Source organism: Ictidomys tridecemlineatus, chromosome 3, assembly GCF_052094955.1.
Source record: "Ictidomys tridecemlineatus isolate mIctTri1 chromosome 3, mIctTri1.hap1, whole genome shotgun sequence".
In the NCBI taxonomy this organism is placed as follows: domain Eukaryota; kingdom Metazoa; phylum Chordata; class Mammalia; order Rodentia; family Sciuridae; genus Ictidomys; species Ictidomys tridecemlineatus.
This window is the reverse complement of record NC_135479.1, coordinates 187,592,013-187,664,101: the sequence shown is the minus strand read 5'-3', so window position 1 is coordinate 187,664,101 and position 72,089 is coordinate 187,592,013. Positions and strand designations below refer to the sequence as shown.

Below are 72,089 nucleotides of genomic sequence, written 5' to 3'. Positions count from 1 at the left end.
CACTTTTCCATTCTTCTCCCCTCTAAATAAAACTAAATGCTACAGAAGCAGATAAGAGATTCTGAAAAGTTGAAGGAAAAATATCCAATTGCCTTGAGGATAGACACACTGTTGGAGCCACTGGGTTTTCTTTTCATTTCTCAATAATCTTCTTTTAATCTTTCATACAAATCTTCTTTCTTTGATTAGAAAGGGAAAGGTGAACAGGAACTTAGCAGGAAGACCCACTGTCCTGTGGCAGCAGGAACCCAATCTGTCTGAAGTGGCATCATCCGTGTATCTCAACCTGCCAACCCATCCCACACCCATTACTAGCAGGCAGTATGCAAGTCCTTCCACCCACATTGGTGGTACAAGCAGGCCCATTATCTCCCAGGCCTCTACCCCAAAACAGAAGATAAATTAGCCCTGGGGTCTCCCAAAACTGCTTTTATTGGTAGTATACCAGTTGTACTGTACTACTTCTCTCTCTTCCCTATGACAGAAGATGTCTTGCAACCCTGAAAGAAACCATCAGAGATAAATTAGAAAAATCAGTAGCACTGAGTGCTGAGAGAACAGACCAGGGAATATACTTTCCATCTTCCATGTCTGGATACCCTGTGTCCTAACATGTCAGGAGTAGCGAATGAATTATGGGTCTTTGAACTGCCCAGACACAGAGGCAATACCTCCCTTGGGAATTTCTTGGTGCAAAGACACTGATCAAAGGTTGCCCAATTGATATCGTGACACCTTGTTCAAAGGGAGATTCTGTACATGCCACAGAATTTATAAGTTCATAACCTTGGGTTCAAACACTTGCTGCCTGGAGGAAGACAATTATAAGCACAAGCTGATAAGCCCTAATTGGGCTGCTTTTACCCCCAACATCAGCTTTGATTATCTTGAAGACACTTTCTCTCAATAAATCTTTCTATCTTCCACCAGAGGCAGGCTGAACCACCATGCCCATCTTTTTCTCCACTTTTGTGTCTGTTTGTTTTTTTTATAATCTCATCATTGATTAGTTTGTGCAGCCCTGAATAAACTGTTACGTAGGACCTGACGCTATTCAACACTGGAAAGCCTAGAGAAGCATATTCTGCCCTCAAAGGCAGAACAAGCTGTGATTCAGCAAGAATTCAAGTGAACCAGAAGAATGAAGCAGACCAGAAAAGCACTGCAAGAGCTCACCAATCTACATTTTCTTTGGAACACAGCCAACAAAATTAGGCTAAATGCTACCTATTAAATCTAGACAGGATAACTCTCAGCTAACATACAAGACTTAAATAGGATATATAGTCTCCCAATTTAAGGTATAAAATGTCTAAGATACAATTGGAAATCTCCAGCCATACCAAGAATGAGTACAATTGCATCATGAGTGATAACAGAAAATCAACTGACACCAATATTGAGACGGAGCAAATGTTGGGACTGTATGATAAATATATTCAATCAGATCAATGAGGAATTTTGAATTCCTGTGCAACAAATCGAAAAGTAGAAAATGCTGCAAAAAGGTATATAAAATTGAGCAAAATGGAAAATATATAAATGAAAAATTGGATATAGGCTTAAAAGTAGAATGCAGAATATAGGAGAGAGATATAGTGAACTTGAGAAAGGATCAATAGACTTTAGTCAATCTGAACATCAAAAGGAATATAGCCTATAAAGAACATGGACAGAGCATCAGGACTTTTGGGACAAAAAACAATAACAAATAAATCAAATATTTATATCATTAGAGCTTCAGAAATAGAGGAGAAAGATGTGAAACTAACAGACTACTCAAAAAATAGCTGAAAACTTTCTGAATTTGGTAAAATTGTTGAATTCTATGGATTCAGGAAGCTGAGTGAAACCTATTTAGGATAAATCTAAAGAAATTGTTGCCTCATCATTATACCAAAACATATAATTAAACTTTTAAAAACTAAAGAAAAAGGAAAATTCTTTAAAGCAATAAGAGAAAACAATGCATATTACACAGAAGAGAACGAATTCCATTGGCAGGGCATTCTTCATCTGAATCTGCACAGGCCAGGAGGAACTGAAGCAGTGCTTTCTAAGAGATGAAAAAACTTCATCAACCAAAAATTCTATGTCTGGAAAGCTATATCTTGGCCTAGTGGGGAAAGAAAAATATTATACTACCCAGGAAAACTAAGAAAATTTGTTACCAGCAGGAATAAATGTACAAAATGGCTGGAGGAAGCTCTCCTAACAGAAAAAAAAAAAATGATAATAAAAGAATGTACTTGAAACTCGAGAATACAAAGAATGAAAACAGAATAAGTAAAACAGAGGTAAATTATATTAAATTACTTTTATCTTATGAGTTTTAAAAATTATATTTGATGTATGAAGCAAAAATTAAAATACTATCTGTTGTGGTGCTAATACATGTAGCAGAAATAATCTAAATATTTTAATAATGGAAGAGTGTAATGGGACCAAAATGTAAAGTAAATATAATATTTTCATCATAGTGATAAAGCATTGATACAAATAGACTGTGATGTTACATATATGTTTTATTATAGAGAGCAATCACTAGAAAAATGGAACAAATTATATACCAAAAAACAACATTCATAAGACAAAAGATATCCTAAAAATTATTCATAGGAGACTGAGAAAAGAGTAAAAAACAAAGAAAGAGACAACAAATAGAATGGCAGATATATCTACAATTACTTTTAAGATCAATGCCTAGGGGGCTGGGATTGTGGCTCAGCAGTAGAACGCTCCTCTAGCAGGGGTGGGACCATCCACAGCACCACATAAAAACGAAGGCATTGTGTTGTGTTCATCAATAAATATTTTAGGTAAAAAAAAAGATCAATGCCTAGAACACAGATGCTCTTGGACATATGATGAGTTTATGTTCAGACAAACTCATTGTTAACTGAAAACCTCATAATCTACTCTCCCATGTTTACTGCAAAAATATTCATAATAACCAATAAGTGGAAATAACCTAAGACTTTATCAGCTGATGAAAGGATAAAGAAAATGTTGGACATACACACAATGGAATACTATTTAGCCATTTAAATGGATAGAATTCTGTAATTTACAACAATATGAATGGAACCAGAGATTGTTAAATGAATTAATCCAGACCCAGAAAGACATGTACTGCATGATCTCTCTCATATGTAAAATCTTAAAAAATAATAATAATAAGTTAATCTCAGAGCAGTTGACAGTAGAATGCTGGTTATTTGAAGCTAGGGAGAATAAGTGAGAAGGGAAGGATGGAGAAAGGATGATTAATGTTTACTAAATAATATTGTTTAGGAGGTAAGTATAGATGACAATAATGTGCCACTTATTTCAAAAAGACAAAAGAATTTGAATGTTTTTACCAAAATAAATTGTAAATATTTAAAGATATATTAATTCTGATTTAAATATTGCAAATATGTAGCATGCATCAAAATATCATATAGTATCCCATAAATATGTACAAATTTTGCACTTATGACTAAATAATAAAATAACCTTAAAATTTTTATTTAAATGCATTTAATACACTAATTTCCCAAACATCACACATGAGGAACATAACACACTGTAGATCATCAGTTGTTTACTCTCATGAGAGTTGTTCACTGCTCAACATCATGAGAGTATTCTTAGCTCATAAAAGATTCACATGCATAGTTCAAAGGAAAGTTTCTACTGAAGATGTATCACTTTGATGTTGTTATAAAATTCAAAAAAAAAATTAAGTCAAACAAATCATCTTGAATTGGAGAACATTCATATACCAATCAAAAAGATTTGCACAGGTGATTTTTAAGAGCATGACCTAACTTTATTCCAAAAGAAACTGATTTAGAACACAAACATTAGTAGTAAAAATGAGGTAGATGGAAAATGTTATATTGTGCTAGTAATCATAAACAAGCAGATGTGGCTATAAAAATGTCAATGAAACCAAAAGCTACTTTTTTCAAATATCAGTAAAACTGATAAACTCCTATCAGAACAGACAATAAAAAGAGAAAAGAAATAAATCCTAAGTACTAAGTTTGATTCAGGGAATATCCCTACAGATCTTGTCCCTGTGATAAGAAAAATAGTAGAAACAGCAATGAGCACTGAGAAGTTCCTCTCAGAAGAAATGAACCAAGTGGTAGAAGACCATGGATTAATACTTGAATTAAGACCACTGATAAATACTTTATCAGGATAAAACTGATCACCTGAATAATCTCATAATCACAAAAGGAACTTCCTTTTCAGTTTAAAAGTCCCTTCTGCAAATAAATCCCCAAGACTAGATAGCTTCACAAAAAATTTACAAATACTTTAGGAGGAATTAAAACTAATTTTATATAATATAGCACTGATAGTAGAAGATTGAACATTTCCCAAATCACTTTATGAAGCTAGAATTACCCTGGAACTAAAGTAGAAGATAAGACATTAAAAAAAAAAAAAGTTATAGGTAAATAGCTCATTAAATTAGAGGCAATTTAAAAAAAATTCTAGAAAACACATTTTTTTGTGGTATGTAAAAAAGTTATACTCAATGATCAAATGGGAATTATATCAGGAATAAAAGGTATGTTTACTGGACAATTTTAATTTAAAAGCCAACTAATACAACACATGGCATAAATAGAATAAAAGACAAAATGACATGATCATCTCATAGATGCAGAAAAAGCATTTGAAAAATTTGACACCACTTTTTTTTTTGTTTTACACATGACAGTACAATGATCTTGACATATCATAAATTTGAATCAGATGGGATATAATTTTTCATTTTTCTGAGTGTGCAGGTTGCAGAATTACATTGTTGATACCACTTTTTGATAAAATTACTCCAAAAAAACTAGTAATAGAATAGAAAGAAATTTGCTAAACCTGATTAAAAAAAACCTCACAATTAACATCATACCTAATGGTAAATATGATGATTAATTTTGTGTCAATTTGATTGTGACATGGGATATTTGAACATAATTTCTAGGTATGTTTATGAGGATGATTCCAGAAGAGACTAACATTTGAATTGGTAAACTAAGTAAAGTTGGCGGAACTCCCTGATGTGGGTCTACATCTGCATTATGTTGAGAGCCTCACTAGAACAGAAATTGTGGAGAAAGGTTGGGTTCACCCTCCTCTGCCTAACAGTTGGAGCAGAAACATGGACCCTCTCTTGTCCTTGTCACTTCTGGTTCTCAGACCTTCCAACTCTCCATGAGAACTGTATCAGCAGTTCTCCCACCCTCAGGCCTTTGATCTGTGGCACTAGATTTCCTGGGTCTCCAGGCTGCAGAGATTGTGGGATTTCACAGCCTCCACAATCATGTGTGAATCAATTTCTTATTATAAATTTTGTGATGAATATATATTGTATTCTTTTGTTGTTATTGTTGTTGTTTGTTTCTCTGATGAGCCCTGACCAAAACAGTAAAAGATTAAGTGTTTTCCTCCTAAAACAAAGCACAAAGCAAGAATGTGAATTTTCACAACTCTAAATTGAATGCAGTATTCGTTCCAGCCAGTGAAATAAGGGCAGTTAAAGAAATAAGACGCCCAAAGGAAGAAGTAAAAACATTCTTACTTGTAAATAACATAACTGTCCACACAGAAAATCCTAAGGGCTGCCCAGATTTATAAGTTTGTAGGACTTATAAATAAGCTCATCAAAGGTATAAGATACAAGGTCAAATTATGAAATTCTTTATACAGTCTAACAATTAACTGTGGAAACCAAAATTTTAAAAAATATATATACTATTTATGATCACTGTCATCCAGCTACTAAAGAGACAAGAAGATCATAAGTTTGAGACCAGCCTCAGAAATTTGTTAAAACCCTGTCTCAAAATAAAACAATAAAAAGGAATGGGGTCTATCTCAATGGTTGAGCACCCCAGGTTTAATCCCCAGCTTCAGAAGGAAGAAAGGAAGGAGGGAAAGAAGCAGGTAGGGAAAGGAAAAAAATCAAGTAAAGTCAGCCAGCTAATATCCCAAGTTTACATACTGTATGATATCGTAGTTTTGAAATGACAAATTCACAGGAATAGAAAATAGATTAATGGGTGCAAAGGAATACGTATGGACCAAGTAGGTGAGGAAAGGATATGTGATTTTAAGGGTTTCAGGAGGAAATCTTGTGGTGATGAAACCATTCTGGATCTTGATTGTGGTGGTGGCTACACGAACCCAGACATATAATCAAATTACATAGAACCAGACAAACACCCATGGATACAAATGAATATAAGTAAAATTGTAAAAATAAATAAATAAATAAATAAATAAATAAATAAATAAAGACCGATGAATGTAGATATTCTGGCTATGATTTTGTACTATAATTTTGCAAGATGCTATTACTGAGAGAAATTAAAGTTATAGATAATCTTCCTATATAATTTCTTAAAACTGCATGTGCATTTGCATGGTCTCCAAAAAAGTTTTTTTAAGAAACAGCTCTTGCTGTATCATTTTTTTTTTCATTACCCCAAATTTCCACCACCGGGAACACAGTATCATAATGATCTAAGATATTTTTAACACTCCCTTTTATCATTCATATCTATGAGGTCAAGTATAACTTTTAAATCACTGTGGATACACTTAATGAAAGAAAGCCAGAATGACTGTGTCAATGTGTTTGAAATACACTTGAAGAAACATAGTACAGTTCTTTAAAGAAAATGACTAATGCAAATATATGCAGCAATGTGCTCAAAGTTAGGTGTGCTACCAGCAAATGTTTTAAAAAATATATTATTTTAGTTGTAGTTGGACACAATACTTCTATTTTATTTATTTCTTTTTTAAAAAAATATTTATTTTTTAGTTGTAGTTGGACACAAAACCTTTATTTCACTTGTTTATTTTTGTATGTGCTGCTGAGGATCGAACCCAGAGCCTCGCACATGCTAGGCAAGCCATCTACCACCGAGCCACTACCTCAGCCCCAGCTACCAGCAAATTTTGATAGTAAAATTGATAAATGAGAAATTTGAATTGACAAAAGTTTCAAAAAACTATTTTTTAGTTATGAACAAGCCACTGGGACCTCATCTTCCCTACCTCCAGTTCCCAAAGGAACTGAAGCAGCTTCAAAGCCAGGGTCATACTTTTAATTACAAATAATCATTCCTAAGTTACTGATCATTCTTCTTCTCAATTAATAGACATTTTCCAGAGGAAGTAAAAAATTGCATAGTTATAGACTGCAAACAACTTTCATATAAAAGAATCTATAGACCATTGCTCAAATACAGAGTCACACAAACTCTGAGATTCACTGGGATGCTGAATTTTGTTTCAGCATCCAGTGGTGGCTTTCCAGGTACTCCAAGGATTTGTCCACTAATTTCATGTGCAGTCATAGACGGGTCAAAACGCCAGCTGCATAGTGACTTCAATTAAGTCAACAAAGAGAATTCACCTGAAATTATTTATGTGACCTCATGTTCATATCTTTAGATTGTATACTGGATGATCATTTGCATTTATAGTTTACTTATTCTTGTAACTATTTCATGAAAAAAAAAGCTGAGCCCATTTGCAATTGTTTCCTTCATTTTAAAATAGTATTCTTTGTTCTGACTTCAAATTATTTACATATGAAATGTTTTACAGATTATCATAGACAAAGAAAATGTCAATACGTTTTTATTTTCTTACAGGATTCTTAAGTAATTTCTCATTCAGCAGGTCAGTAGAAAAATCATTAGAAAAATGATTTTCACATTTAGCACACACATTTTCAAATACTCAATTTCTATTTTATTTAACTGAATGAGAACTAAGTGTATGGGTCCTTTATTTTAAAATGTTTGTTAGGCATTGGGAATATCACATGAGCTACTTTTTCTTGAAATCTGAAATCATGCAAATGCCTCTCTTTAAAATACCAGAGATTTTACTCTCCTGAAAATTTGCATTGTTAGAAATATATAGCATAAAATGAACCAAAGGCTATTAAGGTTTTTAAGCTGTCAACTGAATTCTACACACTACATTTATTCTGTTCCCATTTACTACCAAGGAAAAGTGCAAAGTCAAACATGTTCTTACAAAAAGCACTATAAGCTGCATGTAAATGAGACCACTTTTCCTGAGGGTTTATCTTCAATTTGATAGTGCATTTAAGTGCTTGCTTTCACTCAGAATAGGTTGAAACATACAAATAGAAATTGAGAGCAGTGGTGAAAATGTCATTTATCCAAGATTTTCCCCAGGAATAAAAGAATCAAAACATATTATACTGTCTCTTAAAAGCAATATTTGATTAACCAAACAATTATTTTGTATCAGGAAATACAAATATTAAATGTATAAACAAATGCTGCAGGTGATTGATGACCAGAAGGATATACAAATCTGGCCATTTTATTGAATACTATTGCTTTTTAGTGCATCAATATCCTATCCTCTTCTGTTCTCTTCTCTCTCTTCATTTCTCGGTCCAAATGCCATACTGATAGCTGCAGGGTTCGGACTTACAGCTATGGCTACTTAACATAAACTCACCATATTCTATATTCTATATGGTAGGGTATAGAAAAATTCCACCCATTTTTTTCTTCTGCAACTCATGACTTTTGAATATATCCTAAAGTTAGTAGCAGGCCAAGGTGAACAGCAGGAGTCCAATATCCATATGAATGTAAATCTTAACATAATCATATCATCTCAATGGCTAGCTGGTGTCACTTTACAACCAAAAGTGCCATGCATCGTATTACTTGGCTGTGGCTCCTAGCAGTATATTTTTCCCCTTCTTCTCCTTTTCCTTTGTATTTAAACTCCCTCGATCTTGCTTCAGAAACAAAACTGGCATGTCCTTTATAGAAGGTATCTGCAGCCTGGGTTCTAGAGCAGAGCTCAGCAGAAACAAAGAGCCAAAGTACAATAGATAACATGTAATTATGTGAGTGAAAGAAAAATCTAGAAACATAAGCATTTAAGTTTGGGGTTGTTATCTCAGGAAAATCGACAAATACAAAGACGCATAGGTGAAATTAAGGCACTGCCATAACAAAACTCGAAATTATGGCTTTGCTTTAAAGACTAGTGTCTATATTAAGAAAACTACATTTGTAGCCTAGAAAAATGATAACTCATAGGACTTGATGACAAAACAACCTGGAGGGAAAATGACACATGTAATAAACACGTCATATTACACAAACAGGGTTGCAAAAGTAAATATTACATAGGTACCTTGGTTGCCATTTGTTGCATCAGACAAAACAGAACAAGAAAGAGGCATTTTTTAAAAAGAAGCTATCATTTTTTAAAATATTTTTAGTTGTATTTGGACACAATACACTTATTTTATTTGTTTATTTTTATGTGGTGCTAAGGATCGAGCCCAGGGCCTTAACATGTACTAAGCGAGCACTCTATCGCTGAGCCATAACCCTAGCCCGAAGCTATCATTTTTTAAAAATATATATTTATTTTTAGGTGTAGATGGACACAACACAATGCCTTTATTTTTATGTGGTTCTGAGGATCGAACCTGGGTCCCGCCCCTGCTAGGCGGGCGCTCTACCGCTGAGCCACAATCCCAGCCTGAAGCTATCATTTTTGATGAAGGAATAAGTTTCAGAAAAGAGAACCTTGGTATTTCAGGACTTCGAAGTGTTAAAAGATAAAAATATTTATCTTCCAAGTGGCTAGGGCCAGCATCTTGTTCTTGGATTTCCCAGAACTGTGAGAAATGACTATCAGTTTATGATAGTTCATTGTTACAGCTTGAATGAACTAAAATATTCATTTGGACCTTCTTAAACCAAATGGCCTTAACTTCTTTCTACATGAGTCACCTATTCCTCAGTCTACCTTCATCTAGGGTCAAATATTAACTCAAAATATGGAACTCCAGTCGCTACCCCCTAACCCTGTTCATTTGTCCTGCTTCATCTCCCAAACTCCATCTGCACTGAGCTTTGATTTCATGGTCTTCATCAGAACAAAGAGCTCTGACCTCTATTTTATCCTCTTCTGTGAGCCCTATGTGAGTTCATTATTCCTCTATTTTATTTCAGTCTCTGTTCTATCTCTATTCAGTCTGGGTCGCAAAGTTGATTTCAAGCTTCAAGCTTACAAGTGTGGCTCGAATTTCTGTTTTGCTTACTTTGTTTTTATGCTCTCCTCCTTCTCCTCGTCCTTATTTTCCTTATCCTTCTTTTCCTTTCCTTATACTCCTTCTTCTGTCTATTCTTCTCCTCCTCCTCCTCCTCATTTTCCTCCCCCGCTCCTTCTTTGTTTCTACTCCCACTAAAATGCCAACAAAGCTGGCTAAGAGTTGCAGGAGAAATAACACAATTCTGGAGATAAGAAACCTCTAGTCATATTTGAACTACTCTCAGTGGAGTGCTAACAGAATTTTCCAATTGCTAGTCCTACAACCCTTATACCAATCCTACCTTATTTTCTCTCCCTGGTTCTACTATTTACCCTTGCTCTCTTCAAATAGTCTTTGCTCTAGTTTTGTTTTATTATTACATTCTTTATATTTTATTTGTAACCACCAATTCTTCTTTCTTTCTGTCCTTGCTAGACTTCAATTATATTATCCATATCATTACTTCTTCAGTTCACTGTTCTACTCATTAGTTTTTCTCTGAATAATCTCATTCATTTTGACATATTAATAATCATAGCTCTCTATTTCCAACACAGATTTTTTTCCTTGAGTTTCAGATTCATATATATTCAAGAGGATGATGAATATCAATTTCTACCTAGAAAATCTGCAATGTATCAAATTCAGCACTCTGTCTGGGTCTTCCTTCAATGTTCACTCACAATTAGACCTGGGAACCTGAGAGAAATTTTTTGATTCTTTCTTATCTCTCACCTTCAACATTCATTGCCCCTTTCTTTGTCTTCTCCATTTTTGCAGGCTGAGTACCAACACAGGCCTTCTCCTCTGGCTTGCAAACTGTAATTGCTACCAAACTATTATTTCTTCTGTCTTCTCTCTGGTCAAAATTGTCAAAATGAACCAGACAAGGTGGTGGAGGCCTGCAATCCTAGTGGCTCAGGAAGCTAAAGCAGGAGGATCGAGAATTCAAAGCCAGCCTCAGCAACTTAGTAAGGCCCTAAGCAACTCAGTGAAACCCTGTCTCAAAATATATATAAAAACAGGTTGGGGATGTGGCTTATTAGTTAAGCACCCCTCGGATCAATCTCCAATACCAAAAAAAAAAAAAAAATGACCCATGTAAAAGAAAGTCTGGCCCAATTATTTCTCCTCCTAAAACATTCCCTATGGGCTAAGACTAACACCATAAGTTACCCCCCAGTTAAGTCCCCAGATTCTCCTGTCTTGCTTTTGTTCTGTGTACTAAACTGACCTATACTACTGCCAAATTATGTGCAAGCATACACTCTCTCCTATATCCAGTTTTTCTAATAAATTTTAATTTCAGCCTAACTCACCTCAGAAATCACCTTGTCCAAGAAGTCTGACCTTGAATGTGGGAAGATGGTAGAGTAGAGTAGACTGTTTTCCAAGCTGTTCCATGGCATGACACCAAAGTAGCAGACATACAACTTCTTGGGGATGTGGGTGAAAGAAGGATTCCACTGGAATTGAATACTGGACACTCAGAGCAGCCAGGGGACTCAGAACGTTGGATACAAGAAAATAAAAAAAAGAAAGCCCACCGTAGGCTGCAGCTGCCAGAGACAACCCTCCACCAACAAAGGGAAGAGGACTTGGGGCAGCCGCCTTTCAGGTGGTGCTGTGGCACCTATGGGTGCGGAGAAATCTGAAATGGAAAACGCTGCTTGAATTTATCTGAACTAAGAGGCAGGGCAGCCACCGGTGTGCTTGACAAGCACACTAGGTGCTGGGTAAGCTCACTGAATCCAGACTGGCTGTGGATTGCTGAGGTGGGAGCCATCTTGGGGCAAGCGAGCCTGTGCTGACGGACTCCAGGGAATCAGGAAAACACACACAGACACACCTACACACACAGACACAATATTCCAGTTTTCCTGTAGATGCCTAGCAAGGGACCTAGGTGGTGTCTGGCATAACATGAGAGAAACAGGCATGGGGTGGACTGTACCTAGGAGGACTGGAGCTGGAATGGCAAAGGGGAGCCTTGTTCTGGTGGCTCACAAGACCAGCTGAAGCAGCCCAGGAGTGGATTCAGAGCTGGCAGGGGTGAGTACGCTCAGTAACGACACCTGGGAAAGCAAAACTCCTAAGCAAAAGCGAGTGCAGGCTCAGCTGTCCTGACACACAATTAGATTTATTGGGAGGCACCTGAGAACCAAACCCACAGAAGCAGTCAGCCAAAGACTAGTCCTAGGGGCAATTCAACCTGGTCTCTCCAAAGAAGGCACCTTTCACTCTCACCTGACAAAACCTGAGGCCCAAATATATCTCAGTGCCACCTTCCTGCCTGCCTGATGGCCCCCTCAGAGAATAGGCTGCAGAAACAATACCCTAAGAGTGCACAGATCTGGTAGGAAGGGTCAAAACACAAACTGTTATGGTTCACATGTGGTGTCCACCAAAAGCTCACATGCGAGACAATGCAGGAAGGTTTGGAGGAGAAATGGTTGGGTTATAGCCCTGACCTAATCAGGGAATTAATCCCTGGTGGGATTAACTGGGTGGTAACTGGAGGCACGTGGAGTGTGGTTGGAGGAAGCGGTTCATTGTGGGCTATCAGGTATATATCTTGTATCTGGAGAGTAGAATCTCTCTCTTTGCTTTCTGATCATCATGTGAGCTGCTGCCCTCTGCCACATTCTTCCCCATGATGTCCCTGCTTCACCTGGAGCCATGAGGAATGGAGCCTGCTCTCTATGGATTGAAACCTCTGAAACCACAGCCCTTAAATAAAGTTTTCCCATACAATTGTTCTAGTCAGGTCTTTCAATCAAAGCAAAAAGAAAAAAAAATGACTAAAATACTGACTATGTCTTAACCCACTAACCCTCATACTGGGGAGAAGGAAAACTGAGTCTCATATCAAATAGCTTATATCTTGGGCCACTCCAAATAGTAACTCAGAAATCAACATTATAACAGGAAGGGATTAAAGTCCCCCACTTCTCTATCAGTAATTTAGTCAGAATAATTGTTAAGAGAGACAGTTGGGCACAGACATTGACCACCCATTTCAGTCAAATATTTTGACCACATCAGTGGAGAAGATCCCTTCAGTCTACACAAAGATATTGGATTTTTCTTTTCTGATAATACTTTAAAATAATTTTTTTCTCTTATTCCTTCAGTGTGTGTGCCTGCATATGCTTATGTGCAAATTCTGGCTATCCTGATGCTCTCAGGGACATATATACACAGGCTTATTTGTCTTATTTTCTCTTTGATTCAGCCTTTTTAATATAATTATCTGTTTCTAGCATTGTCTTGTGAGGATCCGGGTTCATTGGATTGTATATCTTAGTTTGATTTTGTATTATGATGGCCTATTGATTTCTCTTGTTTCTCTTTCAATCTTATCTTCTACTATTAGACTAATTCTATTGTTCTTTCTTTTCCCAATTCTGTGCTTCTTCTGTTTTTCTCCTCATCTATATAAATGTTGCCTGCTACTGCTCTTCTGCATTCTCTGTTCACTTTCTGAAATTGTATTTTATAACTTCCTAATTAATTTCCTTTTCCACAATTAACTGTATTTTTATTATCATTCAGAGCTAAATGGTTTATATAACTCCTGCCCCCACCATTAATGATGATACAATTATTACCACTGTAGATGATATAGACATATGCTATTTGTTTTAAAGCCAGAGATATTTCATGGTCATCACTTTCACTGCTGACACTTGGTGAACCCACCATTTCTGTTCGTTGGTAGCAATTAATGTTGAAGACATCCTAGTAGGGCCAGGGTATTTACTTTAACACTGTTTACTATTTGTTTTTTGTAACAAATAGTGTTTTTCTGTGAGGAACTAGTATTCTATAGGAACACTAAAAGTTCATAGTTTAGAAATTCTCCTGCAGAACTAAACATTCTCTCACATTACTCCAACTCAACGAAGGTAGGAGATAGAAATCCCCAAACCATCAACAAGGACCTAAAAGGAAATAACAAGAAAGGAAACTTAAGTCCCACCCTTTGACATCTACTCATACATCAAAAACAGGGAGAAGTCCCAGAACAAATAAGGTAACTACACACAGAAGGACATGCACCAAAAAATAAATAAAATAAAATAAAATTACTTCAATAATTCAATTGATGTGCAAGACCAAGACTTTTAGAAAAAAAAATATGAGAAAGCAGAGAAAAAACTCACCCCAAAATTAACAATCCCCCAACAAAGGAAACCACTGATAGTGAAGTAGAAGAAAACCCAGAGAGATATTATAAAGCCTGATCATCAAAATGTTCAGTGAACTAGAAGAAGATCTAAGGAAGGAATTAAGTGAGCAATTACAGAAGATAAAAGGCCATTTTAATAAAGAAATAGTAATAGTGAAAAGAAACCAAACAAAAATCCTAGAAATGAAATACAAATCAATCAAATTTCATGCTCACTTAAAGGCATCAATAACAGACTAGATGGTATAGAAAATAGAACCTCAACCCTTGAAGACAAAACTTCAGGCAGTGAAGACAGAGTAAATGATCTTAAATACACAGAAGGCAGTAAAGGGAAAAAAAATATAGAGCATTACCAGAATATACAGTAACTTTGGGACATTAACAGACCAAATTAGGATAGAAGAGAACATGGAGATACAAACTAAGGACACAAAGAACATCTTCAATGAAGTAGGTACAGAAAACTTCTCCCATATCAGAAACGAGATTAGGCATCCCCATACAGGAGGCTTACAGGACTCCAAATACTCAGCCAGATGAGAATCTTATTGTGACATGTCATCATCAAAATGCCTAACATAGAAAAACAAGCAAAGAATATTAAAAGCTGCTAGAAAGAAACATCAGCTTGGCATGATGTTGCACACCTGTAATCCCAGCAGCTTGGGAGGCTGAGGCAGGAGAGATCGTGAGTTCAAAGCCAGTCTCAGTAAAAGCAAGGTAATAAGCAACTTAGTGAGACCATGTCTCTAAATAAAATACAAAATAGGGATGGGGATGTGGCTCAGTGGGTGAGTGCCCCTAAGTGAGAAAGAAAGGTCAGGTCACAGTTAGAGGCAAATCAATATACCTCACTTCTAACTTCTCTACTCAAGACTCTAAAATCAAAGAGGGCTTAGAATGAACTCTCTAAAGCACTAAAAGAAAACAACTTCCAGCCAAGGTTACTATACTCATTTTCAAATTTGAGGGGGAAATAAAAACATTACACAACAAGAATAAACTAAAAGTATTTATGAGCAACAAACCAGCACTATAAGAATACTCAAAGGTAAACTTTACACAGAGGAACAGAAAACAATTTACAAAGCCCACAGAGTTCAATAGAAGACTAATCCACTAAATAAAAAGATAGGAAAAAATACAGAAAAAAAACAAAATGGCAGGAAACCACAAACATATATCCATACTCATGCTGAATGTTAATCTCAACTCCCCAATTAAAAGACACAGACTAGCAGAATGGTTCAAAAAACAAAACCCCAATATATACTGTTTATAAGAGACCATCATATAGGAAGAGACACCTACAAGCTGAAGGTAAAAGGATGGCAAAATATAGTCCAGATATATGGTTCAAGAAAACAAAATGAGTGGCTATCCTCATATCTGACAAAGTATATTTCAAGCAAAACTTAGAAGAGAAAATGAAGCCATTACATCCTAGTAAAGGGAAAAATTGAACAAGAAGATTCAACCACACTAAACATTTATGCCCCAAATATAAACACACCAAATTACATGAAAAAAATACTTCATGACATTAAATTCCCCATAGAATTTACATTAAATTCTATGAGGATTTACATTTGACATTAAATTCCAACACAATAATACTGAGTGTTTTCAACACACTCTTATCACAAATCGTTCATCAAAACAAAAAATCAACAAAGGTATCTCCAACCTAAACAGCACTAAAATCAAACGGACCTAAATGACAACTACAGAATATTCAACCCCAAAGCAGCTGAATTTACCCTCTTCTCAACTATGTATGGAACTTTTTCCATAATATATTATATTCTTGGCCACAAAGCATATCGTAGCAAATATTAAATAAAATATATAATCCCATATATCCTATCAGATACTAATGGAATAAATTAAGAAATCAATAGCAAGAAAAAAAATAGAAACTGTAAACCATGTGGAGATTGAATAATACTCTCTTTTAAAAAATTGGCTTAAAGAAGAATGAGAGTAAAAATCAAGAGATTCTTAGAAATGAATGAGAACAAATATGCAACAGTATCAAAATCTCTGGTCTGTATGATGTCTCTGCCTATATGATGGCAAATTTATAGCACTGAGTTCCCACATTAGAGTCATACCAAATAAATAAACTTATGCTCCATCTAGAGGCCTTAGAAAAAGAAAAAATAACCCCCAAACAAGTAGGAGACAAGAAATACTGAAGATCAAAGCTGAAATCAATGAAACTGAAAAATAAGGAAACAATACACAGAATCAATATAATGAAGAGTTGGTTCTTTGAAAAAAAAAGAAATAAAGTTGACAAACCCTTAGCCAAACTAACCAAAAGAAAGGAAAAAGAAGCAAACCAACAAGATCAGGGATGAAAAAAGGAGTTACCACCACAGATCCCTGTGAAATGCTGAGAATAAAGAGATCCTATATTGAAAATTTTTACTCCAATAAGCCAGAAAATCTGTAAGACATGGACAAATTTCTAGACACATACAGCAGCACATTTCACAATAGCTAAATCATGGAATCAACAATCCTCATCAAGAGATGAATGAATTAAAAAATTGTGATACATATTTGTGCATATACACACACATGATGGAGTTCTGCTCAGCCATTAAAAAGAATGAAATTATGGCATTTGCTGGTAAATGGATGAAAATGGAGCACAGCATACCATGCTAAGTGAAATTAGCCAAACTCAGAAACTCCAAGATAAAATGATTCATCTCATATGAGGAAGCTAGAGTTAAATAAAGGAAAGCTAGAGTTAAATAAAGGAAATGGGCCAGAAGGATAAGATTACATAAGGAACCAATCAAATACAAATTAATAGATGAGTGAAAGGAAATCTAGTAAAGAAAGGTAAAGAGGAGGAGATAGAAGACAGGAGGGAAAGCAGGGAGAGAAACCGGAGGTCATGAACTGAAATCAATTTCCATGCATGCATGAGTTTGTTAGGATGAACCCAACTACTAAGTACAGCCATAAGGCTCTCATAAATAAAAGAAAAGAAATCTTACTGACTTATCCAGATCTTTGTCTTCATCACATTAATGAAGTACCCAATTTGATATCCTCAGTGATCATCTGTTTATTGCCACATTCAACACATGGTGCTATAAGTATCTGGTTACATCTATTTTTCAAACAAACAAACAAAAAATATTCTTGAGAGCAGGTACTGTTTTTCTGCATAATCTCAGTACTTGGCTAAAATCTAGCTAAGTTAAAAGATATCAAAAATATTCTGTACCTGGCAATATTCTATGTGGACTGTCTGTTCAGTTCTTCTTTTGGAGGTTGATGTTCACATTTTGGTGGCTTGCCGTGCTTATTGTTTTGGGCTGCCTGGCATGTTTTATCTCCATCCTGAGTGTTGTGTTCCCCAAATTGAATGTGATCTAGGCCTGGTGTCATGGTGCTCCATTGTCCTGAACATAACAGTCAGTTCAGAGATGGATGCTTTATTGAAGCAGAGCAGATCTGATATTTTCCCTTGACTTAAGAAATGAAAGAAAGAAGGAGACATTATTCTCCCTGTGGGTTGAAAAGTTGGAAGAATATGATTTTGTGGCTGCTGGTAGCCATCTCCACCAGCCACCTGGAGGAAATATATCTGCAGGAGAAATGAAACTAAAAACAGAGGGAAGCAGAACTAAGAAATGGCAGGGCCCTAATGCCCTTGGGTGAGCCCTGAAATCAGCTGTCTGAAATCAAGCCCTCGGATACTTCCCTGTCGTACAAGTCCATAAAATCCCCAAAGTCATTGAGTTTAATTATAGATACTTACATGAGAATGACTTCTGGAACATCATTTGAAGAATACCTTGCATTCCAGCTCTTCTCTAATCTCACTAATCCACGATCTATACCCAGTCTGGATTGGGTATAGATCTATTTTGTATACTTTCTTTGGACATCACACAAAATAACTATGTTTCTCTTTCTCTCCTTCCCTTATACACACGCATGCATAGTTTTACTGTTCACTCAATTAGATTACGTTTTCTTTTAGAAACACTATGGTTTACTCTTTCCACATGTTTCAAATATCAGTATATATGATTTTCAAAAGACTGGTTACTTCTATTTGGTTAGCAATATTTATTGTGTATTTGCTACATCCAAGTCGATGTTGTAAGTGTTAAGGATTCTAATTGTATTTTATGTGGTTAACTGCTGCCTCTCCAACATCCTTTCCCTTGAGGATCTATATAACCCCTAGGTCACTATATAGAGCCAATCTGTTCAGAACATATGATCAAGAGGAAGTAAACCCAACCCAAAGGAGAGGTATGTGGTGACTCAGGACACAATCAATGGCATAAAATCTTTCTAAGCTATCAAAGGACCACCTATTTTTCCTACTGGTATTGCGTGGTACAGGTATACCACACTGGGTAGCTGTATTAACAGGGAATTAGACAAAGTAGAGTCAAAAGATGAGGTTATAGAATCAGGTCATCTTTCAAACTTTTACTACAGTTGTTTGATGTTTGTTAAGGCAAAACTTGCTTAGTGCTTCTGTTTTTCTTCTTATTTACAAGAGTTTAATCATATTTCTACCTTTTATTTGTGACAGAACAAGTTCCAATAAACACTTGGATCCTGTAAGGGAAATAGAACCTCTGTCTTCAAGGAAATTGCAGATCATTACTAGTATCAGGGAAAGACCTGCAGAATGTGCTATGGTGCTCTATGCCAAACACATGAGATAAATTACAATGAGGAATGATAGATTGATGGACAAAAGAGTTCAGACATAAAGGATCATTCTACATATATAATAAATCTGTATTCAATTAATAATTAAAATTCTGAGAGCAAATTATCTGGTTTTGTTTCAAAAAAATCACTAGACTTTTCATAGCAAGAAAATAATATAGGAATAAAAAGTATTAATATCCCCAATTTAAAGTAAGCTGATATCAGGTCATTGTTGTAGGTGCTAAGAGGATGTGGTACAAAAACATTAAAGTCAAATAAATACCTCATCATGAGCTATTGTTTTAGGAAAGACAATTCTTGACTACATAAAGTTCTTTAAGGAAAATAAAGGACACGATGAATAATTTATCTTTGGATAACCTCACTATATTTCTAAATTCAAAGAAAAGATAGCTTTCTAAAAGTCATAAAATCTGATTATCTCAAAGAACAAAACTCTGATCATGCACAGTCCTTACAAGTGGGTTTCATTTGCAGTTTTCTCCATATAGCTTTAAAATAACGGTATTCCTGTAGAAAATATATGGTACTCAGTGTATATAATGACAAGAATGGTTATAGCTAAGGGGAAAGGAAAATACAAGCTAACCTGTTTTTATAGGTCAAACTTAAACTGATCATTTTCCCTCTATTGCTGGCAGGAGTGGGTATGGGGTTCCCATTCCACAGAATCAGACAATGAATACATGAACTCGGTTGAGGAGGTAAACAAATGAGCAGGAATTTTATAAAAAATGGAAAGTGAGATAAAAATTCAGAACTCCCAGCACAGTGTGCCTGAGAGGGGCAAGAGTGCCATTTAAGTCTTATAGCAGTAAGAAGTAAGTCGAGTAAGGAGAAGTTGATAAGCTCCTCTTGACTGGTTTTTGATATTTCATTTGTCCTACAGTGGGAGCAAACTGGATTAAGGACTATGCAGTTGCTTTCTGTAAGATGGAGAATTACACCTTATCTGAGAAACAGGGACTGTCTAATACATGCCTAGGCTGTTCAAATGGCTGCCTACTTGCTTGTCCTGTTGTTGATCTTTACTGTCCCTTCCCTACTCTCTACTGCCTTTCCTTTTCTATCTCACTTCTCCCTTCCCAACTTTCCTTTTTCTTCTGTATTCCCAACCTCAGAAGATGACACTATGGCAGAGGAGGCCTTAGAGTTCTTGGATGTCATCTTTAGACCTTCCACTTCCCTCTCTTCCCTATGGTGCTTGCTAATTAGGGTTTTCCCATTTCAGCACACCACATCAAAAGCAGCATCTTCAGCAACATCTTCTTTCAATTCCTATTTCTGTGGCCTTAATTGTGTCACCATCAACTCTCTTTTTCTTACTCCACTTTCATAGAGAGAGACACAGAAATAAACATGGATGTTTGTGAGGTAGACCACAAGATGAATAACATAAAACAAGCAAGCAAACAAACAAAAACTTCACAAAAACAGAAGTACTTGTTCTGAAAGACATCACCCAGGTCAAGTTGTGAAGAAAGGAAGAGAGAAAGAGAGAAAAAATAAAAGAAGGAAGGAAGGGAGGGAGGGAGGGAGGGGTGCCATGATTTGGTTTGGGATTAAATTTAGTGGATGGTGATAGAAAGGTAAGATTAAAGAGTTAGGGAGGGAGGAAAAGAGCAGTGGGAATCCCAGAGAGAAGGTACATTTGAGATAGCCTGTATTAATTCTGAGGCAGGATGGCATTATATGTGAGAATTATTATCTGGCCAACATGCACATGCATTCTTGAATGACATTTATTGTAGATTTGATGGACATCCAGAAAGTTTGTAATAATCTCCCTTTTATGGATTAGATATTAGGTATCCCCCAAAAGCTCATGTGTGAGAAAATACAAGAAACTTTAGGGGTAAAATGACTGGTTATAAGAATTTTAACTTAATCAGTTCATTAATCCCTTTTGAGGGATTAACTCTAGGTAGATAGTATGTAACTGGAGGAGGTAGGTTATTGGAGAATGGCTTTGGGAAATATATTTTGTCCTTGTGAGAGGAGAAGTCTCTCTGATTCCTGGTTGTCAAGTTCTGAGCTGCTTTCAACTGAGACCTCTAAAACCATGTGCCTCAAAATAAACTTTTCCTCCTCTAAAATTGTTCTTGTTGGCTCTTTGGTCACAACAGCAAAAAAAAAAAGCTGACAAAACCACTCCCCTTTGTTGTTGAATTTTCTACACACACCGTATTTTCCTTTAGTGACTTGTTAATAAATTTCCCCCTTGCCTGACACTTTTCAGTGGCTTTCGCATTAGAGGCTTGCTCAGCATGAACATGTAGGTGGAGAAAACTTCTCCTTCAAACTGCATGAGTTATTAGTTGGAATGGAAACATGTAATAAAAAACAGATTAACAAAAGAAAAACAAATGGAAATTTATTTTTCTGTTTCATTTATAACTGAGAGATAGCCAGGAATTGAGTAATTCTCAAAGAAATGGCTTTGAATTTCAGATTCTACAGTGTCTTTACAAAGAACAACACTTTGTGTTTTTTTTTTTTTAATTTTTAGAGAAGTGACAAAAGAAAGGAATCTGAGTCTTCATGGGTGGCAATAGTTGACACATAAAGGCTAATTAGTACAAATTTTTCATATAGATTCCTTTGATATCATCTAAGGGCTGGTAGTGTCTAATATTGTCTTTGACTTGTTCTCCCTGGTAAAGAGGTATCAGGCAAGATATCTTTTATCTTTGTAAATCTATATTTTGATTTTAGACAGAGGAAGGACGGAGGGCTTCCTTGCATCTACTTCTTCTTAATAACCTGTATCTCAACAATCCTTCATATTTTGCAAGGCGCATTTTTGATTTGCCACAAAAGACATGACAGTGACCGCCAAGAACTGATCTTAATTCTTTGGTTCCACTGGAATAGAAAAGAAGGCATTGACATCAGTGCCGGTTTTTCTAGAGCTATAGCTCAGTGGTCAAGTGCCTGCCTAGCATGAATGAGGCCCTGAGTTTAATCCTCAGTATGGGGGCTGGAGGATCACCTCAGTTACAATCACTATGTCTAAAATAATTGTGTTTATAGGCTACAGGAGAACAACTGAATTCAATTGATTATCGCTCTTCAGCTCCCCTCACTAAGTGCACAGGGATGTTTTATTAACATACTGCAACACTTATTATTCTTGCTACTTTTATGTTCTTACTCAAAACACCAATATTCTTCCTTTACCTGGAATTTTATACTGTTTTTATTAGAATACTCAAGAAAGGACAAAAAAGATTGGGTGGGGATGGTCCACTGTCATTTTTGTGTGTAAATCTTCAAGACTGAGAGATGTTCTGTGTACACAGTATTTACAGTATATGGTGGAGGCCACAATAGTGCTACACTGAATAGACCCAAATGGTCCTACCCACAGGTTTTTTCAGCTTTCATTACCTATCAGTTGAAAGCAGGATTTCCCCCAATGGAGCCTGGTAGAATGGTTATTTGGATTCCTGTATCCAACAGAACCATAAAAGATTCAGTCCTTCTCCTGCTGGGACTTCTTCAGCATATTTGGATGAGAGGCGGTATATGACCTGTTTCCCCTGGGACACAGAGAGTCCTGGGCTTCATCCTTTGGTTCTTCTCCTTACAGTAGCTCCATTTGAATTTAAGAGACCTGGAGCAGGGCTAGATGGCTGGAGAAAGTGGCTCTGTGCCACAAAAAAGACACACTTAATTGTGGTTTCAAGCTGCTCTGGGACTACTTGTAATGGGATTTTTTTTTAAGTTCAATAAATATTAAAAACCCAGCAAGATCATCATGATTTCCATCAAATGTCAGCTTTTGTGACCCCTTGTCTTAATAGTGATGTCATGATGCTCTCTGCTAGAACTCTAGGCTTGGCTAGAACCTCAGATAAAGGATTTCTCCTTAATCAGGGACAATTGCTGCCATATTGCCATCATAACACCTCTTAAATCTTACCTGGTTTCCATTAAAAGTCTAGGGGCCTCTCCAGAGTAGGAGGGCCGGCCATGAAAACTTATCTGGATTTAGTTGGGTCATTTCTCATTCTGTAATGTGTGACTATCAAGTTTCTAGACACAGTTCTATGCAGTATCCTCAGAATACTATCAGTCTGTCATTCATGGATGAAGTATAACTCATCTATCTCAGGGAACTCTCCCTGAGGAGGCCAAAGTTCCTATATAGCAGACAGTAACCACTGCCCCAAATCCCAAAATATTATTTTTAGATGGAGAGGTCACAGAATACTTCACCTAGAAGCTGATACTATTCAAGGATTTGTTTAAAATACGAAAATGAACGTTTTGGGTTCATTTGGTGGAAGAGAGTTCCAGAAAGCAAAAACATTAACTTTAAGCACTGTTTTGGTGTAGATGTGAAGTGTCTCCTCCAAAAGCTCATGCGTGAGACAATGCCAGAAGTCTTAGAGGAGAAATTACTGGGTTATGAAAGTCTTAATCCAATCATTGAATTAATCCCCTCATGAGAATAACTTCATGGTAACTGAAGGAGGGTAGGGTCTGACTGGAGGAGGTGGGCGATGGAGTATTTATTTGTATCTGGTGAGTGGAGTCTCTCTCTCTCTCTCTGCTTTCTGATCATCATGTGAGCTGTTTCCCTTCACCACTCTCTTCCACCTTGATATTTTGCTTCACCTTAAGCCAGAAAAATGGAGCTTGCTGTCTGTGGACTGAGACTTTTGAAACCATGAGCTCCCACTAAACTTTTCCTCTTCTAAAATTATTCTTGTCAGGTCTTTAAGTCATAGCAGTGAAAACGCTAACTAAAACAAGCATTATGAGACAAAAACCTAAGGGGGACCTTAGAAGAATAACAAAATAACCAGTGTCAGGGGAATGGTGTTTAATAAACACTGTTGTAGAAATTACTCTTTCCAGAACAATGTTTAAGGAAACACCCATTAAAATACCACAGTCAAATAATTTATGCTTCTACGTCAATACTCAGGCATCAAAAACTCTTACTACTGTATATTTGCTATAATTTCTACACACCCTCTCACGTTTTTATCTTGCCCTTTTCACCCCTCCTCAATACCTTTGATTGTTGTTCTGGATTCTTATCTGTCTTCTAATTTACATTGGCCCAGATTATGGTTTCTTAAGTTTAATATTTATAGAGCACTCAGTTCCACATTAACTGACAGAATGATAAACATACTTTGTACTAATATTGAAATCAGAAAGAAAATGCCCTTTCCATTGGAGAACATGGAATGTGACTTGTGGTTACCTAAGGGTTAACTGTGTGTGTGTGTGAAACAGAGGAGGATTATATTGGCTACTGAGTAAACAAAGAAAAGCAGACAGCTCTGCTCTCTTATTGTAATTGCAAATTTATTTTTTATAGTTTCTACAGTTTCTATTTTACTTTAAACTGCCTTAATCTGTCTTCCTGCTGTGACCTATTTCCAGTAATGCATATTCAGTATAAAAATAGAAGATCAAATCATATCAGAATTCGAGTTACTCCTTGTCGCGCAGAAACATGTACTTTTATACAACACTGAAATCAATTCCCCTCATACTAATTATTTAATTTCCATAATATGCTGACAGTATTCTGCCATTAAGTGTTCATATTTAAAACTTGTTTTGTAATGTTTTAATAGTTCTTTCTTTAAACAACACTGGGAGGAAATACAGTTACTATTTTATAAACCTAGCAATTGAACAGTCTGAAAGTTAAAAAAAAATCAACCCTTTAAGGCCTTACAATGAGGTTCTGTTTATGCTTATAGTCATAGGAGTTAACTGATCTTTGAGATTAATGAGATTAAATGGATAAAAAATTAATTAGTTACAATGACATGTGACCAAATTGATCATGTTAGGCTAGTGTTTCTCAAACTGGCCGACAAACTACCACATTAAAGTCTCTGCAATGTTGATCAAAACTACAGATTCAACTCCTCATCCCACATCTACAAATAAGAATTTCCCAGTCTAGGGCCCAGGGCTCCGTGTTTTAAGTAAGTGCCCCAGATTATTCCTATGTATGCTAAAGTTTAAAAGGTATGGTCAGTGGGCAGTGCTAGCAAAGTACAGTTGAAGGATTTCGTAAGCTTCACATTTTGAGGAAGTTATAATATATCAAGATCTGGGTCCTAGCACCCTGACCAGTAGACATCCTCAATGTTGCTAAGCCTGAGAGGAGTAGAATGAAACTTGCTATCTCTGATGGTGCTTTGTACTCTCTCAGATGTTAAATTCAGCCCTTTAATCTGCCTGCAAAAAGCTGAAAATGTTTTATTTTCATTTTGCATATTTAGAAAACTGAGTGGCTAGACTTTGGTGTGTATATATTGCATATGTATATGTATGTGTACATTGCCAATTAAAGAAAAGTAAAAAATATGTGAACTATTCAATATATTGTGATCAATTATTTAATAACCCCGCAAAATGTACAAATCAGTTAATTCTCTGTTCCTTAAGTAACATCCAATCCAATTTTCCAGTAGTTTAATAATACCTTTAACCACAACCTATTGTTAGTAACAGCTAATAATAAGAGCAGCCAGAGCATTATTGTGTACCCTGGACTTATAAGAAAAGTGCATATCAGATCTCAAAATGCAGCAAGCGCTTGGCTCTATTTTAAGGTAAATATGATTGCTTATGATTTTAATGGTACTATAGTAAAATATTGAAAGTGCTAATTTCTCCATCACCTTTTAGTCTGACTTCCACATGGACTCATTCCTACCCAACTACCTAGATAATTCTTATCAAGAGACAGGAATTATAGTTACAGCTGTTGTTCCCACCAGAGAATCTAGGAGCTGTGGCTACGATGTACATTATATCTGAGAAGAAATCCAGGGATATGCTAGGCCACCGATTCAAAGCCTTTAGCTCTGTACACTGTATCTTCACTGCAGCACTCTGCCTTCATTAGGAGACTCATTGCCCTGAAATTTTTCATCCCTCTCTCTCTTTATTATTCTTCCTCTAGAATTCACCTGTGTTTGTGTTCAGATTGGGCTACACAGTACACAATTCTTTCTTTTGCTAGAATATTTATGGTTCCCTACTTTGAATCAAAGCAACCCTCATCTTTTTAACCCAGGCAAGCAAACATTGCCAATTTAAAATTCTACATATGATACAAAAATTGTTCCATTTATAGTCAGTATAAAAATCTATTGTTATTTATTCATTCACTCATTCAGTGAATCCTTACCAAACTATGTACTATGCTTGAAGCAGGCATAGATACACTATCAGATTCTCCCTTTTATTTTCAGCAATGACTTTGACTTTTTGACAAAAAAGAATATTGATGACAACTTAACTTAATTAACTTAATTAATTAATTAATTAATTAACTCTGTTAATTCTATCTATCACTCACCTCCTGGCATAAATCTTAGTGTAATCATTTCTGATTTTTCAAATATTTTTTTTTAGTTGTTGATAGTTCTTTATTTTATTTATTTTTATGTAGTGCTGGGAATCAAACCCAGTGCCTCATAAATGCCAGGCAAGTATGCTACTGCTGAGCCACAACCCCAGCCCAATTATTTCTGACACATATGTGTGTTAAAAGCCCACCCATCCACATTTTGTGTTATAACTTTCTCACTAATTTTAACTAACTTTCCTTTCACCATATCACCATAATTTATGAGCTGCAACCCTTCTGTGTTTATCAGCTTTTCATTGCTGTAACCAAAATACTGACCTAAACAACTTAGAGGAGAAGGATTTATGTTGACTCCTGGTTTCAGAGATTTCAATCCACAATCAGCTGGCTCCCTTGCTATGGGCCTGTGGTGAGGAAGAACATCAGGGAGGACATGGTGAGCAGAGCTGTTTACCTCATGACAGCCAGGAAGCAGAGAGAGAGAGAGAGAGAGAGAGAGAGAGAGAGAGAGAGAGAGAGAGAGAGAGACTGGGAGGGCAAGATAAAATTCCCAAGGGTATGCCTCCAAGGACCCACTTCCTTTTACGAGGTCACACTTCTGTACTTTCCACCACCTCCCAAGAGTCTATTCAACTGTGAGGAGATTAATCCACTAATAGGGTCAGAATCCTCATGACCCAATCATTCCCAAAAGCTCAACTCCTGAACTCTACCAAATTAAAGACCAAGCCCTCAACACCTGAGCTTTTAGAGACATTTCAGATCCAAGCAATAATATCTTCTAACACACATTTCACAAATAAGCTTCCATGATTTCAGAATGAAGTGACATACTGACCCTAGTATTTATCTATGCCTTCCCAACAATTTATGGTACATAAAAGTGCCCTATTATTTCTAACAGGTATTGATTTGGGGATTGAGTCACCTGTGAAATTTTTGGTCCTTCTAAGCCAATTTTCTCCATAACCCCTTCGGTTTTAATTATATGATTTTATATAGCCTGGTTGGATGTTAACTTTATGTGTCAATTTAACTAGGTCATCACATTGAGACGTTAGTCTGAATGTTGTTGTAAAGATATTTTCAGATGAGGTTAATGTGTATATCAGTTCACTTTGACTAAGAGAAATAATTTAGTGTGGGGGGGCCTTTTTTTAATCAGTTGAAGATCCTAATAGAGATTAGGTTCTATGAACTCTCCAAGGAAAAGGAAATTCTGCCTTCAGATTGTCCTCAGACTTGAATTGCAACATCAACTCTTGCCTGAGTCTCTAGCTTAGCAGACTACTTTACAGATTTGGGACTTGTTAGTGTCCAAATTAACATGAGCTAAGTCTATAAAATCCAACAATATCTCTACTCCCTCCAACCTCCCCCATCTTTAGACCAAAGTGTTTAGAATTTCAGATCTTTTCAGATTTTGGAATATTCACATGCATATAATGAGATAACTTGGGAGGAGGACCCAAGTCTAAACTCAAAATTAATGTATGTTTTACGGACACCATACATGTAGCCTAAAAGTAGTTGATAGTTTATATGTGGGGTACCTGCATTTTGGTGGCAACCAGTTGTGTGTGGTCATCTGTAGTTTCTACTTATGGTATTATGTCAAAGCTCAGAAGTATTCAGGATTTTTGATTTTTAGATTAGGGATGCTCAACCTATCCACACACATCTTATTCCCTGGATAAATAGGACAAACACACCAGTTGTTATTTTAGGTGAATACTATAGTGGATTTCACCTCTGAACTCACCGTTAATATCTTTCAAGTAATTTCTGAACTCATTCTTGTGATTTTTCATAGCTGTTTAGAGAGCAAGGCCCTACCGTGTCAGGTAAATTTGACCATCGCTGTTCTATATTCTATTTTTTTCTCTTTCCACTGGAATGTTGCCACTTCACCTTTTCTTCCTTGCTATCTCATCACCCTCTCTGTCATTAGAAACTTGATTACATGGCATTTAGGTAACAATTTTTAAAATTAAAATTATTTTTACTAATATAATAAAACAAAAACTATATGACTTATGGGATTCAATGTAATATTCTGATACATGTATACATGGGTTTATGTGAAATTGGAAAATTGAGGGCCCACTCACAGCATTAAATTCCTAAGGGTCTGGTCAATGGCCTATCTCACAAAATGAGATTCTCACGTGACAATCCAAGAGGCATAATGAACTGAGTAAGGCAGATGCCATACAATTTACTTAGGTATGTCTTAAAATTCTGCATGCTCAATGAAACTACTGACTGAAATGATCTTACCATGCCAGATATGCTCTTCTTATTCACCTGTTTTACCCTGAGACTATAATCTCCTTGAGGAAAGGAACCATGCCCAATTTATCTTTGTATCCCTAGCAACTGGCACAGTGCTTGGCATACATAACTAACTCAATAAATGTTTTTAGCTGCACTTTTAATAAGGCTAGTGTGATTGTGTCCTAATTTGATTTCTCCACTATATTCCAATTCCAGAATTAAACATCAGATTAACTGGCAGGGATTTACTGGCTTCGATTTATAAAAAATTATCTAAACTAGGTACTTGTTAACCTAGGAGGTGGAGCAAAAATGTGGCTGAGTAAGATTCTCTAGCCATCAACTATCCACCGACATACCAAGTTGAATAACTATGCACCAAACTACATTCACAAGAGCTAAGGAAACGAGGCAGGAAACTATAGTGCTTGATTTTAGTACATCATAATAAAAAGATTCACTGAAGAAAGCAGGAAGTAGAGAGCTTCCCTTGTCACCTCTCCCATAATGCCCAGCAGCCCAGCATGGAGAAAGATGTTTCCCACTCAGAGGAGGTACCAAAACTTAGATCCAGGCCTTAGACTGGAAACTCAGCACCATGCTCACTATAGTGAAACTTAGTGCTGGGCAAAGCTCCATGGCAGCTATTGCCAAGACAATACCCATGGACTGAACTATTGGAACTGTACTAACCAGGCAATAAATAAACTTCCTCCATCCTCCAACCCCCAAACTTAGACTGCAGAGCAGGGAGTAGACTTCACTCACTGAGGTGTAGGGCATGAAAGGTAGCACAGGGTTTACTCTTAGAGCCCAGTGCCAACCTGCCGCAGTGAGACCCAGTACCCACCAGAAACCAAAGACCCAGTACACCGATCAGAGCTTACAGAAGGAACCTGTAGACAATCCACTGGGACAGACTGAAGTTTTGGTCTGCATCATTTCCAGATTTGGAGATGGCCTGGGGCACTCCTCCTTTCCTCAAAGACAGGAGACACTTAGATGCAACCCAGCTTTGTGTTAGCCCTGATGATCAGGGAACTATCTACACCACCTGGCCCCCAACCTCTTATAGCACAGTTATCACCAGGCTCAGGCCAGCACTTCTAGATGAAGCTCCAAAACCCCTCCACAATAGGAGGAGATGGCACCTTGGCAGGACAAAACCCCTCCTGCATCAATACCAGCTGTGGCCTGATACTTGGTGACCTTTGGGAGATGGTGAAGTTCCTTGCAGTTTTGAGATTCAGGTGTGCCCTAGCTTCACATCAGCCTTAATGGGCAAGGAGCTGCCTTCACTAACAATACAACCTTGGCAACAAAGTGTGGAGCAGGATCTTATACATTGAACAGTGAGTCATGGTATTAAGTATAGACTTCTCCCCTGAAATTAAATGATGGGATGGTAAAATCCAACATTGGGAAGGTCTTAATAGGGACAAAGTCTGGAGACAGAACCTGGGGACCGTGCCTCTAGAATAGCTCCAGTGTTGGTAAAAGCCACTCAGCTCCAGTCTATCAGGCTTTCATTCCAATCAGCATCACCTGTGACTTACTGCAGTAGTCTTGGACCATAAGCCCACCTTAGCAATAGGTAGACCATAATAAAGCCAGCCTTACTTTTACCCCAGTATGTACTGGTCTTGGTGGGCTGTGGGCTCCGGGTGTGACACAACTTAATGGTGTTGATAACCATAGGCATGGCATAAGAGCCAGGGCTAGTCCCCCCATGGCCATTCTTTCCAGAGTTGAGCAGAATCCTGCAGTGCCTGAGCATAGCCTAGAATTGTGGAGAAGGCATCTGGGCCTATGTCAACCCAATGACAGGCTTGTGGAGATGGACCACTTTTTCTGGGATACTCCCCTGCTTCATTTATAACATGCCAAGAGTATATTGGGGACAAACCTGGGCTTTGCTCACCCTTTAATGCAGAAACAGTGACAACACACTAACAGTAGATCCTCAGAAAATCAGGAACTGGGCAACATCCAGTACTGAGATCATGGAAATAGCTACAGGCTTAGCAAAAATAATCAGCCTGCTTAAAATTACTAGTAACACAGGCAGGAACAAAGCTTAGTTAGGAAGACTGAAATAAACACCTAATCAATCTATGCCCAGATGATGTCACACAACAGCAAGCATCAAGAGCCTAAATGAAACCATGGCCTAGCCTAATAGTCAAAATAAAGTGCCAGCAACAAACCAGAATGTCATTGGTGTGGAAGAACTCTAAGAAAATTTAAAACAATTGCTTTATGGAACTTGAAGAAAATGCTGACAAACATGCCAATGCTGTATCAGAGAAGCATAACAAAAAGTAGCAATTTTAAAAACTCAAATGGAAATTTTTGAATCAAGGAAATACCTTTGGCAAAATTAAAAATGCAATAGAAGGCATCAGTGACAGGATAGATCAAACAGAAGAATATACAAATGAGCTCAAAAACAGCCAATTTGGAGTCTGTGGTGCCCTTGACTCAGCACATGTCTCTGGCAGGTCATCTACCTTCCTTAGGTGACTCAGGCAATAAGTCATTGCCCATGGCAGTATGCAAAGTTTTACATCCCTGAAGTGCCCTGGGTCTCCCTGGAGAGGTGGTGATGGGTCTAAGGAAAAGGGCCCAGAAGTGTGGCAGAAATGCCACAGCAGAATGCCAGTGGGTTTCCCAAGTGGGAGCCTTTGTGGCCTGGGCCAAGCCTGTAGGCAGAGAATCCCTGATGACCAAGCCTCCAGTCTGCCCATTGTTGTAAGGACCAGGGGCCCTGTGATGCAGAGGATGACTAGCTCAACCTCCCTAACCTATGGCTGCTTACTGGTACACCTGACCTGGCTAAGCACAAACCTGCAGTGGAAGGGGCTTCTCAAATGGCCCTAATAGGCATCTGTGGCCATGCAGTTCTTCACCAAGGGCTACCAAGAGACTATCTCAGATGTCCTTAACCATGAGCTATTTGATGAAGATCATGATGGTATGGAGATTGTGAAGGACATAGATAATTTCTATGTGTGAACATCATCTGGTTCCATTGGATGGAAATATCCCTGCCTGTTATTTTCCTACCAAGTAAATCCTTGGCCTCAGCAAGCTTGGAAGGGTGGTAGATATCTATAGTAGGAGAGTGCAAGTTCAAGAGCACCTCATGAAATAAAATTGCTGTGGCAATCACAGAAGCCTTACAACCTGCTAAAGTCAGAGTAGTGGTAGAAGCAACACACCTTTATGGTATTTCAAAGGGTGCCAAAAATAAACAGCATAACTGTGACCAGTGTCACATCTTCAGGAAGACCCAAAGATGTGGGGAGAGTTTTTTGAGTTTCATTCAGAGCTGAACTTCAGCCAGTGCAAAGTAATGCATATCACACCGCCAGTGTCTTCTTCATTGTACATTCCATTTTCAATTCTTATAATTGTGAATCTTATTCCTTGCTTTAGTCAGCTTTTTCGCTGCTGTGACTAAAGGACCCAATCAGCACAATCATGGAGGAGAAAAAGTTTATTTGAGTGCTCATGGTTTCAGAGGTCTTAGGCCATAGAAGGCTGGCTCCATTTCTTGGGGCTTGAGATGAGGCTAAACATCATGGCAGAGTATGTGGCAGAGGGAAGCAGCTCACATCATGGTGATCAAGAAGCAGAAAGAGAGAGATTCCAGTCTCCAGATACAAATATATACCCAAAGCCATGCCCTAATTCCCACCTGCTCTAGCTACACCCTAATCACCTGATTTAATCCCATCAGGGATTAACTCACTGATTAGGTTAAGGCTATAACCCAATCATTTGTCCTCCAAATTTTCTTGCATTATCTCACATTTGAGCTTTCAGGGGGGCAGGGGGAGGGCACCTCACATCCAAACCATAACATTCCTCATCACTAATTATATTTAAAATTATTTACAGAAAACACACAAAAATGAGTAACAAAGAGGTGAGCAATCTGCTTTCTTCTTGCCTACTTTTAGTGGCAACATATAAAGTCAACTGCTGATAACGTAGGCTACATGCACAAACCAGGACTATTCAGTGAGAAGGAGATGAATTCACGTATTTTGTTGAAATCCTATAATAGTCTGTCTTATCAACACAGAAGCATGGAGCATGGAAGAGAACTATGGCCAGTGGGATGTTTTATTCTGCACCAACTAAAATGATATAATGCTGGAAGTGTTCATATAATTTATGAAGAGTGCTCAGTGCTCAGTGAATCCGTAAGCCAGGCACAGCTCCACTTTGATTGTGTTTATTAAATCACCAGTGGTATTTTATTTTTTATGTATTCATCAAGCATCCAGTTTCAGTATTAGTCACCAAGGGAAAGTGGTGGAATAGCTATGTTTTTTATTTACTATGAGTTAAAATTGCACAATTTCTACCTTCTTTTTTTAAAAAAATTCAAGTACAGGGAATTAGTTCCTGAGTTGTTTATGAGGCTTTATTTTGTTTTTCCCCTGATGTTAACAGACAGGGATTCAGATATTTAACTTTCTGTGCCTTGATGAGACTATCACACCACTTCAAGTGTAGATACTTTTGCCCTTTTTTCAAATCTGTTATTTTATAAGGCTTAGTACTGACACTGCAAATCACTGTCCCTTTAGAAGTTTGTTCAGAATTTACTTTGTGTGTTCCATGTACCTACCTCAAAACATTTTTTTTTATTTTGATAGTATAAAATATTTTTCTAAGCATTTCTAGAAACTCTTAAGAAATCCCATCACTTTCAGGTCTGCAGACCCCTAACTTCCATGAACCCGACAGAGGACAGAGGGAAGTGGCAGTAACCCACATGCTATGGTGTGTCCAATGTTCTCAAAGCTGCCTAGTCGGTGTCTATGAACATGCACTGGGGGGCTCGGGTCCTGTTTCCCTTGTGGTCTTGTCTTCAAGTGAAAGTCTTTTCAGGTGGTGTAGGTGTTACAGTCCAGGAAACTGTTTTCTTATTACTAATTATCTTTAAATTTCCTCAACTGGGGAGAGTGGGTCAAATTAAAAACAACAATAACAACAAAGTAATTAAAAGCCCCCAAACTCCCCACAAAAACACAAACGTAAATATTTCTCAAAGAAATTTCTTATTTGTTTATCATAGTGCTCTTCAAGTTTATCCCATACTTAAAAAATGTTTTTACTGCATTACTTGCTTTAACTATGGTAGTCCTAGCTCTGCCACAGAAATGCCATTTAGCTTATAAGAGAGCAAGATGCAAATGTGGGGTTTTTTTCCCCCTATGAGTATGTACGTGTTTTTAAAATTACTGCTACTTTTTTCTAGCCTTTCTCTACATCTAAAGTTTCTATAGCACAATATGGGTTGATATTTGTAGATCCTTTTGAAATCTAATCTAGTATAACATTATTCTGCTTAATATTTAGACATTTCTAGGTGTAATTCTAAGTGTTCAACTCACCCCTGTAAGAATGACTATTATCAAAAAGGCTGAAGACAGCAAGTTCTGGTGAAGATGCGGAGGAAAGGAAATCTTTGCATATTGTTGATGTGAATATAAACTAGCAAAGCCATTATACAAAATGGTATGGAGGTTCTTTAAATACAAAAACAGAACTACTATATGAATCAGCAATTCCACTACTGGATATATATTCAAAGAAAATAAAATCAGGATGTCAAAGAGACGTGAGCCCTTCCAAGTTCATCATAGCCTTACTGCTATGATGACAGTGAATACCATCTGACACCTGGGTGTCAGGATGTCGACTGGAAGTCCTGAGGAAGAAGACATCTAGATTTCATGAAGGAGGGCATGGATATTTGAGGGGAAATAAAGTGGATAAGTTAGAAGAAAGAAGAAAGGGCTTTCAGGGCTAAGGGGTATGTGAGTGTGGTTGTATGTGCATGTGTATGTATATGCACATGTGTACATATAGAAAATGGAACACAATGCAACCATGCAAAAAGTTAAATCATCGTTTATGACAGCATGAATGGAATTGTAGATTATTAAGTAACATAGGTCAGACAAAGACAAGTACCACATAATCCTACTCAGAAGTAAATCTAAAAAATTTGTTCTCAGAGAAGTTGAGAGTAGATTGGTAGGTACCAGAGGCTGGGAAGAACAGAGAGGAAAGAAAGAATAGAGTTTTATCATTGGGTACCAAGTTACAAGTAATACGGGAATTCTGGTGTGCTATGGCACAATAGGGTGACTCCAGAGATCAATTTGTACTATAGATTTCAAAAAAAAATTGGAAGAAATTATTTTAAAGATTTCATCATAAGGAACTGACAAATGTTTGAGGAGATAGATATAATTATATCAGAATATATGCCCCATAAATAGCAAAATTTTCTTTCATTGTATCAGTAAAAATAATTTAATTTTTTTTATTGTTGGTCGTTCAAAACATTACACAGTTCTTAATACATCATCTTTCACAGTTTGATTCAAGTGGGTTATGAACTCCCAACTTTACCCCGTATACAGATTGCTGTATCACATCAGTTACCCTTCCATTGATTGACATACTTAATCACAAAACACCACTTAATCAAGTTTCTTCTATACAATGATAGGAATATCTGCTTTTGTTGATACATTCATCAATTCCACTTTGGCACAACTTCAGTGTGGACAAGAATACCATCCAGGCACAAAGTGCAGCACAGTGGATCCTGATAATGCCAATGTATTCTCCATGGATTCTTAACACAGTTCATTGGTTTTATGTGAAATCGACAAATTGAAGACCCACTCTAACATTTAGTAGCATTAAATCCCTAAGGGCCTGATTCAATGGCATATTTCACAAAATGAGGTTTCCATGTGACAATCCAAGAGACATAATGAACAGAATAAGGCGATGCCATACAATTTACCTAGATATGCCTTAAAATTATGTACATTAACTGCTGTCATTCCTTACCCATGCAACTTTTCTGTAATGTAAACAATAAATATTGATTAGCTAACAAATCATAAAAAACATTCCATCTTGAACTGAGTAATATTTCTTAACTAAGAGATAGAATCTTCAGCAACAACAAAACTAATTGAATCCTGGCTCTCTCACATGATTTTTCTTTACTATTTACCAGCTTTCTGACCTTGGACAAGTTACTTAACTGCTTTAAGCCACTATTTATTTAGTAAAATGTGTATGGAATAGTTACTTATAGGGGAGCTTGGGAGCTAAATTGTTTAATTTCCTCCCACAGAAAATGGTATTTCTTATATACACAATAATATGGCATTTTCTTTATTTTCTGAAAAGTAAGTACACACTACACTTGTCCTATAAAAACAGATGGATGTAATCTGATTTGTTTTTTAAATGAAAACATTAATTGCATATTGTTATAAAATTAACATGTGGATTATAAAATATTCACACAATTCAGAAGTATGAGTAATAAAAGTCCCTTTGTATCACCCTCAAAAGGATAACCACTACAATTTGTTGTAAATTCTGTCAGCTATTTCTATGGGTACATTTTTTGCTACACAAAAGGAATCTCATTACACATATATAATTACGTAGTTATATAATTCATAGTTACATAAAATTTTTATTTAACTTGGCATGAATTTTTTTCCTTGTTTTTTTTTTTCTCTGCATTAGTTTAATAGCAACAGAGTACATATTGTTTATAACCTTGTCTTTGTCCTTTATGTTGTAACAACAGACTCCTTGATACTGGATAATTTATAAGGACACAGATTTATTTCTCTCAGTTCTCAAGGCTGGGGATCTAAGATCAAGACACTGGCAGGTCAGATTGTCTGGTGGAGCTGTTCTCTGCTTCCAGAATGGCATCTTATTTTTGCATCCTCTGGAGGGAACACATGCTATGTTCTCACGTGACAGCAGACAGAAGGGCAGGAGAGATCGATGCTGTGTGAAGTCTTTTGTAAGGGTCTTAAAGCCAACCATGAGTGAGAAGGAATCCTCCTGGCCTAGTCACCTATTAAAGTCCCTACCTCTTAATACTATTACATTGACAACATCTAAAATTTGCAGAGGGGAGATACATCCAAACTATGGCAAACTTAATTGAGGGAGGATGTTTGTTCTCTTCTATAACCTGCAAAAATTCCTAGGAAAAGAGAAGAGCCAACTTTCATTAAGAAAGAGTATGACTGCTCCACTAGATGATAGCAGGTACCATGTGACATCTGGGTGTCAGCTGACAACTGGCTCTCCTGGGGAAGAAGGCATCTAGTGTCCCTTAAAAGAAAGAATTGGATGTTTCAGGGAAATGAGTGGAATAGTCATAAACGAGGAGAAAAGGTCTACTAAGGCTAAGGCGTGTGTGTGTGTGTGTGTGTGTGTGTGTGTGTGTGTGTGTGTGTGTGTGTTGGAGGTCAGGGGAAAGGTGATTAGAGAAAACCTGTTCCCCAGCATGAATATATGGCAGAGTGGAAAGATGAAACTTCTCTGATGGGATTTTTTTTAGTAAGACATAGGTCCCCTGATGTAAAAATAAAAGTAGCATTATATTCTTTAAATTAGTAATTTGTTATGGAATCTGGTAAAGGGATTAGTGATGAGCAAAAAAGATGATAGGAGATGTATTTGGGGGAAGCTGACATCATGGTAATAAATGTAGATAACATAATTTCTTTATATGATGTCTAGTAGGTGATAATTTAACCATAAAAAGAAAGAAAACGAGAAAGAATGAGCGTGTGAGAGGGAGAGAAGGATGAAGAAAAAGGAGAGGGAAGGAGAGACAGAAAAACGGCTGAGGCTGACGCTCATTGGCAGAGTGTTGCCTAGCTTTGGTTCAATCGCCAGAACCATAAATATAATGATGAAAATAATAATATTAATATTTATAGTAGAATCATTAATAATAGGGAAATCTGTGGAGAAGCTACTTATAACTAACTTTGTCTTTACTTCACCCATTTTTAAATTCAGGCTTATAATTCAATTTAGATATCTTGTCTAAATGTCACTTGAACATCTAGTATATTAAATTATATTTCTTTCTTAGCATCCAAGAACTCTGGAATACCTTCAAACTCTTCTCGCCTATGAGGACTCTGTTCCAACTGAAAAGTTGAGTGTTTGTTTCTCAAAGGCATGCTGAAATTCTTGCCTTTATACTTTGTATTCATATTTAACCACACATTCATAAATTTAAATTTTATGAATTTCTATTAAATTCTATAAAAGTCCACCTTTTCTTTTTTCCCATATTTTTTCTTGGTGCGTTATAGTTGTACATAATGGTGGGACTTGTTTTTACATATTTGTACATGCACACACATAACAATATAATTTGGCCAAAATCATCCCACAGTATTTCGCCTTTCTCTCTTTTCCTCCCTCCCCCATTCCCTTTCCTCTTCTCTACTGATCTCCCTTCAATTTTCACGAGATTTTTCATTTTATTTCTCTCTAGCTTCCACATATGAGCGAAAACACATGACCCTTGAATCTTTGCATTAAGTTTATTTTGCTTAACATGATATTTTCAAGTTCCATTCTGCAAATGACATAATTTCATTTTTCTTCATGGGTGAATAAAACTCCATTATGTATTTATGCCACATTTTCTTTAACCATTCACTTTTTAAAGTCCACTTTTTCTCAAAAGTTAGGTTTGAGTCCATCGTGACTTTGAGTTAATAATAACGTCTTTCCTCTAAATCTCTTTGTCACTATCACTTACTGCTCACTATTGGAGGACACTTGTGGTCATGATTGATAACATTTCCTGCCTGAAAAGCTAGACTGTAACGGTCTCAGATTAAGAACCTTGGGTGTCAGCTGGTAACTGTAAGCCATAGGACTTCCCATGAACTCAATCAGCAAAATCTGTCATAAATATTTATTTTAAAAGGCTCATATTTTGCATATTTTAAACTATCTCACAAAAAAACTATATCCCAAGTACCAAAACATTAGTATTACCCTCAGAATTATTTGTTTATATTTTCCTCTACACAGTTTTTGCTATGAATCCAAGTTCTGAAATAATGTCACAGTTAATAATAACTTTATATTAAAAATCTTCTATGTTCCAGAGACTGTTCTAGAACATTTGCATAATCATTATATTCATATAAAATTAATAAGTAATATCATTTACTGAAATTGACTAAGTAATAACATACCTAAGGGCACACAACTAGTGATTAGTAAGGTTGAGAATTTAATTCAGGACGGTTGACTCCACCTTTCAACCACTACTCTAGACCTCAACTAATGCTTAAATTGAACCACGCTTGATAAAGAACTTGTGTGATTCACTGTTAGCATACATTTTTACATTAAGCCCTCCTAATAAAATAAGAGACTAGAGTTAGCTTTGCTCTGCAAGTTAGTTTAATGAAGCAGTGGTCTCTTGAAAATCCTCTAGGGTTTTAAGGAAAGTCCAGGTCAAAAGCAGACAAATTAGCATAACATTCATATTAATACCTCTCAAAGTGTGTTACAGAAGAAACCAGTGCCTTGGAATATAAGCAATGCTAAATATATTATTTTCAAAGGAGCTTTGGTTACTCATTATGGTGATGGATGACTGATGAAAATATCAGCATAAGTCCAAGTCTTCTCTTCAATTTTTCTCCCGTAAATACAACACAGTGACATGGAATGAAGATTATTTAATGAGACAGGCAAAGGGATTATTTGCAATAGATGAAAGTAAATTTGATTTTCAAATCATACTGCATGACATCCCTTGTGATATTTATCCACTGATTTTATTTAACCTTGCCATTGTTAGAACTAAGAGATATTTAAATAGACAACAATCAGTTCAATGTTTTTCAGCAAACCAACTGTATATCACTATATGATAAATGGAAACACTCAATTAAAATAAAGGTTTTAAGGGGAAACAAAGGACCAAATGAATTGGATACAGCAGGTCCTCACTCTATTACCTAGTAGATGTATGGAATTTGTGATCACATTTATTAAAACTGTACTCAGGTATTTAACACAATCCTCCAATATTAAAAATAAGTACAGAGACATCCAATAAATTTAAGGATATTATAAGAAAAATTATATATATATGTGTGTGTGTGTGTGTATGTTATGGTTTAATTGGTCCAAACATCAAACACAAGTGAGTTGAGTTTGCAGGTGCTCAGGATCTTCCTACTCTCATTGTTAGTAAAGTTGAACAGATGTTATATCTTACATATAAATATATTTTCTAAGTAATAACAATGTTTGGTACAAAGGGAGATTACACAAGACTTAGAAAGTAGCAGAATCAGCATTTACAGTGTGGATTCATGGTCCATACTTGTGACCACCTACTTGGGATTCTAATAAGTTGAGCTGACCACCGTTTGCACTGCTAGGTCATCCTATATGCTCAAATCACTGCATCCACTATACATCAGAGGCAGTATTTCATCTTTCTGGACTCTATGTGTTAGCAGATTCCTAATTGAGAGTGATATTTTCAAGCTTTTGTTTTTGCCATGGAAATATTCTGGTATATTACACCGTGAGAAAAGAAAAAATATATCTAAATGGGGCTCTTGACTATAACCTCGGTCAGAGTAGGGGTGTTCAGTAAACCTATGGAAACTCCAGGTTAATCTTGGAATAATCAGAATACCAGCATAATTGGAAGAACTACCTAGCATTTGGATTGCCCTTCCACCTTCTAACCACATGATCTTGGAGAACTTACATTTCCTTCTATGGCCTCAGTGATATGCAAAGCATATGGCTCAGGATCTGATATAGATTAAAGTGACAGTTTCTGTTTCTAAAAGAGTCTCAGTGCAAACAAGGGTGACCTGAGACAAAATTGAGATTAACCCTGAATCCTTGTCATACTCACTTGTCTAATAATTGGAGGCTATGTTGGCAAATACAATTATTCTTTTCCTTATAAGAAGAAAAAGGTAAGAAATTAATCTCTAAAAATTATTATCTCATAAAATTAATTTTCATGCAAAAGAATTTATCAGGGAGATGATTGTTTCTTTAAGCACAAGGAAAATTATAACAAATATAAATCCATAAATGTACAAAAATAGTTACAGACTCATTACTGAGAGCAGTTCTCCTTGGCATTTTAAATCCACGTTAAAATGAAGTTTCTATCTCTAAACAGGAAACAGCTGTTTAGCCAGGTTTTTCACAACCTGTATGTTCATAACAGGCTGCAAAGATAGAAAAAGTTTCTCCATTGTGGAAAGAAAATGTTAAGTACAGTTGCCAAGATGAGAGCTAGATATAAACACCAGTACAGTCAGGTTCCCTGATTTCCAGAAAGCAAACAATATACAAGTGAGGTTCAACAGAGAGTTATTGTCTGAGGACATGGTCCTCAGGAAAGTGATGTTCCCTCACTCACAGACCATACCTAATTTTAGTTATGAAAAGTGATTTCTGCCTGGCTATCCATCAGTTCATCCCTATTACTCTTCATTCTCACTCTTCATTCCTATTAGTAAGATGATTTATTTTATGCATCACCTTGCCTGGACCACAAGGTACCCAGATATTTGATCAAACATCATTCTGGATGTGTCTGTGATGGTGTTTTTGAATGTTCATCGTTGAATTGGTAGACTGAGTTAAGCAAATTGCCCTCCATGATTTGCATGGCCCTCGTCCAATCAATTGGAGGCCAAATTAGAATAACAAAGCTGACCCTTCCATGAATAAGAGGAAACTCCTCCTGACTAACTCTTAAGCTGGGACATCAGTTGTTTTCTTTGAACTTCAACAAAATCATCAGCACTCCTTTGGTCTGAAGCCTGCTGGTTTTCAGTGTGTAACTGCACTGTCAGCTCTCCTGCGTTAGGCCTTCATCTTGCCAACTGAAGATTTTAAGGCTTCTCAGCCTCACTGCTCATGTGAGCCAACTCCAATAATTATATAAATAATAAGCAAGCCAGAATCTGGTTGGTTATGTTTCTGTGGAGAATGCTATTACAGTAAGGTTAGATGCATTTAAATAAATGAGACTATATAACAGAAGAATTTCCCTTCCACAAATAGCATGAGGTAAAAGAATTTTCTATTCCCAATAGTGAAGTTAATTCGTTTGTATTTTTATGCAATAATAAGATATTTAGGAGTTTAGAAAACATTGATCTACATATAACTATATTTATCTTCATATAGAAAATTTTATTGAAAGACTGCTTCTTGCCAACCACATCTATCAGAATTTCTCTCTCCACTCTGTCAAACTCAAGGGTATTTAAGAGTTGCAAAAATACTTTTCGTTTTTATTTTAAGGAAAAGACAATGAGCATTTTGTTCTAATGTTAAGAGATTCTGGAGCTATTGGCAGTTTTGTTCATTCTCTGGACTAATTATTTAAATTAATAACTAGAGTTCAGTAAGTCATTATTAAGCCCTCCTAATGGGCTACACTCTTTGTTAGGAAATGGGAAAATGGGGAGAAATAAAACAGAGTTCTACATTCAAAGGATTAAATAACTTATTCCACAGTCTGTTTTTTTAAATTATTATTTCTTTGCTTATTGAATTATGAGAAATGTAGTATATGAATTCACTAGCCTCATAGTTAACAAGTAGAGGAAACTGTTCTTGACATCATTTCCAAAGAAAGTTGATTGGTGTAGTCAGAGGAAGAGTAATGACCTGGCTACTGTATTGACACCAGGACCTGCCCATGGTAGGATGCACCTGCGATGGTCAGGGGAAATACATGCTCCTCTCCGCCCAGTCTCTTGGTCAGGAGACATGGACAGAATGGAGAGGAAAATCAGGAGGACATAAGCTTTATTTGTCTTTAAACTACCAAAATTTACATGTCTTTTTTGTTAGATTATTACCTTGCCTTTTTTTCTTTTGTTCTTGACTTATATAGTGTTTTGGTTTCTGTTACAAGGATTATATGTTGTCTACAAAAGTATGAAAGGTTTCAAAGGATAAATATGAACTGTACAACAGAGAGTTCAGTTCAAGGGTTTTCCAAACAATTGGAAAAAGATTGATCCGTGATTCTATTTATATACAGGGAAATATCTTAATGCTAGTATATCAGTTTTCTAAAGTTAAAGTGGAAATCAAAATAATGCTGACCTCTTAGGATAGTGGAAAGCACTGTGTCCATTGACATTTAAAGAGTAGCTTCACACAGGTCATACTCAGGTGGTAGGAGGAATGGGATTTGATCCCACTAGAGGTTCAGAAAGCAAGAGAAGGTTTGGGGGACTTCTAGAACTTGAAATTGCCTTTCCTCCCATTGAGATTTATGCTTCACACTCTGGTATATTCAATCAAGATAAATCTTACAGTCAGATAATAGCATAAGTAAGTAAAGGTGGCTTCTGGATAAAATCAAAAGGAGATTTAGAGAATAAACTTAATCTTTGAAAACATGGTCCAACAATTTTTAAATTTCATAAAATCCATTAGCCCCCCAAAATATCAAAGTAAATTAGTATACAAAAACAAAACTGCAAATTTTTTCACCAAAATCACCATTTTGAATAAGGGTAATAAAAATAGAAGATATCTTTCCCTAATTCAACCACATACAGGAAGCCTAAAGTCAATCCACCCAAAAAAAGCAAAAAGAACCAGTTCTGAATCAGAGCCTCATGCCATCTCCACCCTTGTCACTGAGCACCCAAATGTGGGGAGACTCAGTGGAAATCTGGAGAGAAGCCAAACAGAGGAAGGAATGGGAAGGTTCATACTAATATATCAAACCAGACTCCCAGAATACAAAGAGAATGCATGATTCATTGTCATGCGATTGATAGTTTGTCAACTCCACATTAAGATTTGTCAACTTTGGGCAGGGGGTGGAGATGTCTGGGGTTTAGGGAGAATGGGAGAAAATTTTCTTCTGTTCTCTGAGCAGACATCATTTTGCTTTCTAGAAGTTGTATTGTAGATTACAATGGAAGCACTCACGTTAGTCCTCTGCTGCTAGTGGTGTGTTATGAGGGACGTCTGAAGCACTCTACAGTGGAGCTGTCTTAGAGAACAAAGGAAAGGTGTGGGGTGTGAACAAATCCTGGAACTGGATGAAGACCAGACAAAACCGTCACATACACAAGACCAAGAGGTTGTATTTTAAAAGTTCTCATAATGAGTCTTTTCGGTTACAACTATTATGCAGTTATAACCACTATAATCTAAAATAGGACTTCTTTTTTCCTTCTTCATTTATGCTGTACATTCATTTATATCTATGCTACAGATGTTTAATCATAAGAGGTGGAAACAAATGGATACAATGCCATCCTATACAAATGGAATCTGCTTTGAAAAAAAATCTCTACTACTGGATTTTTCAGGTTATTCCTTCACCATAAAAGAAATTAATTAACAAACAAGAACAAGACTTACATGATTGATGATCCCAGTGACCTTTTAAATCCTGACAATTTGCTCTTTTCTGGGTATTTCCAATGGCACTATCACTATTAGTAGCCTATTAGAGTCATGTTTTATACTTTGATCCTAGCCTCTCTTTCTGACATATTTCTTTTTAATTCCTAACTGAGAGAAGGCCCATAAAGAACGTCGTAAGAAAGGCAGCTCTCCTTGGAGACGTGGTATTAGAAAAAAAAGGTCTATTTCAGGTCAGCTGCTCAGGTGGAATTACTATCTAAGGGCAGCACAGTTTCTCTGAGGGGAAGCAGATTTTCCCCCTTGTTGTCCTTCATGGGACTAATGAGATACACAGGTCTGTAGTGCCGGTCACCTCGTGGACTCACCACCTAGTTTATCAAGGGGAAGTTGACTCTGAGAGCAGCTACAAAAAGGAAGTCACTGATTTAGATGGTGGAGAAATGCAGGCGAGGGCTTCTCCCTCCTGCATCATTTGATCATTTTTCATGCTTTACCTCTGCTTCTAGGGGCTGATTCATAGCTCTCTCCTCCCCACTTCTCTTCCTCCCTCTCTCTCTCTCCCTCCCCCCTCCCCCTCCCCTCTCCTCCTTTGCTTCAAACATTCTGGTGTCTTTGAATCAAAAATAGACTTCCTTCTCTCTTGATTCATTCTTCTCTCACTTTTGTTCATTTTGTCCCTGGTGCTTACAGCTTTCCTCTTGACATAATGAGAGCCGCATCTATTTCCATCCATCCTTACCTCCTTCCCATTCCTTCATCCAGAAATGAGTATCACACCAGGAAGATGGGGAATTTGGCTGATAGGGTTCTGGCTATAGGATGTTTGGCACATTAATTAACTCCTTTAAACAACGGGATTCTTCACTTGAAAACAAGAGTGTTTGATTTAGTTATCTCAGTGATTCATCACATCTTTAACTTTCTCCAGTTCTTTGTTTCCTCACAGTGCTAAATTCCAGACAAGCTCAGTACATGTGTCTTCATTCCCTGTTGGGACTGAAACAAATCACCACAAACTTAATGGTTTAAAACAGAACAAATTTATGTCCTGATATTTCTGAATATCAGAAATCTGATAGGGCCTCATTGGATTAAAATCAGCCTGCTAACAGAGCTGCACTCATTTCTGGAGCCTCTAGGGCAGAACCCACCTCATTGCACTTGGCAGCTTTAGAGGGTGCCTGCATTCCTTCTGTTATGCTTCTCTTCCACTGTCTTCAAGGTCTATTGCAGCAGGTCAAGCCCTTCTCTATTTGCATCTCTTTGAACAACTGTAACCAGAGAAAAAGGTGTTCCAATTTTAAGGACTCATGTGATTGAATTAGGTGGATGTAGGTCAGAATCATTATTCAGTCTCAAGGTAACCTTATTGATATCATAATGTTAAGAAAGTAGTCATAGGTTCCAGGGTTTATGTGTGAGCCTCTTGGAAGGGCAGCAGGTGAGACTTCTATTCAGTCTATTATGTGTTATGCCCTAACACAAGCATTCATATCTGGTAGAATCAAATCAACCCAAAGTAATCAGATGCTTCTGTCCCTTTTGTAGCTTTTCGTATTTCAGATAGTAGCATGGAATGACCCAGCTCAGGCCTCAACTATCACTACCCAGAAAATACAGTGGTAAACCATTTTCACACCATCCTGGAGTTTGAATTTCCAGGAACCTCCAGTTTTCTTCCTGGAACTGTTCTGATATCTACAGTTTCTGCTTAGACTCAGAGTTTGCTGTTACGTGTATTCCAAGGGCCACTTCTTCCATTTGGGCTTGTCAATGTCCCAGATTTTCTTTCCATTATTGTTCTATCCATTTCTCTTGTTCATTCTAAGTGACTTCTGCTCTTCTCAGGTAATACACTCTCTAACCATAATGGGAATGAATCTTGACACTAGACTTTTTGGTTTCCTAAACCTTCCTATCCATCCCTTTTCCTGCCTTGGGCTTCTTGTACCAGCCTTGCAGTCACCTCTTTAAGTCCTCCCAGTTCCTGCTGCTTTCCACTTCCCTGGGCTGGGTTCTTGACCATTTGCTCACCCATCCCTGCCCAATAACTCCTATCATCCTTATCACCATGGCAGGGTAAGGGAGAGTCAAAGCCATTGCCAAGTTGCAGGGTAGAACCACATGCCTGTGAAGCTCTGTAGGTACTCAACCAGCAATTTTTGCTAAGAAAACATGGTAATAGTTAGCAAAGGACACCTAACACTTAAGACAAAGGAAGAATATGCAGTTGAACAGGTGCTCTGCATTTCCATTTTATACTGGCTCCCCCAAATTATGTAGGTGACACTGCCAGTTTAGTTTGAGCTTTCTCACGTTCAGCACTTTCTACATTTGGTGCAGGTAATTATTTGTTGTGGGCGTTTTCCTGTGACTGATAGGGAATATGTAGACCCATCTGCTTCCTAAATGCCAGTAGGACTCCTCACACTGCACAACTTAAAAAGAAAATGTATCCCCTAGGATGCTGGATGTGGGCAAAGTTGACATGGCTGAGAATCACTGATTGGATTTCTCGAAATCTTATTCTTGTTCTTCAAGTTTCTGCTTGACCAAAGAACTTACATCTACCCTAAACTTTAAGCCCAATTAACTAATATTGAAGAAGATCAGTGAATCCAGAATCTATCTTGGATTTGAAGCTTGGCTTTGACCTTTATTAAAAGTGGTCTTACTGTGGTAAGAAAATCTCAGTCTAGTTTTCCCAGCATACAGAAAGGAAAAAAAAAAATCTTTTACTTTCCTTGATTCAGGACTCCTACAACAAAACATAAGGGAAGAAAAGTACATGAATGTATTTAATATGTTTTAAGTGACACAGGAGCCTTCATAAGGAAATGCAGATTCAAAGAAACAGTTGAACAAGTGTTTTACAGCGGGTTTGGTGAATGATGGAGAGTCAGGAAGAAATCTGATAGGGCAAAAAGAACATTACCTCGTGGTAATAAACTGGAGGAAATTTAGCCAGCTGGATGTTCAATTTTTTTCTGTGTCCCTGTGTCTTTGAAGATAAGGATTCCTTTCTTCCAGGTATGGTGGCGGCAGGGGCAACTCTCATAGGAGAGTCTTCTAATCTGTTTCAGGGGAGGGTCAGAAAATCCTTGGGAGGACTGTTAAGACCTGTTTTAGGGGAAAATGATGTAGGGAAGGTCTGAGTGAACTTCTTGCTTCTGTGATCTCAGATTTCTTCTGATTAAAATATTTAACAAGCCAAAGTGCTATATTTTGGGGTAATATGTCCTAAACCCCATCACTACTTATAACTGAGAAAAATAACAGTATATACAACAAAAGATTGTTGTAAACATTAAGTTACATAATATACATATTGTTCTTGGTACAGTGCCTTAGGCTGGCACATAGCAAGTAATCGATAGTATTACTGCCAGCATTATTATCATCATTACCATCCATAGTAGAGCCAATTCTATTGCTCCCAGAAAACCATACAGTCCTAGAAACCATAAACCCTTGGAAGTGTTAACTTTTTCCTTTAACTGATTTTTCTTTAATCTGTTCATTTATAGCATAATTGCCAGTAGTTTTGCCCATATATAATATTGGTTTTTGTATACTGTTCTAATATCACAGTCTTTCCTGGAGATCAAGGGGTCCTGACAGCAAAAACTGACATAGTTGTTTCTTCTCTTTCTTTCCTGTAGGGCAGCTGAAGTGCTATCTCTTCATCTTTTATTCTATTTGAACCTCCTGTAGAATTGCTGTTTGCAGTAGAAGGTCTGACTCCAATTCTCAGGTCATTCATTTTCGGAGCAGAGACTGCTGAGTCCAGTCTGGTAAATGTCTTTCCAGTTCATCCATCAGACTCCTCTGATTCTCTCCTAGGGCTCTTTTAAAACTTCCAAGTCCCAAGAAAGGGATCTCTTACAGGATAACACTTCAATTCACATAGATGCAAAAGCATGAAAATGCTGATTTTTCTCATAAGAAGAATAAATAATTACTAATGAACATCATGGTGACAGAGCCTCTGTGACATAAGAAAGAGCTCATTAGAATGCATCACAAGAAAAACACTTAGAAATTACGCAGTTTACAGACAGGCAGAAGGTCAAAACTGAAAATGAAGTAGCATTTCTCAGAAAGAGCTACAAAAATATTACATTCCTAGAAGAGGGAATATTTGTATTAAATATGGACATTTCATCTTTATACACACACCGTGCATTTTTTAATCTACTGAATAAAGCACTACTATTTAGAGTGAAACAATCAAAGCTCCATCTCCTTCCTTTCTTTTTCAAATCAAATATTGGATTGGAAGTTATTCAGCCTAAGCAAAGCATCAAGTCATTTGAGAGAATAATACCTTGAATTATTTGTTCCTTCTCAAGTTCCTAGCATGTTCATCCAACAAATTGGGTTTGTATTTTGTATGTTAATTCTTAATTCGATAAAACAAACTCATTTGGCTAATTACTAAATCTACCGAATGATTTATGATTATGGAAAGAGCAGTGATTGTGTTAAATGTATGGGCAGTTTGATTCAGCTGAAATTGGTTTCTGTGCCCACACATTCTATACATGACCCATTACCATGCTCACCAGTTTGAATTGCATTCATGGGATCACCATCTATCTATTGCATGGGATTGTCAGTTCCTTGGGCTTGATCACCTGACTTAGGCTTCAAAACACTTCCATCAAGTTGTGTGTAATCTGTGCTCCAAGAATTTCCACTTAGTTGAATATTGTTTAAACACTAAACACTTAAAAAACATAAAAACTAAAAAACAACATATAAGATATATGCCTGATATTTTGAAAGTTACACATAAAATCTTATTTGAAATGAAAATATATGGATCAGATTATGCAAAAAGCACCAATACCAAAATGCAGAGATCTATTTTTTTCATGAAACAGAAGAAACCATAAACCCAGAAAACCTGTATGAAACTAAAATATTCAGTTTATCTGATGTTTAAGAATAAGTTCAAACCTTAAAAATTATAAGAATAGAAACTTCTTATCACTTAAAAAAATCATACAAGTTCTTATTGTATTTTGGGCAAGAACTTTTTCAGTACAAATGATGTACCCTTCATAACATAAAATGTTTCATGTATATTCATTAAAATTCCAAAGAGGACCTCATTATCTCATCCAAAAAAGAATTAATGATCCTTAATGGTTTCCGATGACACTTTGTCTTTGTCCCTTTCTCAACTGTGCAGATGACTTTAAGCATACAAATGTTTCTGTTCATGCTTTGACCTCTAAAATCTCTTACATGATTACAGGATTGAAAAGACACCAGTCGTCTTGTGCGTTGCTATGAATTTTATACTCCTCTTTTACACACATTAACAAAATTATGCCTGCATTTGTTTTTTGTTTGATATATTATACTAAAATTATAATTTAAAAAATAGTAAAATAAGATAGGGGTACTTGTTGAGCCACAGAGAAAAACAGTCCTGATGTTGAAGGACTCTTTAAGCCCTTATAGGGATTTGAGGCCTGCTCCTAGGAGCAACAGAAATCATGGAAATAGAAATCAAAAGTTTAAGAGGTGATGATGTCAGAAGGGCAGAACAATCATGAATGTGATTAGTGCCACTTCTTCCATGTTAGGACAGAGGCAATAATGGCCATCTATGAAAAAGGCCTTCGCCAAACAAAGAGCCTAGATCTGATACTTCTCAGTCTCCAGAAATGTGAGTAATACATTTTTCTGTATAAGCTGCACACTCTGGTATTTTGTTATAGGAGCATGAAGAAGCAAAAGAGAAAAAGTAGCTGCCTGCTTACACTTATGGGTACTGCTTAGATTGAAGTGCCAGTCATGTCCTTATATAGCACTAATGTCAGTATCAAGTGGCTTCTACCAATATGGTGGTCTTTTGTAGATTCCATGTGGTCTTCTTATAGTGGGTTGATCTTCAACCCCATTTAAAACTAGAGAGTTCCCTAAGAAAATGACAGCTAAATCTCTGAAACCTGACAATGGTTCAAATCCCAAGCCCTTTAGACATTATGTTGCTTCATTCGGCTGCAACTGAGAACGTTCAAACACTATTGTTTCCTCCTTATTCACTGTATTCCATCCTGTAGAAATGTACCCTCTACTAAGATCCTTTTAAGATACCTACTGTGGGAAAAGCATTATTTTCTTTCCAGGCACCCTATACCAAGTTACAAACAACCTGAAAATTTTTTCTTGAAACACTCCTATCTTTAGGTAGGAAGTGTGAACTGTACTCCAAAATGATGTCAAAAGATAAAAAAGTTTGCTCATGAACTTCTTCATCCTGTTGCTCTCTGTTACAACCTACTTGTAGACTATAACCCAAGAAGCATATAGCCCAGGGATAAGAGTCTAGTCTCCTCTTCTTGCTGGAATACATAATCTCTCTAGTGATTCTCTTTGAGCCGAAATTCCCCAGACTAGTAAAAGTCAAAGTATAGAGTTTGAAAAAGTTAGATTTCTTCTGTCATAAAGAGTCCACAAAGTACATAATTTCAGGTTCTAATTCATCTCTTCTAATATGCATCCCCAATTGCCCTTTATATATGGAAGGAAAGCTGAATGGTAAGGATTCCAGGACCATGTCACATCTACTGTTTCCTGAAGAAAATGTGGGAGGTTCTCCCTAGTCATTTTGGAAATAATTTTACTACACCTTCACATACGAATGAAATAATCTACCATGAGAAGCAAAGACAAAGAAGAGGCTGTTATTTGGGCAGTGGAAGAGACCTGAAAAAGTATAAATGAATGTTTTAAGCTAAAGCAATGCATCACATCAGTGTTTCAAGAACTATGTTAAATAGAAGTGGTGAAGGAGAGCATCCCTGTTTTGTTCCAGTTTTTAGAGGGAATGCCTTCAATTTTTCTCCATTTAGAATGATGTTGGCCTGGGGCTTAGCATAGATAGCCTTTATGATGTTGAGATATGTTCCTGTTATCCCTAATTTTTCTAGTGTTTTGAACATAAAGCGGTGCTGTATTTTGTCAAATGCTTTTTCTGAGTCTATTAAGATAATCATATGATTCTTATCTTTAAGTCTATTGATGTGATAAATTACATTTATTGATTTCCATATGTTGAACCAACCTTTCGTCCCAGGGATGAATCCCACTTGATCACGGTGTATCATCTTTTTGATATGCTTTTGTATTTGATTTGCCAGAATTTTATTGAGAATTTTTGCATCTATGTTCATTAGAGATATTGGTCTGAAGTTTTCTTTCTTTGATGTGTCTTTGCCTGTTTTGGAATCAGAGTGATATTGGCCTCAAAGAATGAGTTTGGAAGTGCTTTCTCTTTTCCTATTTCCTGAAATAAATTGGAGAGTATTGGTATTAGTTCTTCTTTAAAGGTCTTGTAGAACTTGGCTGTGTATCTATCCAGTCCTGGACTTTTCTTGGTTGGTAGACTTTCGATGGTATCTGCTATGTCATTACTTGAAATTGATCTGTTTAAATTATGTATATCATCCTGATTCAATTTGGGCAAATTATATGACTCTAGAAATTTGTCAATGTCTTTGATATTTTCTATTTTATTGAAGTACAAGTTTTCAAAATAATTTCTAATTATCTTCTGTATTTCTGTAGTGTCTGTTGTGATATTTCCTTTTTCATCATGTATAATTAGCATAACAAAATGAAGACTCAAAGAGCAGAAGATAGAGAGGATCCACCTTAATAATCTGTACCTGGTTGTTATGATTGTTAATGCCTAATTTTTTCAGGGTTATCTCCTTATATGTGCAATAGAGCTAGCAAAGACATTTAGGAGCCACAGAATATCACTAAAAACCATATTGCATTTCCTTTTGCATCATGAAGATATGAATTCCATGTCACATTCAAGACTTTCTGCATCACTCCACTGACTTTCTTTGGGGAATCCTGCTGGTTAGTCATTTAATTGCTGGCATGGCTCCTGCTGAATGCTGGAGTTGTGGGAGTAAGAGAACTATGCAAGATTTTTTTTTTTTTTGGTCAGAATTGCTTTGTTGTTAGGAATGCAAACCAATTAAAACCTGATTTTTAAAATGATAAATGTAATATACAAGCATACTCCAATTTTTCCTTTTTCTTAATCTTATTTAACTTATTAATTAATATCTCAATTTGATGACTTGAAACTGTCACTGACAAACCATGTATTAACAGTTGCAAATCGTCAGGGAAAGTTACATTTTTGTCTTATCCTCAGGCATTATAAATTCCTGAGTGTTATGCAAAGCATTACTAGAATGATTTGCACAACAGGGGGCTCAGTTTTTAATAAAAGTGACTCTTATTTTTAATTATAGCAATTAAGATCTTCTTATTGGCAGGAAGACTAGGGCTCTGCCGTCTTGAAGCTTTGCTTCCACTGGGGGCTTAGAAAATATCCTACTCTTTTGCTTAGGGTTATTTCCTAGTCTCAAGATTATTGAACACAGATAAATAATATACAAAAGGCACAAGTCTTGAAGATGTGATTGAGGAACTATTTTTCTCTAGGTAGGCTCAGATTGTCATCATATCTTAGGAAAAGGAGAGAAAAAGAAGCAATGCCTAAGGAATGAATATGCATCTTTGTGAAAACCATAGTTGGAAATATTTTGTCACTGCAACATATTGTGAATGAATATTACACTTCAGCTTGGGTACATACTTGAACAATATGTTTTAAACAAATGACATGTTCATTTTCTCACTCTCTATATGTGATCCTCTTAAAGAAGAAAATGAACACAGGAATTAAAACTGCCAAAATGCCAAGCCTTGTGACAGTTCTATTTCTGTGGTAGACCTAATTAAACCTGGAATTTTCCAATATTTTCACTGACATCATTTATGTTGTAATTAACACTTTTTACTGGTAAAGATGGTTGTTTTCAGATGAAGTCTTTCATCTTGTTGTGGTTATAACTACAAAACTGAAATAATAAAACCATAATTATGAAAATTTCCTAGCCACAAGTTTGCACATGAGACTGCTCTACATCTGAGAAAAAATAAAAGGTAATTAAATGCAGATGGGTAAAAGACTGCAGAATCATAGAGCACTGCCTAGTGTTTCTATCTTTCTGATATATTTTAACATTATTTGCAATTTGGCAAGCTATTTAGATGATGGCATTATTATAGACCTATAAAAACGTATATTTTGAGCAGATGGAACAGCAAACTCTAACAGTGTAGATGATGAGGAGTCAGAAAACTATATATAAATATTATGATGACATCTGGGAATCTAACATTTATTCACAGTAGCACAACAATTTGGAACACATGAATCTGTAGTCTCACTGATTATATATATAAATACACACATACATATATATTCTTAGATAGCCAGGGTTAGGCTAAGTAATAAGTGTCCAATGGAGAACTAATCAAACATTTTTCTTAATATTCTTAATATTACTCCAATATTTATAATATGTATGTTTTTAATTTCTATATTTTACATAAATTCATCTCAATATTAAATGTTACAGAAAAATATAGCTTCATTTATAATAGTTTTATTTTAAGTGGAATAAGGTTGAAATAATTGAAGAAAAACAATCTTCTATTTTACTGGTTATCATAAAACTTTCAGAGAAAAAGAAGACATTACTATTATAAAATGATGTGCTCAATTGTATTGATGGGCTGAGATAAAAGTGCTCAGCACCATACCTCAAGTTGGCACAGTTCATTGATAGCAAATTTGCTATGAATGATGATAATTTGTACTGAAAGAAATTTGTCAATTTGATTACAAATTGCCCTTCTGTTCAGATTCCAATGGCTAATATAGCCTGTCATGGTTACAACTTTATCTAGTTATAGGATTTCAACAAGAATAGTTCAGAAAAGAAAAAAAGAATGCTACAGAGACATTCTGTTTCTTTGACTTGTAACTTTTAAGACCAAGAGAAGGAACACAAAAGAGATAATATAATCACATTTTATGTTTCACAAAAAAACTATATATTTTCTCTACCAGCCAGACATTATGATAATTTATATGAAAAATGAATCATACATAAAATAGGTGTCTTTACCTCCAGTAAGAATACTATTGAGGCTATTGTAAATGGGGTAGGTTTCCTGGCTTCTCTTTCAGAGAATTTGTCACTACTATACAGAAATACTTTTGATTTATGGGTGTTGGTTTTATATCCTGCTAGTTTGCTAAATTCATTTATGAGTTCTAAATGTTTTCTGGTGAAATTTTTTGGATCCTCTAGGTGTAGAATCATGTCATCGGCAAACAGTGATAGTTTGAGTTCTTCTTTTCCTATCTGTATCCATTTAATTTCTTTCATCTAATTACTCTGACTAGAGTTTCAAGAACTATGTTAAATAAAAGTGGTGAAAGAGGGCATCCCTATCTTGTTCCAGTTTTTAGAGGTAATGCTTTCCATTTCTCTCCATTTAGAATAATGTTGGCCTTGGGCTTAGAATAGACAGCTTTTACAATGTTGAGATATGTTCCTGTTATGCCTAGTTTTTTTCTAGTGTTTTGAACATGAAGTGGTGTTTTATTTTGTTGAATGCTTTTTCTGCAACTATTGAGAAAGAGAAAGTAGGAAAACTATCCCATTTACAATAGCCTCAAAAAATAAAATAAAATACTTGGGAATCAACCTAATGAATGAGGTGAAAGACCTCTATAATGAAAACTACAGAACAATAAAGAAAGAAATTAAATAAAGCCTTAGAATATGGAAAGACCTCCCTTATCCTTGGATAGGCAGAATTAATATTGTCAAAATGACTATACTACCAATGCACTATACCGATTTAATGCAATTCCAATCAAAATCCCAATGACATTCCTCATAGAAATAGAAAGGCAATTATGAAATTCATCTGGAAAAATAAGAGACCCAAAATAGCCAAGCAATTCTTAGCAAGAAGGGTGAAGGAGGTGGCATCAATATACGAGACCTTAAACTATACTACAGAAAAATAACAAAAACTGCATTGTATTGGCACCAAAATATATTTGTAGAATAATGGTACAGAATAGAGGACACAGAGACAAACCCACATAAATATAGCTATCTCATGCTAGACAAAGGTGCCAAAAACATAATTGGAGAAAAGATAACTTCTTCAACAAATGATGCTGGCAAAACTGGAAATCCATATGCAACAAAATGAAATTAAGCCCCTATATCTCACCATGCACAAAACTCAACTCAAAGTGTATCAAGGACCTAGGAATTATACTAGAGACCCTCTGCCTAATAGAAGAAAACGTGGGCCCACATCTTCATCATATCAGATTAGGCCCCAACTTCCTTAACAAAACTCCTAGAGTGCAAGAAATAAAATCAAGAATCAATAAATAGAATGGATTCAAACTGCAAACCTTCTTCTCAGCAGAAGAAACAATAAGTGAGATGAAGAGAGAGCCTATAGAATAGGAGCAGATTTTTACCATACATGCATCAGATAGAGCACTATTCTCCAGAATTTATAAAGAACTCAAAAAAACAAACAACCCCCCCAAAAAAAAATTCAGTCAATAAGTTGGTCAAGGAAATGAACAGACACATCTCAGAAAATGATACATAATCAATCAACAAATATATGGAAAAATGTTCAACATCTCTAGCAATTAGAGAAATGAAAATCAAAACTATTCTAAGATTTCATCTCACTCCAGTCAGAACAGCAGCTATTAAGAATATAAACAACAATAAATGTTGGTGAGGATGTGGAGGAAAAGGCACACTCATACTTTGCTGGTGGGGACTGCAAATTGGTGCAACCAATATGGAAAGCATATAGAGATTCCTTGGAAAACTTGGAATGGAACCACCATTTGACCCAGCTATCCCACTCCTTGGTTTATACCCAAAGGACTTAAAAAACAGCATACTACAGTGACACAGCCACATCAGTGTTTATAATAGCACAATTCACAATAGCTAAATTGTGGAACCAACCTAGATGCCCTTCAATAGATGAATAGATAAAGAAATTTTTGTATATATACACAATGGAGCATTAGTCAGCATTAAAAGAGAATAAAATCATGGCATTTGCAGGTAAATGGATGGAGTTGGCAAACATTATGCTAAGCAAAGTAAGCCAATTCCAAAAAACCAAAGACAGTATGTTTTCTCTGATATGTGGATGCTGATCCATAATGGGGATAGGAGAGGGGGAACATGGGAGGAATGGAGGAACTTCAGATAGGGCAAATGGGAGGGAGGGAAAAGAGGGGGCATGCAGGTAGGAAAGATGGTGGAACTTGAAGGGCATCATTACCCTAACTACATGTATGAAGACACAAATGGTGTGATTCTACTTTTTGTAAAACCAGAAACATAAAAAAAAAAATGTGCTCTATATGTGTACTATGAATTGAAATGCATTCTGCTGTCATGTAGAATATATTAGAATGAATGAATAAATTTTTAAAAAGAATAAATAATATTGAATTAAAGGTAAAATGCCTTTATACAAAGCATATTAGAGTTTATAAAGTACTTTCACAACTTTAATTTTACTTAGTTTTCAGAAAATCTAAAGCAAAGTCATGAGAACATTAAGACTTATAGTCTCCAGGTCTTTATAAGGAGTACACTTCACTGGGTATTTTCCTCATGAGGGAACTGAATCACCTCTCGACTCCAATCTACTTCCCTTTCACCAGTAAGACTGCACAAGTCCTTTAAACTTTTGTAGAGGATCTATGATCAGGTCTCACTCAATATTTGCTTACCATGGTATGTTAGTGTTAACAAGGAATATATTAGATCTTCTTCTTTATTGTTGAATAGCAAATTCACATCCCATCTCCCTGGATTTTCAAATAGAATTTGTGCATATTCAAATAAAACCTATTGAACTTTAATAAAACTTTCATGTAAATCAACTGAAAATGAACCAATCATCAAATATATACATGTGTGTGTATGTGTGTATAAGAGTGTGTGTGTGTGTGTGTGTGTGTCTTAAATATTATGCAGAGAGTATGGGGATTAGGGGTAGAGGGAAAAGTGAAATAATGTTCTTATCTGAGCATTTATGAGGCTCACTCCCTCCATTTATGTCTCTTTTCAATTGTCATCTTTTCAGAGATGATCCCTGATCTAAATAAAACAGACATGCACACCTCTACCTCCTACAACATTATATATGCTTTCTGTTTTGTAGTTTCTTAGAGTGATTATCAGTGTCTACCTTTTACTAGTACCTGTTTAGCTGCTTATTGTATCCCTATTATAATATGGAGGTAATCTTCTTCCTGGATCTAAATAATTCCTGGAGCACATTACCAATAACAACTAACCCATAAAAATTGTTAATGATATTCTCTGTTTTTATTTAATGTCTATGAAATAAATACTACTGACTTTTCCATTTCATATATGAGAAGCCTGAAACATACAGAAGCTAAGTAGCACATTTAAAGTGACAAGACTAAGAAATGGTATATCTAGAATCTAAACTCAGGAACTGTGACCACAGTCTGTGCTTTAATCACTATGATGTAGATCCTTAAGGAATATATTTGAATTAGTAAATGGATGAATCAAAAAAAATTACTATTAGTTAAGACTTGAACACAAATAAACACACTTTATTGAAAAAACATTTCTAACTATAGTTTTTTTTTTCTTATGACAATAGCCAAAAATATCATGAATTAATTTGGACCCCTGAAAAGACATGTGAGTCTAGTCAGATCTTTGGATTAAATTTTTCCTAAACCATCTGGTAAATAAACTTTGTAAATATTGTTTTGTTTCTGTTCCCTTTGTAAACAAGCCTACATCTTTTGTAAAATGAAAACTACTCTTTACCAACTTTCTAATCAGGGACATGTTTGTCCTGTTAGGTAAACAAAACATCCACTTGGTTATTTAAGGATATTGCTTCCCATTATTAAAAGTACAAGCACTTGAACTTTAAAACTGGACAAATTATCACTTCAGTATCAGTCAACATTCTGTTTCTAATCATGGTAGAACTTAAGAGTTTGTTCTAATGACTAGGCCTTTCATTGGTGAAAATCATGAGTTTTCCTAATGGAACTACAAACAGTCTCCAAAGATGTGGTAATACTTCTCCTTGCCTGGTGTTCATATTTTAGGAGTAGCAGGTGTATGTATGTTATATACAATGTGAACTTCATACAGGTTTAAAATAATATATACAAACACACACTGTTACAAGTGATTTTGTAAAAGATACCATGTCACTGCCTTCTTCTCTAACGATGTGCAGTTTTAAAACATACTCAGATTTCTTATCTGCAATCTGCACTCTCAGGTGAATCGAAGCTCTTAGGTGAACCTCATTTCAGAGAGGTGCTTATCTTCTGTTGCACTGCCTGATCCCCTGAGCTCCGGTCTGTGTCGTGCACTTCTCTAGGTTTCAACTCTGATCTGCTCTGTAGCCTGGAACAAGATGAAAAATGAACTGCAAAATTTTTGAGATTCAGGGCTACCTGGAGTTTTATTTATTCAATTTATAGCCCGAACCCAAAGAAAGGCCTTGAGGATTAGAGTAATAAATAACTTTCATTTTTAATAAAAATAAATAGAATATGCCAGCTTCTTTCTCCATCTCTCTCACCCGACCCATTATCTCCATAACAAGGGTTTGTAAAGTGTCAATGTTTTACTATCTGGAATGTACAATCTGTAGAAACTTCGATACATTAGAAAAGTATAATTGACAGTTTAATATTTAATACAGGATCATTTATTCATTTTATAACAATGTGCTCACTACCCGTCTCTGAATAAAGGGAAAGTGACATTTAGTTTCCATATAAGTAAATCATATGGACTCAATTTTTACTACACTTACCAGTAACAGTACAACTACATTCAAGCTACAAACAAGGCAGGAAAAACAAATATTTTGCCACGTAACAAAAATAGCCTTCTCATCCCAACAAGTTCTCTAATGAGATATTTAACGTAAGGGCTGAATAGCCATGTGGTTCGGGGCATGACATTTCATAGAATATAAATACCTATCTTTTGAGCTAAATTGAATTTGTCTGATAACAAAAGTTATCGAGACTTTTTGGAATGATAGATTGTTTCTTGTTACCAATGAAAGGAAAGCTTAATCCAGGCTAGGGCAAACTTCCTCTAACAAGGTGTTCTTTCAATTTATATAAAAAGCATCCATTTTAGGAGTGTAAACATACACAACATACCCAAACCAACCACACATACCAACCACCCATACCAACACACAGCTTTTTTGCCACTTTGACCAAAAGACCTGACAGGAATTATTAGAAGAGGAAGAGTTTATTTGGGAGGTTTATGGTTACAGAGGTCTTATTATTGGGGTCCCAAGGTTAGGCAGACCATCATGGCAGAAGAGTGTGGTGGAGGAAAGCTGCTCAAGACATGATCTCCAAAAAGCAGAGAGAGAGCTTTACTCAACAAGGACAAAATATATACTCCAAAGGCATACCCCCAGGGACCCATCTCCTTCAGCCACATCCTACCTGCCTACAGTTACCATCCAGTTTATTCCTATCAGGGGACTAATATACTGATTAGATTAAAACTCTCACAATCCAATCATTTCATCTCTAAACCTTCTTGTATAGTGTGTGTGTGTGTGTGTGTGTGTGTGTGTGTGTGTTAAATAGATAGCATTCAGGGTAAGTTGGTACTGAGCATAAATCATTCTTGAGCTTCTCAGACTTAACAAACAGCACACTGCAATCTGGGGTCTTCGGAAACCTAAACTATTCTCTTGAAACAAAGCCAACTCTATACGCTAACCTCAGGCATATGTGACCCAGAGTTGGTAGCTGTGGACTCAGAAATCAGCCTCGGTACCAAAAACCTGTAACAGAAACTCATAAGTTTCCAATTATTTTCTTAGTACAAATAAAGGACTACAGTACCTGAAAACTGTCCTGAAAGAAATTATTAAACTTTTATATTCTTTTCATACTACTTATGATTTTCTGTTTTTTTTCATAGTAATTAGTTAGAAAGCCTTTATTGTTATTAATAGTTGGCATTTTTTAGCTTTTCTACATGCTGGGCACTATTCTGAAATACCCTTATTAACTTTAGTCATCATACAAATTTTATAAGCATCTTTAATGCACTATAGTCTAATTCCCAAAGGAGGAGGGATCTAAAGGGATCCAATGTTGAGTATGATTACAAACTCAGAAGGAAAGGTGATAAATTCCATTTGGGATATATTAATTTGGAGATCTTACTGCTATTGCCATGTGATTTGTTTAACAAAGTCAAACAATGTTGAAAGAAATTCTGGGGCAGATTGGGCCCACATCAGTCTGCTAAAACTAAAATCATTTGGAAATCAATGTTCATCACATCCCCAACTCTGTGGACTGAGGTATATGTTGCTCATTCCTTGGCATCTTGAAGTCACTGTTGCTTCAGGTTCTCCCCAGCTATGAGCATGATCAAATGCAAATAAACTTTTTTGTTTGATGGATAAGCATTGTCTTCCATATATTGTTTTGTATAATTTCAACTATCCACTGGGAATCTCATAAAGGGCAGTTGCACCAGAATGATAACACAGAAACAGGATAGGCTGAGAACTCACTAGATGGTAAAGGAAACTGTGATGAAAGTGTTTCTTTGGAAATTTGAATGAGAAGAGGAGGCAGATAAGGACTAAAGATAAAAACTCAAAGGATGGTTTTGTTCTAGTAAATATTATTTGATAAAATAATTCCATAGTTTGTGTAGATATTAATATTTTATTACTGGATACTAGTTATTTGGTAATATACTTGGAAAAATTTGGTAGAATATTTATGAAGACACTTAATTTGGATTTAGCACAAATAGACTAGCAGATTTCTTCTTTGATGTTATAGACATCAGTAGATCCTTTATCTAAAAATGCCTTCCCAGTTACCTAAAATTCTTCCACTAACAATCCACTCACCTGACTATAAAAAGCTTTCCGATTCTAAGAATTTTCTCCTAAAATTCTTCTAGAAATCTCGAGTGTCATTAGCTGAGTACAAAGCCACAGAGTTATGGCAAACTATTATCTATAACCGTCCCTAGGAACAGAGACCAGAGACACTTAGAAACGAAATTTGGAGATAAAGACTCTGAAAATGAACAAAGAGTATTGCATTTTCCCTGAGGCTATTTTGATTTTTGAGTTTTTACTATTGTAAAACTCTGACTACTTATCTCAATGACTTTTTAATAAATAATTACTACCCTGGGAATGTTCTTCTTTGCAGAATCAGAATCATTTTTTTCCCAGAGCTTCTCCAATGATGTCCACTCCTGTGGTCATGGGTATATTTACCCTCAAATTTCTTCCATCATATGAAACTACTTAATCCCATCTCTCTCTCTCTCTCTCTCTCTCTCTCTCTCTCTCTCTCTCTCTCTCTCTGTGTGTGTGTGTGTGTGTGTGTGTGTGTGTATGTGTGTTTCCCTCATTGAAGCTACAAGAAGTATTGATTTTGTTGACTGAAAAGGTACTATGCCCTCAACAGTAATGATAACTTGCCATTTTTATGAAATTTGACCTCTGTGGTACAAAAAAAAAACACTTTTTAAAAAAGATCAATGTCCTATCTTGAAAGAAATAACCACCATTTAAAACCAAAGTTGATGAAGGTCATTCTGTCTTACAATACTCTCTTATACCATTTCCAATCATCAGTGGAAAAGTTAGAAAAGAAAGACCAACATTATTATTTCTTCTATGAGGAACAGTGACCTTGGAGGAGACCTCTTCATTTAGCAGAATACAACAGTGAATTTTGGTCTATACACTGCAGATGGAGAACAAGAGTGCTTTGCATAATTAAAATGGGGTAGATCCCAGAAAAGAGGCTTGAGAGATTTAAGCATGAAGCCAAGTACTTGGGCAGAAATCAAAGCAAAGCTAATTTATCACCTCTGCATTCATGCAGAGCAAAAATGTAAGAACATCTGGAAGGTATGGTCAAAATCAGAGCAGTATCCTGGAAGTCGAAACCTGGAGTCAGAGGGAGCCCTCTAACTCTTAAACCTCTAAAAATTAGGCATAGTTTTGGAGGGCCTTTCTCAGAATTAGGGTAATGGTTTTAGCCCATTTTTTTCAATGGATGGCTACTTTATCACTCTGTTAAGTTGCACAAATGATTCTAAAATGCTTAACAATGTGAATATCACCACCTCACTGTTATTGTATTGTACACATTTGATGCTAGCTTTTTAGTTTAAATGTGCCATTTTGTTTTTTCAGTCACTAGATTACATAAGAAAAATGCAAGCAATCTTTTTGGACTTCATCTCCACTTAATAATATTATATATTATATTAATATATAATATATTGATATATATAAATATATTATAATATAGCTGTATTATAATCAATATTTTGTTACTATAGTGGAATATCTGAGGCAAGGTGTTTATAAACAAAAGAGATTTATTTAGGTCATGGTTCTGGTGGCTCAAGATATGGCATTGACATTATCTCAGCTCTGGCAAGGGCCCTTTTGACTGTGGCACATTGCAGTGGACCAGACCATGGCAGAGCATGTGCATAGACAAGAGGCCACATCATCAGATAGGAAGGTAAAGAAAGGAGGAGGAGTATTTTAGTCCGCTTTTTTTTTTTTTTTCACCATTGTCATCAAAAGACATGACAAGAACAATTTTAGAGGAGGAAAAGTTTATCTAGCACTCACAGTTTTAGGAGTCTCAGTCCATAGACAGCTGACTCAGTAGCTCTGGGCCCAAGAGGAGGCAGCACATTGTGGTGAAAGTTATGCAGAAGAGGAAAGCAGCTCAAGACATAGTTACTAGGAAGTAGAGACAGAGAGCTCCTCTCACTAAGGACAAAAGATACGCCCCCAAAGGCACATCTCCACTAACTTATCTCCTCTAGTCACACCCTAGCTGCCTATAGTCACCACTGAATTAATCCTTATCAGTGGATTGGTGCACTGCTTAGGTTAAGGCTCTCATAACCCAGTCATTTCACCTTTGAACTTTCTTGTGTTCTCTCACACTGAGCTTTTGGTGAACACCTCAAATCTAAACCATAATAAGGGGCCAGGCTTTTTCTTTAATAACAACTCCCTCCTGAGAAGTAACTCAGGGGTTCTATGAGAAATACCTTAATCCCATCCTGAGGAATGGTCTCAGCCACTTAAGGGCCTCCCATGAGGCTCCACTCCAAAGTTCACCACAACCTACATTTTCACACCAAGGCCCAAGCTCCCAGCAAACAAATGACACATCTTCCAGTGACACACGGCATCTAAGTCATAGCAGCCTTCAGTTCAGGTTTAATTCACATGTTCTCTTTCTTGAGTCCATTGCAATGTCTATTGGGAAAAAAAAATGTATTTTTTTCATGGAACATAAGTAATATAGATATGAATGTGTAAATATTATTCCATTTACAGATTATTTGATTAATGTTACTCATGAACATATGATACCTTCTTGGAAATACATGAAATGAAAAATTCAAAACTACTTCATAGAATCACATATTTTTTAATGTTTATTACATTGTTTAGCAAATATTTTAAAAGTGAATATTAAACGTAGATTTCAACATATTTGGTGTTGATATTCGTAATTCCTAGAGAAAAATATAGGAATAAAATTTTAGATAACTTGAACAAAATGTACAACATTATAAATTAATAAATTTACCTAAAAGACACTTGTTCGATGGTCAAAAGAAAAAGGTCTTTAAACTAGCTTGTTACATTATGAAGAGCAAAACTGTAACAGAGGCGTTGTCTTGTTATGTTCCTTTATAATTTTTATTATACACTCAAAACTTCATCGTTGTGATTCTTTAAACTGATAAGATGCACATGTGTTTATCTTTAGTGTCAAATTTAAGAATCTTAATGAAATCCAGAAACGCAAACTTTGTGGTAGTGGAGGTTAAAAAAAGAAAAACAGCAAGAAGGGAGAAAAGCAAAGAAAAAAATTTTTTCAAAACAAAATAATAGTTTGCTGTGTTTTCTTCACCTAATTTCTCTAAGGGTTGACATCTAACTTTATCTCGCATTTGAATTAGGTAATAATTGAAGTTTTCTATTCTTCAAAGCTGTAAGTTTAATATAAAAACTCTGTTCAGGATCTCCCATGTAAAGCTCTAATCCTCATGACTAAATTAAGTATTTGAGATAACATACCAACCTTTAAAGATCATAGCTCTGATTAAGGTTCATAAAGATTGCAGCAAGTGGTGTCCTGGAGTTTCCCCATTTTTCTGACACACATGCATTAATATCAAAGTATGCACAAAGGGGGAAAATGAAACCATCACTAAACTATTTCTTTAAGAGAAGTTAATTCATTTTTTGAAGTGAAAATGAAGTCTTGTGCTGATAAAGGAGGACAAAAGCATTAAGTCAATATTTGAAGAGGGAGGGTGAATACCAACTGCCAATTTGCTAATCAGCTCCCATCAATGTCCAGGATGACGGTCTTTTATTGAGAATGCATTTCAGTGTGTTTATTAAATTTCAGATGGTTTACTAAAACTGCCAACAAGAGGACTAATTGATGCCAATTATAGGGTCTTTCTCAGAGGAATTGGAATGAGTCCACATGTTCATTTCACACACATGACTCGTCTTCCCTCAATTTAATAATGATGATTAGTCACCTTGATATCATTACAGATAAAAATACAATCCCTGATTTGTCTTATATGATATTTAATCTGAAGTCAGATCCAGATATTTTATTGCTGGCACCGATACAGCAGATTTCCCAGAATATGAATTTAATTTTCAGTTTTCTCAATATTGCCACATCTGTGGGTTAGAATATACAAGAATAATACAACCTGTGCTACTACAGCACACATCTGAATTGACAATGCAAAACAGCATAACTTTAGTCTAATTTTGAATGACAGTTGCTTTTTATGGTGTTGCTCTTTAATTGAAATAGCTGAAAATCTCCCCAGAAGTTAATATTTTACCATTCCAAACCCCATTGAAATAATCTTTCCTACATAAAAGCTAAAAATCAACTCCAGAGTATCTTAATATTTTTATTTTGCTAGATTGGAATTCTCAGATTTCAAAAAGAAAACCTTTCCTTTATTTATTCTTAAAAATTAAAAAAATGGCTGGAATATGTGCTACAATAAAATAGGAAAGCAGGGGATGAAATCTATCATTAATGTGTTTTAGGATATGTTAATGTACTATTATAAATACATATATTGTATTGTATTATATAGTACTATATGTACTATTTTATATGCATTATCTAATTTAATCCTCAAAGCCACTATATGTTGTAGATGTGGTGTGGTGACATCTCCTCAAAGATGAAAAAAAGAAAACTAATTGTTTGATAGGGTGGAATTGGAAGGAAACCTGGAAAGGGTTACTAGAATCTGTGGAGTTTAAATGTGGATGAATCAGCTCTGAGAGTAATGTTTTTTATATGACTTAAAAATGACTATGTATGCTTAAGTAAGTATAGATGAATTGGGTTTTCTCTTTTTTGCATGAATGTATGTGGAGAAACTGAACCTACTTATTATGCTTATACATGCAAGTATGTGATTTTCGTTCAAAGGATGTTGGAATTTCTCAGCTAAGCAAAATTATTTTCCTTAAATTTTTCATTTCTCATTTATCCACATGTCCCCTTGAGAGCACAATATACATGATCGAAGTCTGTAAAACCAAAGCAAAGAAGGAACTGGAATGTAAATTTCCAAACATTTAGATGGTGTACTAATCCTGGAGATCCAAGTTGACTGGTGTTATCTGAATAGCAAGAATATTATTTTTTTTAAAAAAATCACTGTCAAAATTGGCCTGTAGATTATAAGCATCACTTTTCCTATATGAGGCTCTTTCCTTTTCTGAATTTGGAATAAATTTGGAACATCAAAATGTCTGTGTCTCTCCAGGGTAATATTTATACTTCATTCTACAGAATAAACTCCTCCTAATAAAAACATTTTATGAATTCTCTTCCTATACAATGCATCACAGAATCTAAACCTTCTATAATAGTGAACTCCAATCCACTATTTTAAAAAGCTCATTAGAGGAGTAATCACTAGCATTTATTTAAAAAATAACTGACTTCAAATGCTCATTGCATACTAATAAACTTGACAGATATTACCATTTTCCATGTCCCTAAAATAGGTTTTTATTTTATTTTATTTTTAATCAAGAGTGTTAAAATATCTCTTAAAGATCCCATGGGTTTGTTAGTGAGGAAATCAGATAAGTTTCAGGTTATACATGCTTGCATGCTTCATGTGTTTTAAAGTGGTTGTCAAACACCTTACAATGAAACAAATATGTCCACAGCATCCATTATCAAAAGCACAAGTAGTGCATAAGCAAAATGAGCAAAAATACTGAAGAAGAAGAATTGGCCACCTTACTTAGCCCCAAGATATTGCAAAACCAAATCAAGTGAGAAAAGATCAACTAGACTTTTGAAAATTTAGGGCAGTAATTTCTTATTTGAGAATCCACTGGCTACATCAGTTTCACAAATTCATATTTGTTACATTGTCAGCAACAGAATCAGGTCAAAATCGAAGTACATGTCCTTCTCATTAATTCAAATTTCACTAACTTCTTTCAGAGAAACATTATCACTTTTTTTGCTTTTTGTAACTGGCAGATTTGTCTTTCCCTTTTGTGCCTATCTTTCCATAAAGTTCCATCTTAAAAGCAAGACATTTCTCTGGCCTGAGAGCATAAAGTGAACTGAATGAAAAGGGTACAGGAAAACAAACCACTGATTTAACAATTATCTAAGAGAATCTGATAAAGCTTTCTAGAAATTTCAGGATATTTTTCTCATTAATTAAGTTAAAATATGGAAACAGGTGCCAACGGATTTTAAGAGCTATGTTAATGAAGCCATAGAAATAGAAATGTCTCATCTTTATAGACAGGGAAATAGAGTTACAGTGTAGAGGAGGGATTTTTTTTTTTTTAATGCTGTTACACAACCTTGGACAAATGAATCAACTACAGTGGCATGTGCCTATAATCCCAGTGGCTTGGGAGGCTGAGGGAGGAGGATCACGAATTCAAAGCCAGCCTCAGCAATAAAATACAAAATAAGGCTGGGGATGTGGTTCAGCAGTTGAGTGCTCCTGAGTGCAATCCTATGTACCAAAAAAAAAAAAAAAAAAATGAGTGAGCTAGGTGCAGTGGCACACGTTTGTAATCCCAGGAACTCAAGAAGCTGAGGCAAGAGGATCTCAACTTGGAGGCCAGCCTGGGCAACTGAACCCTGTCTGAAAATAAAAAATAAAAAGAACTGGGATAGAGGTTAGTGAGAAACCATCTCTGGGTTCAAAAAAGTAAATAAATATTTTAAGAAATAAAAAGCAGAACAAAGTTTAGACTTATCATGGCGTAAGAGTTTAATTATAGAAAAGGCTTTTAAAAGTATAAAATATTGTTATCAGACCTGAATAAAATGTTATCCTAAGTTTATTTTCTGAAGGACAATATATATTAGACACTGTGCACAAAAGCTTTCTGAAAATGTTTAAAAAAAAATGTCAGTAGAGAATGGAGTCCTAACACATTGGAGATTTCATTTTTAACTGTAATTTATACACTGAGAATTTGACATAAAAAAAAGATTTCAGTGTTGTAGTAGAACATCATTTTGAATGTCAAAAAATCCTCAGAGGACTTGGTAACAAGAGCCATTCATTACAAAATATTCCATGTACTGTGAAACACTGAGCACTCTTCACTAATGAGAAGCAGAAAACAGTAAGAAATAAAGGTAGGTGCTTAAAACATCTGCAGGTATTGTCAGAGGGATAAAGGGTAACTCTGACCCATATGTTATGGGAATGAATAAGAAAATACTTATCTAAAAGAGTTTTCTATCAGAATTAACTGAAAATATTCACTGACTCTGGTATTGCTACCTTGCATCTAGATGTTTCAACAGAATACATTAAACTACCTCAACCAGAAATGAATCGGTATGCCAATAAATATCCAGGGCCATAAAAAAATCCCTGTTAACATACTAAATCAATAAAAAGAATTATTAGTTTAAATGAGAAAAGGAAATACCATGATTGTATGGTATACTCCAAAAATTTACAAGCTATTAGTAATTTAAATAGCATGCAAAAGGATGAACCAAGTGATTATTGAGCACATGCGGTATAAAATGTGCACATTCATTACAAGAAATACTTTCATCATCAATAATTACACTATGCAAAGCCTACTTTTAATTTATAAACATATACATTATATATATAATTTATAAATATATAAAATATATATCATCCAAATATTTTTTATGAAATCTCACATCTTCTTTCTACAAAAATCCATTAAAAGACAGAGGTGCATAGCACAATGGTAGGGCAGGACTTAGCATGCAAAGATCTAGAATTTGATCCCTAGTGCTCTACAAAAGAAAGTATTCTGGGGGTGGAGGTGGAAATCAGTAGTAAAACTTGGCCTCTTAGCCTAGTGCACAAGACCTGGGGTTTAATCCCCAGCACTGCAGACAAAAACAACAACAACAAAAAATCCATTAAAAAAGCATTTTATGTGCTTGATATATTGATAATATTTTGTGTAGAAGTAGCTGTGACATAGCCTCCTTTTATATAATTTAGAGAGGAAAGTTCAGAATAAATAGAGAATATATTTTATTGAAATATAAGAGTGTAGAAGTATGGGATAATGATTCTTGAAAACACGAATCGCCTATAATATGCAATAAAAGATATACAAAGGAAAGTCCTTATTTACAATAGGAAGTAGAATATCAAATATTTTATAAGATACAGTGATACAAAAGATAAACAAGAGGAAGTTCTTACTGAAAATAGAAAGCTTAAATGATAAATAATGAGAAGATCTTATGAACAATAAGATCATGTTTTTACCCTCATCATTTGACATTACTACTGTAGGAGAGGAAATAAATATTTTCCTATTAGCCTCTTAAATTCATAGCCAATGTTCCTCTAACAGTAAGGAAATTAACAAGATAAAAACATACAAATTTGTTCAAGATAAATTTTACTAAAACAGGACCCATCATAAAGACCCAAAGAAATGGCGAAACCAGTTAGTTGTTTGACATGGTTTGGATGAAGAGTTGACAGTCATAGAAAGAGATAATAAGGCAAAGGGACCTGAGCTATGTGTACTAGGCCACGAGAAACTGAACAACTCCTTTTTGTTCTGATTCTTCTTTATTTTCCTGTGTCTTGGAGATAAAAATATTTCTTTGTCTTGAGCAGAGGAGAACACCTGTCACGTGAGAGTCTCATGACCTCTTTCAGGGGAGGTCAGAAACTTCTGCCTAGGTTTTAGGATTTGTTTCTGAGTGAGGAGCAGGGAAAGGTCAGGGAGACTTACTGGAACCTGCTTTTTCCAAAATCCCTTGAGTTTAAAATAGAAAATATGCCAAGGTGCCATTTTGGAGGCAGCATGTCCTGAACCCCATCAATGCCTAATAAACCTAACAGTAACTACTACTGAGTATCTGCTATAGAAGATAGAGGCACTAGGCTAAGCACTTTAAATGCATTTTGATCCTTACAACATAACCCATTCATTATTAAACTCATTTTAAGAAGGTGGAAATTAAGCTGCAGAGATGATAAAACAAGACTTGTTGGCAGTTAAATGGAAAATATTGAGGCAGGGAATTATTTTCACTAATGCTGTCTAACTAAAGATTCTCTGAGCTTTTCACTTCAACTGCTTCCCACGATTACTTATTCTGCAAACATTTATGGTCTGTCTTGTGTGACTCAGACATTGTGCTAAGTGCTAGGTACAAATTTGAATTTAAATCCACATTCTGCTGCTTGCCTACCTACTAAATGACCATGAACTGATAATATACTGGGGGAGGCCATGCTCACACGTGATTTGAGTTACTTCCCTGGCTGGGTGAGAGGCGCTAAGACACAGTGGTGTCAGAGCCTTCCCCACCCTTTCCCAGGTAAGAGGGCTTGTCCATGCAAAGGCTTGTCTGGCCACTGACCTGAAGACTCAATCGCTGGCCATGACCTTGGGATGCTGCCCCCCTTAACTTTCATTGGATGGGATTTTCCCTTGAAATTTTGTTCCCCAATAAAAGCTCACTCCCTGGCGTGCTCTCTCTCTCTCTCTCTCTCTCTCTCTCTCTCTCTCTCTCTCTCTCTCTATCTCTATCTCTCTCTCGCTAGTCTCTTCTGTAAACTTCGCCACCGCATTTAGGTGGCTGGAGGTGAGAACTAGGAGAAGCCATCTCTCTCGGAGCTGGGAATAAAGGTAATGAGAGTATGTCTCTTTAATTAAAACTCACTAGCAATTTCTTATGCATCAAACCTTCAATTATGAAGCTCGTGCTGGTCGCGTGGCAGAATATACTTCTTGGAGTTTTGTTTTCTCCTCTACAAAATGCAAACAGTGGGATGTACTTCATGGTACCCTTATGAGGATTATTACAAGCATTAAATACAGTACCAGCCACACAGTACATGAACAAAAACAGTACCTATGAATATTGACATCTATAGTTTTTCTCAAGACTAAATGAGATATCAGATTCTTGGCATATAAAAGTATTGGTTTTAATCTTTCCCATTCTACTAGAGAGAAGAATAGTGCATACTTATTGGATCAAATAATTCTGGTTTCCCATGAAATTAACACTCACAGATAATTAACAGGAAATTATGGACTTAGTTTATTGAATTCATATTGACTAAACTACTTATGAATCCAGTCTGAGTTTTGTAAACTGTGTGAACAAATATAACTAAGAAATCATGTTTCAGAAGAGGCCATTATATTCATGAAAGAAAAAAAAACTGCCTTTTTACCTCATATGTCAATACCAGATAGACTGACTTTGCCTTAAATGGATTCAATAAATGGCAAATATTAGTTAAATGGATGCACTACTCTCCGAGAGAGAGAGAGAGAGAGAGAGAGAGAGAGAGAGAGAGAGAGAGAGAGAGAGAGATATCTCCATCAACTTAGGCTAATTTGGGAGGATACATGTATAAGAGGAAAAGAAAAGTAGAGAAGGAAGAGAGGATAGTGAAGGGTACTAGGATCTGGTCTGTGAAAAGGATCATAAAAGTCTTTCCCTTTTAGGATAACTTGGGTTCCTATTAACATTATTTTGGGCCTACATTTCTCCTGCAGGTAGTTTGCTGAGGAATGTGACATATCCTGTCCACTTAAACCAGGCAGGGCTGCAGGCAAATTGCTTCCTGGAAAAGGTAGCATGTGGGGGTCACCATAGAGGACCCATTGTATAGAATTATTCCCTCACCCTTGTGTTCTGTTCCCACCACTTAAATCATCTGGCCCCATCATAAGTACAGTACAGCTATTAACATTTCTGTTGACACCTAATTGGTTTCAAGTGATTTGCATACAAATTCCATTTTTTTCAAGTATAAAAAGTGGGAATAGAATTTTTAATTATTAAGAACTTTTTTCTTTTCCTGTTCTGAAGATTGAACCCAGAGCTACCTGCTTGTCAGACAAGCACTCTACCAGTGAGCAACAACACCCCAAGCTCCAAGAACATTTTTCATAGGGTTTGTTGTTTGTTTCTGTTTTACTTTCATAAAACAGTTCTCAGGCTGTCCTCTTAAGGGACACTTTTTACTCATTTAATAAAATTTCATCCAGAAATAGTTTCTCTTCCTGTACAGCTTATTTTTCTTAATGTCAATAAACTCTTTTGTTACAGATTTAAAACATGGATGGGATTTTTGACAACTCCATTGCTTGTTAGGCCCTGGAAAAATTTATAAGATTTAGAGAAAAATACAGTTCCCAACAATACGGCCTATCCTCTGAAAGGCAACATTAACATGGACATATCAAATACATGGGCAGGGGTGGGCATGTGCGTGCGCGCGCACACACACACACACACACACACACACACACACACTGCATAAAGGAATTAATTCAGAGTTTCAGATGCCAAAGACCATTAACCATTGTTGACAGTTTCAGCAGCATTCCTGAATGGGGGGGGGGGTTGGAGTGTCACCCTCACATTCATTCATTTTCATTTTTATACTGTTAATCCACAATGTGATTGAAACCTGTATTTTTTAAAAGAAAATGAAAAGGGTAGCCTATTCACTCTCTCTAGGTGTATGCAAACCACTTGAAACCAATTAGGTGTCAACAGA

At 36.0% G+C, this 72,089-nt stretch overlaps 1 pseudogene; it reads left to right on the top strand.

Moving 5' to 3' along the window:
• Positions 1-23,539: 23,539 nt before the first annotated feature.
• LOC110598050 (GTP cyclohydrolase 1 pseudogene) lies at positions 23,540-32,000 on the top strand (annotated as a pseudogene).
• Positions 32,001-72,089: the final 40,089 nt, after the last annotated feature.